The sequence below is a fragment of the Borostomias antarcticus genome (assembly GCF_949987555.1).
Source record: "Borostomias antarcticus genome assembly, chromosome: 3".
Lineage (NCBI taxonomy): Eukaryota > Metazoa > Chordata > Actinopteri > Stomiiformes > Stomiidae > Borostomias > Borostomias antarcticus.
The window spans coordinates 27,853,469-27,923,846 of NC_140236.1; the positions used below are offsets into that span (position 1 = coordinate 27,853,469).

General features: G+C 43.1%; 4 protein-coding genes across 4 annotated transcripts; 3 read left to right on the plus strand and 1 right to left on the minus strand.

The window, feature by feature from the left end:
- Positions 1-12,404: 12,404 nt before the first annotated feature.
- On the plus strand, positions 12,405-23,693 carry LOC311307306 (uncharacterized protein; the record flags this gene model as incomplete). Its single annotated transcript, XM_084436101.1, has 21 exons — positions 12,405-12,533; positions 12,685-12,745; positions 12,957-13,124; positions 13,633-13,743; positions 16,670-16,810; positions 17,828-17,953; positions 18,568-18,690; positions 18,838-18,964; positions 19,070-19,242; positions 19,806-19,928; positions 20,125-20,247; positions 20,544-20,669; positions 20,805-20,933; positions 21,068-21,160; positions 21,310-21,405; positions 21,805-21,900; positions 22,597-22,692; positions 22,789-22,890; positions 23,038-23,143; positions 23,352-23,468; positions 23,615-23,693. The coding sequence occupies 21 exons, from the start codon at positions 12,405-12,407 to the stop codon at positions 23,691-23,693; spliced, it is 2,445 nt and encodes an 814-aa protein (XP_084292227.1).
- A 1,332-nt stretch (positions 23,694-25,025) lies between these two features.
- On the plus strand, positions 25,026-26,934 carry uqcrh (ubiquinol-cytochrome c reductase hinge protein). Its single transcript, XM_084436449.1, has 4 exons — positions 25,026-25,154; positions 25,626-25,664; positions 25,749-25,910; positions 26,716-26,934. Exons 1-4 carry the CDS (start codon positions 25,110-25,112, stop codon positions 26,746-26,748), a joined length of 279 nt encoding a protein of 92 aa, XP_084292575.1. The 5' UTR covers positions 25,026-25,109; the 3' UTR covers positions 26,749-26,934.
- A 1,416-nt stretch (positions 26,935-28,350) lies between these two features.
- Positions 28,351-47,649, plus strand: faah (fatty acid amide hydrolase). The gene is made up of 15 exons (XM_084436203.1): positions 28,351-28,571; positions 28,655-28,765; positions 35,895-36,035; positions 36,148-36,281; positions 38,003-38,209; positions 38,363-38,403; positions 38,745-38,869; positions 38,972-39,097; positions 39,889-39,986; positions 40,826-40,925; positions 41,122-41,165; positions 41,287-41,326; positions 42,689-42,797; positions 43,337-43,482; positions 47,341-47,649. The coding sequence occupies exons 1-15, from the start codon at positions 28,365-28,367 to the stop codon at positions 47,461-47,463; spliced, it is 1,752 nt and encodes a 583-aa protein (XP_084292329.1). The 5' UTR covers positions 28,351-28,364; the 3' UTR covers positions 47,464-47,649.
- Positions 47,650-56,864: 9,215 nt separating this feature from the next.
- Positions 56,865-59,295, minus strand: LOC311329884 (diencephalon/mesencephalon homeobox protein 1-B-like; the record flags this gene model as incomplete). The annotated part of the gene is made up of 4 exons (XM_084461832.1): positions 56,865-57,298; positions 57,924-58,341; positions 58,713-58,891; positions 59,142-59,295. The coding sequence occupies 4 exons, from the start codon at positions 59,293-59,295 to the stop codon at positions 56,865-56,867; spliced, it is 1,185 nt and encodes a 394-aa protein (XP_084317958.1).
- Between the last annotated feature and the right edge of the window lie 11,083 nt (positions 59,296-70,378).

Sequence of the window (70,378 nt, forward strand, 5' to 3'; positions counted from 1 at the left end):
TTGACCACTCATAGCAGAATTAATGTCCATACTCCTGGCGTTCTAGAGCTATCTTTCTTCACTGTTTCTATTATATCATTTTTATTTCATTTTATTGTATTTTATCTTATTTTTATTTATTTTTCAAAACCCCATTCCCTGGCCTTCCCTTTGTGTCCCTCCCAGAGGTCTGGCTGGGGGTAAGGTGCCATTCTCCTTTCTCCATGCCCCGTGCGGCATCACATTCCATGTTCCACGCACCTGAACCATAGGCCTCCTTTCGGAACCCTATCGTCCAGCCGCCGGAACCCCACAGTCCAACCGCCGGGCTCACCCGTCAATCACCTCCCCCGTCTGGCGCCAGCCTCGTTGGGGTACACATTCTTTTGGGCGATGACCTCAGCATGTCTCATGGTCACACCTGGCCTTTGGGGTATGATGAGATTTCACAAACAATGAACAGTTGATAATCTCTGACGCTCTCTACTCTACCTGCTTCCTGTAGCTGTGGCCTGACATTCACTACTGCCTTGACCCCGCCCCCTCTCTGTAATGGAGAGAGAGACAACATTGGTCAACAATCACACTTGGCTTTCACACAGTGGTAATTGCAGGCTAGAAAGAGATCTAGTTTAGCTATCTTCCAGGACAATTTCCGCATGTGTGCTCAATACTTGTCTTGACATTGGTGTACTGCTCTGTTTTGGTTCTGCCATGTTGCTCTATCTTCCTTTGGATTGAATTAAAAACACACAAATTAACACCACAGTATAATACTTTGTTAGTACAGCTCTAAGACGAATGTAAAAATACAACAATCCCAATGGTAATGACAATAATGGCAATTGATTGCGCTGAAGTCTTAATTACCATACAGACGGTTCCTGTCGGTAGTCTGACCTCCATTGCTGCGCGACTGGTCTGGTTCCAATTTTATTTCTGCTGCACACAGAGACTTTAACAACAGATTAACAAATTCCTTATTTGATAGTACAATTGTATAACAACAGTGTAATATAACAATTTGTTCAATTTATCATATGGTCATTGATTTCCTCTCCACATTCCTTTCTCTCATTATTTCCTGGTGATAACAGTGAGTAAAAATCGACTGATTATGATTTGGACAGTTCAATTAAAATTTTCAAAAATATAAATTATTCTAGCAACAATTCAGCTTATAAAACTAACACTATTATTCTAAAAAACATTCTATACCTATTTCTAATATTTCACATCTATTTCCTAATAAAAACATAAATTATACTAAACAATGTCTTGCCCTGCTTCTTAACACTACACTGGCTAAGAGCAAACACTAATTGGGACAATGTTTTAATTAAAAGAATGATTTTATAATTCTCTTTGCTAAATGACTTTGCAGAAGATAAAATATTACTAACTTCTTCCCCTGCAGGGCACTAGATTTCCAATGAATCTTTCGCTTGGAATGGTTAGTCTAGAATATAATTTAGCAAATAGTATTTACTCTCTCTTCCTTGCCCTCATGTACACACTAATCTTTTCTTTGTCCCCCCTACACTACTGAGTTTAAACAGTTCACTTGATTACTGCTTCTTGCTTTCCCTATAACTCAAATAAGTCAACGCCTACTTTCCCATCAGGGATAGGTAATAGTTACTACAGTCGTCACTATAGTCACTACGCTTCCCCTATTACTTTTTTAACAGTAATTTCCAGTCAGGTTAAGCGTGTTACTTGGTTAATTGGCTACTCACTCACAGCTCACCTGATCCTCTCTTCAGTGTGGTCATGATGGTTAGTTTCCAGCTCTCGGACGTCAGGTCACGATGGACAATACAATCCCATCGTAGAACGGACCTTGGCTCCAGAGCACCTCACAAGTTAGTTCAGTCAGTTATTAGATTGTATGTCAATAGAAATATTTATCTCCAGTGGAGATAACATTTCTTGTGTAGTCATGTTGTATTCGCTTGACCCAATGGCTGGTTCACCACGGCCGCTCTGTCCATCCTGCAGGTAAAAATACACTTCACAGATGTTAAACAGCTACGTCGTATTATTAAAGTTTTGATCAGAAACCTTAATCACGTGCCTTCCTACGAGCCTGCAAGATGGAAGACGTGGAGCGGTGGCACCCAGGCGATTAACCAATTAATCACTGGGTCAGTTATTTGTCTTAAATCTGCGCGCCATTCACCACCGGTGACGGCGTTGGCCCAATCAAACCACGGTTGGTTGACGCACAGGAATCGATTCTCCTTCACGACTTCATCTCTCCTTACTCTGGAACAATACTCTTAGGAAGTCATATTATTGTTATGTTGTACACACATTACAGCAATATTTCCCTCAGTAGTCTATTGTTCTGTAGATTCTGATCGCTTGATATTGTTACGTTATTTCATACACGTTACAGTGCCAATTCTTAAAACAGTACTATATATACCTGTTGTGGCCACTGAGTGTCTTCCAGCTGTGCTGGGGGGGGGATACTTTTTCCTCTTGGTTCATGACGACCGAGTCATCTACACAATGTACTGCAGACCACCAGGTAAGCTGATGACCTTTCCTCCCCATTCTTTCTCAGGACAATAGGTGTCCCGAGCGTCTGGGGAGACAAGCACCATTATTGCAGACAGTACTCAGTCCTATTAGCAAGTTCCCTATTACTTTAAATAATATATATATATATATATTCAGGGTATTTCAAAATGCAGTTTCAATAGTTTAATATCATAATTTACTAACAACTAATCATAGTTTTGATTATTCAATATTATTATCCAGCCTTTGGGTTACAGTAATTTTGAAAGAGAGAGGGAGAGACAGAGGGAGACTGAGAGAGAGGGGTGGGGGCGAGAGCAGCAGAGGTGTCTATTAATAGATTCTTGGTGCCTTAAGAATTGTGTGTAACTGACGCACACACCGACCCGGCAGATTTCTGCTCCCCATCTCAAGCCGTCAGAGCGATTATTCTCAAGAGCGTTATAATAGCACTTCACTCAGATCAGCTGGCTTTTTTAGTGAGTAAGTTTCAGCACATTAGCATAGCTGTAGCGCTTAGCATTTTAAGCATCGTCACAGTTATTTTTATGACAGACATTATTGCATCATTCTTTAGTCGTCACTCGCTTTTTCTGTTTTTTCCTGACACATTTCAACTACAAACATTTTCTGGAATCTGGCGTAACCACAAATGTCACTTGTTCTCGAAATCCGTGTTCTGGTGTTTGTCTCCGTTAGTTTGTGGTTAAATTGTCAAATTAGGTACGGTAGCATACATTTACGACCGAATGACTTCTCGATTGTTTTACCATGAAATCAGGTCCTTACTTTTACACATTCCATTTGTTGTACCCTTGGAATCGTGTATTTTCCCCTTTAAGCTGCCAAGGTGATACGTCTAAATTCTGCAGTATTATTATCAACACATCCAATCGAGATAGTCACTATTTCACTGAAACCTTTTAGAATTTTAACTTTGGCGCAGGGAACGAAACCCGCCAGCATCGCCAACTCCTAGGTCATCAATTCATTCCCAAGTTTTTATCTGGCGCCTGTATCACATTTTCTCCTGAGGAACTAATCTAAATCACTCATTCCAAATTAATCAAATCTCTGGGAAATAGCACTGACTGGCGGTTGATGCTCAAACATACAACTTTTAAGCGTAATTTTCCTGTTAGTTAGTGACAAATTTTACACATTAAACTCATGCAAATTTTCACACAGCTTAAATCTGGCATTTTTCTCGTTCAACATTCATTGACCCTTCAATTAATCAGTTCCATATATCAGGTTCTTTTGACTGAATAAGCATTCTTATACTTTTTACTCTTGATTTAGCTCATTTAAAGCAGATCTCCTATACATTGTTATTTTGCGCGCTGTTTGCATAGGTAAAATACTTCTTCTGCGCCTCTATCAGAGTTTTCAGTTGTAATAATAGCTTATAATATTAACAATCCTTGCCTGTATTTTATCTTATTTTTATTTATTTTTCAAAACCCCATTCCCTGGCCTTCCCTTTGTGTCCCTCCCAGAGGTCTGGCTGGGGGTAAGGTGCCATTCTCCTTTCTCCATGCCCCGTGCGGATCACATTCCATGTTCCACGCACCTGAACCATAGGCCTCCTTTCCTTTTATAATATTAACATCAACGCCATTTTGATGTTGGATAACCTTGATTAACCTTACTGATCAATGAATGCTGAGAAGAGAATAATCTTTCTGTTGTTTATTCATCTTAATAAGCATGTATCAAAAACATACAGTATCAACCATGCTTTAGGCATTGGTTCAATTATAGATTTCAGACATAGCTTAGTTCAACATAGTTACGTAACAGGATTAGACAATGTAACATACCGTGAACAGATGAGCAGATGTTTGACAACAGGTGGAGCTAGCATGCTAACATGCTAGCTTGCTAAGCTAAGCTAAAGCCAGCGTAAGATAGTTTAAGCCTTCATGAGTTACGAGGTTAAGCGCACTGTTCCAGTCCAGTGGTTCTTACTTTTATACTGTTCAGTGTGGGCCTTAATATAGGCTGTCACCTGACCATTCTTTATTATGGTCAGGAGCAGTGATGGAACATTACCTAGGTCAAGATTAGATCTGACCTATATCCAATGTCTGGATTGAGCAATTTGCCCCCTGTGGACGGTTCTTCTGCTGACCAAGTGAATTGAGAAACCCCTCTGACCTTTCCTCAACTCCTATGACCGTTAGACTGACCTTTCATCCAACGGTATCACCGTTAGCCGTAGCTAAATATACACTGGTACAGAGTCACTAGCAGTCTAATATAGGTTTTATATGACAGCGAATGAGATCACTGAAATGTGGCATTCTGTGTCAGAAAACTACATCAGTAGCCTATTAATTCTAACATCAACGGGGTCCCGGCTAAAGTCTTTTAATACCATCCATCGTCATCCGCTTATCCGGGGTCGGGTCGCGGAGGCAGCAGTTCCAGCAGGGAGCCCCAGACATCCCTTTCCCTAGCAGCATCAACCAGCTCTGCCTGGGGAATCTTAAGCCGTTCATAGGCCAGTGCGGATGTTTAATCAAATGTGTTAATGAAAATGACCACAAAAAAGGAGAGTAGTCAAAGCACACCGCTCAAAAAGGGCTTAATACATACAACAAACTGATCAGGCTAATCATTTTTTTTTATGAAAATGACCACAAGACAACCTCCTGTGCATAGTTGAAATGGTAGTGGGATACGGTGATAAACTGGAGTGATCATTTGACAGCAAATTTTCCAGGAATGGACAGAAATGGGATATTTTTAGAATAACAGGAATTTATTCACATACAATGGAAAGGAGTTGATGTGTAGCATGAAGATGAAACGATACACTGAGTTTGGGTGTTTTCAGTCAACGTTGGCGTTGACCGCTTCTAGCTATCGAATGGCCGACTGGTGTAAGATGGATAGCCTAACGTTAGAGAGATAAATGTGGGCTATGGTTATGTTAATAAAGCTAACAATGATGTTGTAACATTCATGCAGCACTGCCGCTCATTATTACCATGGATCGGTATTGGGATTGATCAAGGGCGAATGTGAAATAGCAGCCACGAACTCAGCGGGTTATCCGAGATGCGGTAGCCGCGGCCAAAGCTCCTGCTGGCGGGGAGTGAAGCTCTTCAACTCGCCGGTCACTGGCTCCCTGGAGGAATTTAGCCTGGCTGCAATAACGTTATCGCGAACGGAATGAATACCATCTACTAGCAAACAAAACATGTTCAGTTATATTTAACCTGTTAAAACTAAGATGCCTGGATGAAAAAATAATTTCTCCAATGGATATATTTGACAAAAACAGGTTAATATGCAAGCCGGTTTTCATTGCTAAATCAAAGCGGGGAGAGCCGGGAACGTGCGTCTACATTTCACATAAAGGTGAACTTTTTCGTGGACGCGCGTCGGACAGAAATGCTCAACTGCGCAAGTACAAAAGTCACCGGAAATAGCCAAATGACTACAAATCTAGCCAAGATGGCGCGGTTCAATAGGCCTTCACTTTAGATTTCGAATCCTGGGGGCTTGGGGAGGAGAAGGAGATGCCATCTTGACATCTCCTCCTCCCCCCCTCTCTGGCCAGAGAGACGGAGAGAGAGAGGAGGAGATATCAATCTGACATCTCCTCCTCCTCTCTCTCTCTCTCTCTGGCCCACGAGAGAGAGCCAGGGAGAGAGAGGGAGAGGGAGATGCCCCCCCTCTCTCTCTCTCTGGCTGCTCCTCCTCTGTCGCTCTCTGGCTTTTATACACCTCCTGGCCCACGTCACAAGGGCGCTCTGTGACGTCACGGTTCGCAAGGCTCTTTTGACAAAACCACCAACTTTTGTGTGCTTTTGTGTCTAAAATCACTGTAAATCACTTGATTGGCACTTTCAGACAGGTGTGATGAAGGTGCTATTGCAAATTAAACCATGGTCGGAACAACAAGACTGAGCTGGGGAGCCCACCCACGCTATAGCGGCATATCTCAATAAAGCCTTTATTATAAAGGCTTTGTTGCCATAAATTAGCTGGCTTATTCTAGCAGCCGATTCTAGCAGCCTAGCAGCGTTCCGTTCATAACAACGCAGGCGCCTTCACGAGTATCCTGGATTTGGCGTTAATATTATAATAATATTCTCTCGTTCAAAATAAAGCAACTGCCAAAAGTTAAAAAGTCTTTATTGAGATGTGCTGCTAGGGCGTAGGTAGGCTCCCCATAGACCTGGTCCAGGGCGATATCCTACAGATAACGCCGTTACTCTCAATGCAATTTACCTATGAATGCGCTTACTCGGCCCGCTCGTCCGAGTCTACAAACAAAACCGTTTCGTTAATCACCAAAGTAAATACATCGTTGGAAAGATGAAAGCCTTTTCTCCGAGGTCGCTACAGTTTGTAGTCCCCCACCTTTCAAATAAAAGGCAAATTTGTACACTTAAATGGATAATATCCACAGCGCATCGACTGTCTTCTTCTACCGGCGATTCGGCGCTCTCTGCTTTGTTTATCTTACTCACTGCTGCCGCCTATGTTGGGGATGATGCATTACATTACATTATTTACATGTTTTATTTACATGTTTTAACATTTGCCATAGTTAATAATTCAGCGTAAATGTTCTCCCTCTAATCAGATACCTCAACGCGAGTCTCTCAATACCATTTAAGATGTAGCCTAATGCAAATGTAAATCTTTAGTGTTAATATTAACTGTAAATTAGAAATTACACACAAAACAGACATGCAGGATTGCTCCTCGTTATTACAATTCTGTAACTATGACTTTATTTTAAAATCTAAGTAATTTACAAATGTTCTGACCACTGTGACATATGTACATTTCCAATGAAGTCAGGGTGGGACTGTAATGTAACAGCATTTTCACGTTATTTAATTACATCCTAGTTACGGATTTCAGCAGCAGTGACGGCTACGTTGCCCTACAGTCTCCCTGAGTTCGGTTATTTTGGTTATTTTGCGACTGTATAGTCACGTGTCAGCTAGGTCCGCTGTTGGCATGGATGTATTAATAGAACTGGATACAGCCACTCCATTCACTGGCCGCTATCAACAATGAAGCCCTATTGAACCGCGCCATCTTGGCAAATTTGTAGTCATTTGACTACTTCCGGTGACTTTTGACTTGCGCAGTTGTGCTTTTCTGGCCTTCCGGTGACTTTTGACTTGCGCAGTTGAGCTTCTCTGGCCGACGCGCGTCCACGAAAAAGTTCACATTTATCTGAAATGTAGACGCACGTTCCCGGCTCTCTCGGCTCTCCCCGCTTTGATTTAGCAATGAAAACCGGCTTGCATATTAACCTGTTTTTGTCAAATATATCAATTGGAGAAATTATTTTTTGATCCTGGCATCTTAGTTTTAACAGGTTAAATATAATTGAACATGTTTTGTTTGCTAGTAGATGGTATTCATTCCGTTCGCGATAACGTTATTGCAGCCAGGCTAAATTCCTCCAGGGAGCCAGTGACAGGCGAGTTGAAGAGCTTCACTCCCCGCCAGCAGGAGCATTGGCCGCGGCTACCGCATCTCGGATAACCCGCTGAGTTCCTGGCTGCTATTTCACACTCGCCCTTGATCAATCCCAATACCGATCCATGGTAATAATGAATCAATCGTTCAGATCAGATCGGAAGTGCTGCATGCATGTTACAACATCATTGTTAGCTTTATTAACATAACCATAGCCTACATTTATCTCTCTAACGTTAGGCTATCCATCTTACACCAGTCGGCCATTCGATAGCTGGAAGCGGTCAACGCCAACGTTGACTGAAAACACCCAAACTCAGTGTATCGTTTCATCTTCATGCTACACATCAACTCCTTTACATTGTATGTGAATAAATTCCTGTTATTCTAAAAATATCCCATTTCTGTCCATTCCTGGAAAAGGCTAATAATTGCTGTCAAATGATCACTCCAGTTTATCAACGTATCCCACTACCATTTCAACTATGCACAGGAGATTGTCTTATATATATATGTGTGTGTATGGAGCAATTGTTTTTAATGTCCGACTTTTGTCTGTGCTGTTCAGTAAATGTGCATCTGTCCTAATTTATTGTAGCCTATCTACTACACAACCTAGTTCAAATTTATGAATCTTCCGCGGCGTGATCATTTCCAAACCAAATTGCGGGGGGGGGGGGGGGGGGCATTAAAAGCATTACAAATTAGACATTAAAAGCATTAAAACGAAATGTGAAACAGCATGACAACATACATATTCCTTGATTATTTGTATGCTGTGTTGTCCCGTCTGAGTTTGTCCTGTTCGTGATTGGTCTCGTGTTCCCACTCGATAGGCTTGCACCTTGACGTTGGTGAGTGGGCTTTAAACCAAGACGGGCTGTATGTGTATGTGTGTAGGTATGTGGTTTGTGTGTCATATTCTATTATTGAAATGTAATAACAGAAACAGTGTGCCTCCTCTTATCCTCACAGCTCAAGCCATTTTTAGGAGACCAGTTCACACCTCAACCAGACCTGCTGCTGTTTAGGACCTGCTTTAAGCCCTTTTTTGTGGTGTCCGTTTTCTGTGTTCTGTGTCAAGTAAGCCAACCCACCTTCAATGCAGTGTAGCCTCCACATTTGAATGGTTAAAGCAGTCTTGTCGTCTACAAGCAACAGTCTCTGGCTTTGCATGGCAATTTATGTAGTATCATCCGAGTTCTACAAATGCTGTACTTTTTTGTACTGTAAGTAACCCCTCAATTATTCAATTTTACTGGGGAGCAGTGACCATAGCCTACTTGCCAACCCTCCTGACTTCCGCGGGAGATTCATAAATTTGAACTAGGTTGTGTAGTAGATAGATAGGCTACAATAAATTAGGACAGATGCACATTTACTGAACAGCACAGACAAAAGTCGGACATTAAAAACAATTGCTCCATACACACATATATATATATATATATATAATGTTTCACATTTCGTTTTAATGCTTTTAATGTCTAATTTGTAATGCTTTTAATGCCCCCCCCCCCCCCCCCCGCAATTTGGTTTGAAAATGCTCCCTATTTCTGAGGTCCCAAGGTTGGTGAGTATGGCAAGCTATAAGCTATTAATACAAGCATACCGCTCAAAAAGGGCTTAATACATACAACAAACTGATCAGGCTAATCATTTTTTAATGAAAATGACCACAAGACAACCTCCTGTGCATAGTTGAAATGGTAGTGGGATACGGTGATAAACTGGAGTGATCATTTGACAGCAATTATTAGCCTTTTCCAGGAATGGACAGAAATGGGATATTTTTAGAATAACAGGAATTTATTCACATACAATGTAAAGGAGTTGATGTGTAGCATGAAGATGAAACGATACACTGAGTTTGGGTGTTTTCAGTCAACGTTGGCGTTCACCGCTTCCATTTATCGAATGGCCGACTGGTGTAAGATGGATAGCCTAACGTTAGAGAGATAAATGTAGGCTATGGTTATGTTAATAAAGCTAACAATGATGTTGTAACATGCATGCAGCACTTCCGATCTGATCTGAACGATTGATTCATTATTACCATGGATCGGTATTGGGATTGATCAAGGGCGAGTGTGAAATAGCAGCCAGGAACTCAGCGGGTTATCCGAGATGCGGTAGCCGCGGCCAAAGCTCCTGCTGGCGGGGAGTGAAGCTCTTCAACTCGCCTGTCACTGGCTCCCTGGAGGAATTTAGCCTGGCTGCAATAACGTTATCGCGAACGGAATGAATACCATCTACTAGCAAACAAAACATGTTCAATTATATTTAACCTGTTAAAACTAAGATGCCAGGATCAAAAAATAATTTCTCCAATTGATATATTTGACAAAAACAGGTTAATATGCAAGCCGGTTTTCAGTGCTAAATCAAAGCGGGGAGAGCCGAGAGAGCCGGGAACGCGCGTCTACATTTCAGATAAATGTGAACTTTTTCGTGGACGTGCGTCGGCCAGAGAAACTCAACTGCGCAAGTCAAAAGTCACCGGAAATAGCCAAGTGACTACAAATCTAGCCAAGATGGCGCGGTTCAATAGGCCTTCACTTTAGATTTCGAATCCTGGGGGCTTGGGCTGTTGGCTACCGTCGCAAATTTACCAAACTACGACCAATGTGTCCCGTCGGCTTTACGTAGGCTACTGTGCTAGTAGGGTTAGCACTTTCTTCACACACTAGGCTAACTGCTCTCGTTGTCATGGTTAATGTGAGACCGCGGGCAACTTACCGACCGTCTCACCTAGCAAAATAGCTACTCTCACCTTTCTTGTGGAAAAAATTGCTTATATGCTGGGCTCCCGCTCTGCTGCCTTTTCTCCTGGCCTCTCTCTCCACTCTTTTCTGGTGCCCGGATTTATGTATGGGCATGATGTTTATGATTTAACGTTAGGCTATTAGTTCTAGTATTTCACAGCCAGCTGTTTAGTGACGTTAATATCAAAAGAGGTGAGACTTGTGAACCATGGCATGGACTAAACCATGAAGGGGGATATTGCTCAGGAAATTAAACGTTTTTTCATCTGTATTGCATTATTTGTGGCTTCATTTGAATTCTGATGCAGCATTAGTGACTGATCTACATGCAGAATAATTTTGTCATAGAAAGAGGGACCTCTCTTTTTGTGGGCCCTGCTTGCTTGTGGGCCCTTATAATAATCATCACCTTTCACCGCTAAACAACGGCCCTGACGGTGACGGAAACTTTTGCATTAATTTAGCCTCATATAGTTTCCATATCAGTTTGTTGGAAGGCTACTACCGCTCCACAAGTCTACTTCCATGTTTGCTCGAGAAAAACTGCGAGGGTTTTCATACTCGTTCGTTTGACCGGTCACCTCCTGTCTCCACAAGTCTACGGTCTGCTGGCCCTGCGTCAAAGTTCAGACGTTCCTTGTCAAAGTTCAGACAAGGAACGTTTGGGAGAGAGATTTAGTGTAGACTATTGGTTTTCCCTTGTAGTGGCCGTCTGGGATTTGAGGAATGGGAAGTACAGAGCTCCTAAACAGGATGTGGAGTCATTGCTTTTGCAGCACAGCCCCTCAGATTGGGATTGGTTTGCGGGGAAAACTCATCGCAGTCCAGCATCTGGAGACCGTGGCGTGGCAGGAGCGCGTTACAACTCCGATAAGTGGCTAAAAGGCGCTTTTTTGATAATAGCCCAAGAGACAATCTCTTATACTCTAGGTAAGCAATTTACTTTTGATTGTATATCTACTTTTCTACATGGATTTCCCCAATGTTCGTGCTAAGAGCCTTCTCTATCAGTTACAAAGTAACGGTTTTCCCACACATCTGCTATAGGAATTAGTGCGAAACAGAGGAGAGGCGCGATGTAATTCTTAATCAGGTATTAGCCTAAATCGTGTCTTTTTGCGCACGTAAGAAAGCTCCGCAGCCATCTTCGCCCTACCTGTAATAAGTTTCTTTTGTTCTCCCGAAAGCCCAAGGCAGTGGAGAAGAATACAGGTTCGCCGCTCACTTCATTTCCCGGCTCTACGTGTCTGGACTTGTTGAACGGTGTGTGACTGTTTCAGTAGCAGTTTCAAAGCAGTCAGTTGTTTTCTCATTGTTGAAGTATTTCTTTTACGTCAATATTTCGCGTCCAAATCCAAAATAAAATAGTATTGTTAAAATGTTAATTATTGTCCTTATTGCGTTTACTATAAAACTACCATTGACAATCCATGGTGAGGTACTGCACAATGAAATAATACAAGCTGCATAAAAACACCAACAAACTCAGTAGAACTTGGGTTGTTTGTCAAAATATCCTGGGTTTTGACATCTAGTCAAGTTTTTTTTTATGTGTATTTTTATATACTTTTCACTATTACAAAAAAACAAAAAACTGTGTACCATGCTCTGCCTTCTGCACGTCTCTGTGATACCCTGAAACCGGTCCTCTGTCCTGAAAGAAAGCGTGAGGTGATGACACTCCCTCAGACCCACCTGGTGGCACTGCTGTTTGCCCTGTCAGTGGCAGAGCCCCTGACCACCCCCCAGGGCGGTGACAACGAGGTCCTGAAACACTCAGGGGCAGAAGTCTCAAACAGCCAGGTCAGTTACCAGGGGTCCATTGTGCTCTGAAGTGAGTGTTGTGATGCCTTGACAGTTTGTGAATTGACAGATTGTGGTTGATATTTTCTATTGTCATCGCTCAACTGAGTTGAGGCCATTTGCTCTGTGTTCTATTATCTTTTTAAAAAAGCATCTAGAGGTTGAGAATGCCATCGCCAGTGGAGTTGCACAGGGAGACGAGCCAACTGCAAGTGAGTTCATGGTCATCAAAAACAATAATTTATGGAAATGTCAATGTTTTAATGACCTCATTCCTCATTATGTTAATTCTTCTTCACTGTCCCTTTCTCCCCCTGTCCCTTCAAAGTGTTTTTGTGTGAGTCATGTGACTGGTACATCCTCATAGGTGTCTCTTCTCTCCTTTCTCTCCCTCCCTGTTATTCTGTCCATCCTGCCCCACAGCCCCCCTCACCACCAGGGCCTCCCCAGCGCCCACCTCTCGGTGCCCAGGGAACCAGGTGCTGATGAGGGGCGACGCAGGCTGTGGGTGCCCTGGTGACCTGGTGCAGGTTGGAGACAACTGTACGTGTTCTGTGGGATTCACTCAGCAGGGGGCAGCAGAGTGTCATGGTGAGTCTCTACAGTGAGAGAATTGTCAATAGTAGTTCCAGCTAACTATGTGTGTATATAATGTTGTTCTGTGTCAATTTGGACATGTTATGCTCTGGGCCAAGTATACTCTGTTTACCTTTCTGACAGATGTTGATGAGTGTAAAGGGGAGGAGCCAGGGCCATGTGGTCTCCATGCCAACTGCAACAACACACCTGGTTCTTACCTGTGCAGCTGTCTCCGTGGTTACCTGATGGGACCAGCAGGATGTCAGGGTGAGTTATAGTTACGTTTGAGTGAGTTTGTTAAGCACATGAGTGCTGACTGTGTACTGTGTGTGTGTGTGTTTTACTGTCCTTTGACTACTGCTGAAGAAGAAGGATGTGTTGTCTGCTGCTTAGCGCTGCTTCGTGCTCAGAAAAACACCTTTTATTGTGAACATTTTATTTGCAGTTTTCAGCGTTTTATTTGCTGAAGTGAGAGTTTTCTGCCCATATTTGACTAGGGCCTCACTGTCGTGGTGATTAGCCCTTGGGTTGGGCTGGGACAGAGGACGCGAGCTGGTGTTCAAACAACAGGCCTTCTTCTCTGTAGAAGCTATGTCTCCAAACCTGGTGAATTTGGTGAGCTGCACAGAATGTGAGCAACTGCGTGAGAGGATATGACAGCTTGAGAAGAAGATTGAAACGCTGCTCCAAATACATGAGGATGAGCAACTCATTGACAGAACTGTAGCTTCTATTGCAAAATATGCTGAGCTACCAAATGCAAACGGACAGACAGATTTTTATACACAGGATTACATCAAATGTAGAGCATCTCAACACGTATTTGGCTGCGATGCTCCCCTGGATGTGTGTGACCCTAGATGAAGGTCTGGTCTAGCTGTGGAGGCTCCCAAAACAGCTGTCCCTAATCATGCTTCTTACTGGCACATTATCGGCGCAAGACTGAAAGAAGCATCACCTCCAGCCAGGACTTGGTCTGACGTCGTCCTCTGTAGAGGCAAATCCAGCAAGAAACTAAATAAGAGAGCACAAACACCCGCTCTACTACCTCAGCTCTCATTGCAAAACAGGTACGATCAAAGACATATTACCGAACGGGCCTACCGGGCCCAGGCCCAGGGACCCAAGACCTCAGGGGCCCCATTGCATTTCTTGTTGCAGGGACACTGATAGAAATTTAGGGTAAGATTCCTTACACAAACATGAAAAAACATTAACATTTTGAACAGGTTATAGGGGCCCACATCTTTTAAAAAAAGAGAGAAGCTTGTGTGGGCTACATATTTTCTATAGCCTAATCGTTAATCTAATGGGTGGGGATGTAGGCTACCTTTCCATAGATAAATGAGTAGGCTATAAAACTAGTCTATAGAGGGCACTATTGAAGTTTGTGAACTCGAGACAGATCACACAGGTGCAGGTCACCTGTCAAGGTCAAGGCAGTCAGATTCTTTACAGCAGGTTCCTCACATTTCCTTTTTTATTTTTTAAAGAAAACAAACTGAGAACAACAGTGTTGCGGCAGAGGCTGTAGGGGGGTGGGGGGAGTTGGTAGGGAGGGGGAGGCTGTAGGGGGGTGGGGGGAGCTGGTAGGGAGGGGGAGGCTGTAGGGGGGTTGGGGGAGCTGGTAGGGAGGGGGAGGCTGCAGGGGGGTGGGGGGAGCTGGTAGGGAGGGGGAGGCTGTAGGGGGGTGGGGGGAGTTGGTAGGGAGGGGGAGGCTGTAGGGGGGTGGGGGGAGCTGGTAGGGAGGGGGAGGCTGTAGGGGTGTGGGGGGAGTTGGTAGGGAGGGGGAGGCTGTAGGGGGGTGGGGGGAGCTGGTAGGGAGGGGGAGGCTGTAGGGGGTGGGGGGAGTTGGTAGGGAGGGGGAGGCTGTAGGGGGGTGGGGGGAGTTGGTAGGGAGGGGGAGGCTGTAGGGGGGTGGGGGGATTTGGTAGGGAGGGGAGGCTGTAGGGGGGGTGGGGGGAGTTTGGTAGGGAGGGGGAGGCTGTAGGGGGGTGGGGGGAGTTGGTAGGGAGGGGGAGGCTGTAGGGGGGTGGGGGGAGTTGGTAGGGAGGGGGCCCCTCTACATGTCCAGGCCCAGGGGCCCATTTTTATATGATCTGTCTATGGCCGTAGAGGCAAATCCAGCAAGAAACAAAATAAGAGAGCACAAACACCCACTACACTATCTCAGCTCTCATTGCAAAACAGGTACGATCCTCTGAATAAGGAAATGTGTGACAGTACTAACTACACTGAACCCAGGGATGTTAATCACAGCACCACTAGTATTAAGGCTAACCAAAACCCAATACATAGCCCCGTCGAAACCACTGCTAGGCCGACGGCCAGAAGAAACATTGCTAACCCCACACCTATTAAGCCAATCACTATTCTGATTGGGGATTATATTACCAGGCATGTAAGGATGGCAGACACTGAAAACCTATTCATGACAGACACATCTGTCAGGGAGCTAACAGAGCTGCTACAGTACCAGTTATCCTCTCTACACGTCCAAGTGATGTGAGAATCATCCTCCACGCTGGGTCATACAACATTCTGCAAAGGAAAACTGGCTCTTAGATTCTGAAAGGAGACTCTCCCTGCTGAGTGACTGTAAATGGCACAATTCATCTCAGGCCCCATTCTAACTTTGGGGAAAGGAAGCAAGTCTTTGAGCAGACTCCTCGACCTGAATACATGGCTGACATCAGTGTCACTCACCCATGGGACAAAGTTTATTGACAATTTAGATGCCTTTTGGAGCTGCAGATGTTTCAGACCCGATGGGGTACATCCAAACATCAATGGAGCCAGAGTACTTGGTCCCAACCTACATCAGGGACTGTGGCTTACATCTCCGCACTGGCCTGTGAGCGGCTAAAGATCCCCCAGGTAGAGCTGGTTGATGCTGCTAGGGAAAGGGATGTCTGGGGCCCCCTGCTGGAACTGCTGCCTCCATGACCCAGCCCTGGATAAGCGGATGACGATGGATGGATGGAGATAAAATATCTGATTTGGGAAAAAAGTGCTATACGACCGATCATGGAAGTTGGCCTTCAGGAGGTTAAAACACTATTCGTGGAATAGAGATAAAATATCCTTTTTGGGAAATCGGGAAAAGCGCTAGGCTATAATACGACCGCTCATGGAAGTCGGCCTTCAGGAAGTTAAAACACTATTCATGGATTAAGGTAAACAACGCTATTTGGGGAAAACTATTCGGGGAATAAGACAAACTATTCGGGGAATAGAAACAACTATTAATTTTGGATTAGGTGTGGGTTGTAGTAGTTTTCTTATGCTTTGAGGCACTTCATTTAAAAATTCTTATCTTATTTGATTTCTTGTTATATTTTGATTATCTTGATTATCTTGTTATATCTATAAACTTATTTTATTGTGTTTTATCTTACTTTTTAAAACTTATTTTATTGTGTTTTATCTCCCATCTTATTTTCCATGTTTTTATGTGAAGCACTCTGTGCATGCACTTTGCACTGCATTATGGAAGGTGCTATACAAATAGTGTATTATTACCATAATTATTATTATTGTTGTTATTATTATTACAGATGTGGACGAGTGTGCCCTGGCTGAAATAACAGGGCTACAGGCCTGCAGTACTGGGGCCGAGTGCAGGAACACCCCTGGATCCTTCTCCTGCTTCTGTCCAGTTGGATATGTTATGGCTGTGGATGGACGCAGTTGTGTAGGTGAGGCCTACATTAGTGAGAGCAGAACATTGCTCATCTGTAGCTTGAGTGTGGTGAAGAGGAGTAAGTAAGTAAGTAAGTAAGTAAGTAAGTAAAACTTTATTTATATAGCGCTCTTCTCAGCACGAGTGCAGAGAGTGCTTTACAGTGGAGAATTAAAATAAACATACAGTTCAAATAGGCATAAAATCATGACAACATGGGGGGGGGGTCAATAGTTGGGCTACAGATTGCCAAAAGTCTGTCTGAACAGGTGGGTCTTCAAGTGTTTTTTTTCAGGAGACAGGGTCAACTTTAGTAGAAAAAAATAACTCCTGCACGTCTTCTTCACTTGCAGTTAAATAAGTTTATTGATAACATTTCAGTCATCTGACCCTCATCAGGTTGTCTTATTATGGTCTACATTAGTGCCTTGGTGTGTGTGTGTGTGTGGGTGTGCGCGCGCGTGTGTGTGTATGTGTTTACAGTATGTACAGTCAGTGTGCGAGCTATGGGGGGGCTAGGGGGGGCTCAGCCCCCCCTAACAACACATGAGCCCCCCTGAAAAAACGATTTGAGAAATTTTGGGGGGGTCTCTAAATTCATTTTTACAATATGCAATTTTTGCCAATGCAATGCATTTCTATTTTTCAGTATCTTCATCATCATGCATAAAATTAGCTAGCCTATGATTGATTCCGGCACAAGCTGATTCACACACATGGAAGCGGTGTGCGCAATGTCATAAGCTTCACTCTAGAAAAACGTGATGAGATGAGATACATTTCCGCAAATGAAGGGAAATGCAGGCTATGCGTTTATCGACAAAATAAAGGGTGTGTTTTGCATGTGCACGTACACGATTTTTCGTGCACGTGCTTCACTTAAAAGTGAGCCCCCCCGAAAGCCATGGTATAGTTCGCACACTGTGTACAGTACAGTAGATGAAGGCAATGTGTGATACGGTGTGTATACAGGAGCATGACATCACCATCCTCTTTACAATGCTCTCTATAAAGTTGCCTCTTTTCCCCTCAGATGTGGATGAGTGTAGTTTTGAGGAGCAGTGTCGTCGGGAGCTGGGGAACGTTTGTGTGAACACCCCTGGTAGCTTTGTGTGCCAGTGTCAGCCTGGCTTCAGAGCAGAGGCCCCAGCCTGCATGGGTGAGTCAAGTTCAGTGTCTGAAGGTCTAACTTCTAGACTGACAGTGTCTGTTGTGTGTGGTACTGAGGCGCCATGTCAGTTTCCAACATTGGTTTGGATGCCTGACTGGCTGACTGTGCTTTAACCCACTGCTTTACTGCATCAATTTCCCTTTATCTCTCCTCTCCTCTCCTCTCCTCTCCTCTCCTCTCCTCTCCTCTCCTCTCCTCTCCTCTCCTCTCCTCTCCTCTCCTCTCCTCTCCTCTCCTCTCCTCTCTCTTTTTATTAATCTAATTGCTCCTCCCTTTCCTGCTTTCTTGGCCATTCTCTCTCTCAGGTCCTGTATGTCCAGACTACACAGTGTGCCAAGGTACGATCCACCATGCTAAAAGCTTGCTTTGTTTGTGAACTAAGAACTTGAGCTAAGAACATGAACATTTGCTTTGAGCTAGGAACGTGAACCTTTTTCATTTCATGGCTTTTGGATTTCTCTCCTACCTATCCACAAGACATCTGAGTCAGGGGTGCAGAAAACTTGTTCATAGCTTTTGATTATGTAAAAGTGTTTTAAGGGCAGCTATAAACTGATTTTAAAATGTTCTCTCTCTCTGTCTCTCTCTCTCTCCCTTCATAGATGTGGATGAATGTAAGGAGAGTCCAGAAGTGTGTGTTGGTCAGGGCGTGTGTCAGAACACACTGGGGAGTTATAAATGTGTCTGTCAGCAAGGTTACCGGGGTAACGGTACCCACTGTGAAGGTAAGAAACTGAGGCACTGTAACTGTGTCGTTCCCACTGTCGTCCAATTAGCTTGAGTTGAAAATGTGTGGTTTTCTCTCCTCACTGGTATTCTGCCACCTCTCTCTCTCTCTCTCTCTCTCTCTCTCTCTCACTGCCTCTCGTCAGATGAAAATGAGTGTGCATCTGGCCATCATGGTTGTGACACTAAAGCTCGCTGTGGGAACATCATTGGCTCCTACTTTTGCCAGTGTTACCAAGGCTTCAATGGGGATGGCCACTCCTGTTTTGGTGGGTGAGCAGATGGCGTTTGTGTGTGTGTGCGTGTGTGTGTGTGTGCGTGCGTGCATGCATGTGTGTTTGAAGTGATCCCTTGTGGATTGTCTAATTGGCTCTTTAGTACCAGTATATCCATGCGGATGACCTTGGAATTGGTTGTCATGGTTGCAGACGTTGACGAGTGTGCAGTGAGCAATGGGCACTGTGAGCACAACTGCACTAACGAGGCTGGAGGCTACAGCTGCCAGTGTGGCACGGGCTACCAGCTAGCCCAGGATGGACACAATTGCACAGGTAAAAAAAACAGTGTACTGACCATTCCCCTTGCCCTCTTCACAGATTCAAAAAAGATATAAAAAGAGACATTATAACCGGGAATTTTGGACATAATAACAATAAGTCTGAAAGATTACATTACATTAGTCATTTAGCAGACGCTTTTATCCAAAGCGACTAACAATAATTGCATTTAACGTAGGAAAAGCCAATGTACTACTACTTGCCATAACTGTTTGAGGACTGCGGATGGGAACTAGCTCCTAGCTAAATCCGGCATGCTTACACAGTCATGTATTTGTATGTGTTCATCAATATGCACTGTCCTTAATAAAATAAAATAAAATAATGAATAAAAAAAAAATCACAAGTGAATCTTCTTTCTAAAACAAGTGACTAAGAGCATAATCTAGTGCTGAAGGAAAAGTGCAAGAGTAGCAATCTAAAATACAATAGGTGCTTAAGATAAAAAGTCAAAATAGTTTATGGACATTATAAACTCACGAGTGTCAGTAAATAACATCATGTAGCTACCTGTTTACATAACAAACCTCTTGGAACCTCCTTCCTGCTCTGCCCAGACATGGATGAATGCCTGGCGCTGAACAGGACATGTGAGCAGGTGTGCACCAACACACAGGGCTCCTTCCTCTGCTCCTGCCGACCAGGCTACCAGCTGCACATCGATGGCCACAGCTGTGTGGGTCAGTACCTAGTGGCCTGGCTAGACCTAGCACACCTGTCCCAGTTCTGACAGAGTAGACACAAGAACGTTGTAGTTTTAAGGTCAAAATTAAAGCAAAATGTGGTGTGTTTTTTCAGTTTGTATGTGTATTCTGAATTGTGTGTGTGCATGTGTGCGTATGTGTGTGTGTGCGTATGTGTGTGTGTGTCTGATAGATATTGATGAGTGTAAACTCCAGAATGGGGGGTGTTCCCATGACTGCATGAACACACCAGGGGGACACGTCTGTCACTGTCCCTCCCCTCTGCTCCTGCACCTGGACAACCTCTCCTGTGTCAGTACGTCCCCTGCCTACACCTCTGTGTTGATAACATTTCAGTCATCTGACCCTCATCAGGTTGTCTTATTATGGTCTACATTAGTGCCTTTGTGTGTGTGTGTGTGTGCGCGCGTGTGTGTGTGTGTGTATGTAATTGCTTGTTTTATGATTATGATCTATGAATTTTACCCGTGTTTTGATATTATATTGATATCTAACCGCTTCTAAAGCATTCTGTCTGATTCAAGTTGACCAGAGCATGTGTTTTTCTAGTGTAATCACAACATCAGTGTTTGCGTTTTCTGTTGTTAATAGATGTGACGTCATGTGACCTGAGGAACGGTGGCTGTGACCATGTGTGTACCGTGCAGGCCGAGGGTCACCTCTACTGCGCCTGCAAGGCAGGCTGGGAGCTGGCGAAGGACCTGCAGACTTGTCTGGGTGACCGAACGTCTTCCTCTCTTCTAAACCGCCTTGCTACAGTATGCATTTCTCTCAGTCCATCTCTCTCTTTCCCCATCATGGTCTCTCACTCTCTCTCTCTCTCTCTCTCTTCTATGTCTCTCTCTCTCTCAGACGTGGATGAGTGTGGGGACTTCACCAGAGGTGGCTGTGAGCAGCTGTGTGTGAACCACCCAGGAGGGTTCAACTGTTCCTGTAAGCAGGGTTATGAGTCTCGCACTGATGATGTCACCAAGTGCCGGCGTGAGTCTTACCTCCCCCTGACCTAACTCTCCACTTTCAGATGGTCGCACGCACACACACACACACACACACACACACACAGATAGACACATCCTCTTGATGTCTCCCTCCCTTCCTCCTCTCTACTTTTCCAGCGGTGTGTGACCCTCCCTGCCATAATTATGGAGTGTGTGTGGGCCCCAACACCTGTGACTGTCCAGCAGGTTACCCTGGGAATGGCTGCTCAGGTATATATATTTACCTGTGTGTGTGTGTGTGTGTGTGTGTGTGTGTGTGTGTGTGTGTGTGTGTGTGTGTGTGCGTGCGTCTGCGTGAGTGCGTGTACGTGTGTATGTGTGTCGGTGTGTAAATAACATATGCATGTTGTGTGTTTCAGCGATGTGCTCTCCGCCCTGTGCTCATGGGGGCTCATGTATGCGTTGGAACATGTGTCTGTGTGCCCGAGGCTGGGGTGGGACAGGCTGTCACACAGGTATACTGGCACACTGTCAAATATGACGCCTGTTAACATACGTTCATCTGACTTTATTTGACTTGAAGGTGCACTGTCGACATCACCCATTTTGACTGTTAGTTCTACTTTGCTGTAAAAAAAAATCCTTTACTTAACTTTCCTAAGGCAACAGGTTTCCAAACTTAAAAAAAATAAAAAGTAAAGTCATGCAACACATCTTACAGTGCACCTGTCACACACTGCTAGCATCCTAGCTGCACATCTAACCTTCCCCTTGTACTGTAGGGATCAGGAACTGTATCCTATTCTGTTATTTACATTTCAATGCTCTATTTTTTGCCTCTGCCCCCCCCCCCTTTCTCATTCCCTTTCACTACCTCTCTCTCTCTCTCTCTCTCTCTCTCTCCTCTGTGTTAGCGGTATGCGAGCTGCCTTGTGCTAACGGTGGTCGCTGTGTGGGTCCAGACATCTGCCAGTGTCCTTCAGACTACAGCGGCCCTCAGTGTCTCACACGTGAGTACCGGACCACCTCACCTTGAGAGCATACCACACAGAGGCGTCATGCCTATAGAACATTTTACAATGCAGAGCTATGATTATTTTCTCTACTGAGCTGAATGTATTATTTTAATTATGTCATAGACCACCTCGAAAAGCCACCCTAACCTCTTTCAAAAAGCCAAACACCCTCTTTCCCGGTGGATTTGGTTTCTTCCAAATTAACATTGGACCTGGAAGCCCTCCCCTCGCCGCGTCTCAGATAAACAAGTTTTCATGGTCTGCTTGCATACATTTAGATTAAGGTTGTCCTTAACTGATGAACAGGTCCTCCAAATTTTAGGCTATTCAGTATATCAGATTCAATATACTTCATACATCAGTATACAGTATATCATTCGGACCAATGCCAAGTGAGTAAAAAAAAGATTTGTTTTCCCTTACTTTTATTTTGAAATTCCTTGAAAGAACGTTACCGGTAAGTTTAATTTCACACCGCTTGAGTGGCAACTGGTAATGTGCAAAAATGCACAAAAAACACAAATTTCACTAAAAACACTAATAACGCCTCGCTATCTGCCCCCTGCCCTGTGCCCCCTCAGTTTTTTGGGTTGCATGACGCCCCTGATACCACACATGATCACTGGCACATGATGAAAGATCTAAATGTGTCTGTATGTGTGTGCGTGTGTGTGTGCGCGTGTGTTCCAGCCCTCTGCACACCATCCTGTCAGAACGGAGGGAGATGTGTAGACGTCAACAAATGCATATGTGTTGGAGGGTGGCAAGGAGCGCGTTGCCAGATAGGTGAGAGACTGCCCTCTAGTGGTAATCACAGATATTACTTGTTCTATTAGCCTATTATACTAGAATGTGTGTGTGTGTGTTCTCTCCAACTTTCAGAGCCTGTGCAGTGTCAAAAAGCCTGTAAGAATGACGGTGTGTGTGTAGGCCTCAACAGATGTCGCTGTGCCAGTGGATTTACTGGGAGTCTCTGTGAGACAGGTGAGTGTGTAAGATGGGTCTGTTGTTTGTATACGAGATATATGAGATAGCTTAATCAGTATGTATGTGTACAGTATGTGAGACAGAGAGATATTAGAATGAGAAAAGTGCTTTTGAAAGGTTAACGTGTGTGCTTGTTGTCTATAGCGGTAACCATTCCCTGTGTGCCCCCTTGCCAACATGGGGCCACCTGTAGTCCTCACAACACATGCACCTGCCCCGAGGGCACCGCTGGACTACGTTGTGAGAGGCTGTGAGTGCTGATCCCACACCAGCTAACAACACATCACACGTCAATAGGGCCCGTAGCTTCCCTTCTCTAGAGCCTACAACTCATTTATCTACTCGAAGAACAATGATTTCAACTAGTTTTGAAGGCATGTCAAGTCTGTTTGTGTGTGTGTGTGTGTGTGTGTGTGTGTGTGTGTGTGTGTGTGTGTGTGTGTGTGTGTGTGTGTCAGAACATGTCCTGTGGTCACCATGATGGTCAGCATGGCCCGGGCGGTGAGGAAAGGAGTGAGGGAGAGTTTCGTAGACCGATGTGGGCCTCTCGGAGTTCAGCTCTGCACCAAGTACAGGTAGAAAACATGCGAACGTGAGCGCACACTCACACACATGCCTATACACACAACACTCACTGTTATGAAGACTGATTAACACGCAGACATACTCTCACTTACTAAAACACACACTTTCTGTCCCTGAATGTCGTGTGTGGCTACAGGATCAATCAAGCGCGTGTGTATCTGCAAGCCTACCGAGTGGGTTACAAGATCCAGTGTCCAGAGAAGAAGGGCAGATGAACAGATCTCATCACCTTCATCAAAGCCAGTCCATCCTCTCCATACACACTCTCTAGATACACTGGAACTCCAATGTCAGGGCTAGATGAAGCCCAGCTTGACCGGTGATACAGTATGGTCGCTCATCATGAAACCACATCGAGAGCCTCATGGCTGCAGTGAATGGCTAAAGATACTGTACTACTCTCCTAGGAGTCTGCATCGTTGAGTGTCTTAACCAACCAATGCAAAAATAGCCAAAAGAGCCAACCTTTGACTTGAGTCTTCATTATCTGTGCTACACATGCTACGTTTACTGTGCATTGAGCGGTTTTGAGTTGAGTTATTTTGTGATGTGCATATGGCAGCTGAAATTTAATAAATTTAAAAAAAAAAAAAAACATTTTGTGGGGGTGGTTTTGTACTGTATGTATGTACACTAGTTTGTCATTCAATAGATGATCAGGTGTGTAGCAGGCTCCAAACAAACGCTCTGTGGAAAGTGAAAACATGATGGAAGGCTTAAAACTATCTCAAATTAATATCCATGAAAACTGCTATGATGGCACCTGGAATTTTGTTCCCTCACTGAAGCCCTCTCGCTAATTTGTGCAATTACATTACATAATCACATTCACTGCAGTGCCACAGAAAGATGTCCAGTGTGATTGGTAATTAAATTGTGTGTAGGCTAACTCCAGCTACTGTAGCCATTAGTGACATACCTGTCTGAGAAGGTTAGGCCCAGCTAGTCTCTCCTCTCATTGGTAATCTATCTTTCCTTTGAAGAGCACCTGATTTTTATTACGAACATTCCCTGTCACAATTTCCCTGGACCCACTGCAGCACTCACCCTCCCTTTCTTCCTGTCTGAGAAGGCTCAGGTGTCTGGGTCACACAGGACTGTGTGGAAGCTGTGTCAGGAGGGTACTGTAACTTCAGCACACATGTCAATGCAGATAACAGTATATCTCACCCACAGGATTATGTATAGCCATAGCATGTACAGTAGGCCTACATAATACACCCATGCCGGTATATTATCTTTATATCGTATGTTTATATCTTACAGTATGTACATGTGATATTTTAATTGTTTATTTTTTAATACATTTGCAACATTTTATAAAAAACGTTTTCACTTCGTCATTATGGAGTATTGTGTGTAGGAAAAAAATAATTTAAGGTCCCATAGCGGATTTCCCCTCATGCTTCCGCTTAGGCACTCTGTTGCGTCCTAACAATGGAGTGTCCCCTCTTGGCATTCCATACTCTTTGGTAGTATATCGTGATTCAGGCATGCGCCGTCCCGTCTAGGAAGTTTTACGCAGAGGAAGTAGGCTCACCGTGTATCACATTCCACCTGGGTGTCCTCTAACTGCGAGTACTCCAGAGTTGAAACCGGGGCACTTAGGACACGACCATCAAAACAAAAGCATGGTTTTCGAGGAGAAAATGATCTTAAACGGGGAACCTGATGAGGTACGAGTGACAATATGACAAGATAACACTTTATTGTAAATGCATCGATTGTTTACGGACCAATGTTGAGAAGCCAACTCTGTCTGGAACGTTATATTTGCTAGCCAGCGTAACATTAGCTAGTTTTAGCTGTTTACAAGCACGTTTAGCTAGCCAATCTAGCTGGCTAACGGCTGATCCAGTAGCAAAGCTAACAGGCTATTGGTTTCGATGGTTTAGACATTTAGCTGGATGGACTCTAGAGAACATTTTGGAACCATCTGTGTTTAAAAACGAGCTAGCTAGCGAATTGCCTGGATGAATAATGGTGGTCAGAGATTAGCTACATCTACAATCAGAAAAACGTGGCTACATGCCATGTCTCCGTTTCATGGAACTGTTAATTTCCAGCAAATAGACTAAGCCCCTTCAACCAGTCTGACACTGGCGTTAGCCCGCTACTTTTGCACTTAAAGCTCTCTTGTTTTGCAGGAGGAGGAAGAAGAGGAGGAGGAAGAGGAGGACATGGTGGTAAGCTTAACACCACACATCTGATCGTGTTTCGAGATGGCTAGCTAGCCAAGCTACTCAGTTGCTCTGACCTTTTTATTTTAGGACCCCCTTGAATCAGTGCGGGAGAAGTGCGAACAGTCGGAACACTGTGCCCACACCCGGGGCAGACTGGAGGCGTGCGAGGACAGGGTTGGCTCAAGGTCTGAGAGTGAGGAGGACTGCACTGAGGAACTCTTTGACTTTCTTCATGCCCGGGACCACTGTGTGCGTATTTCCTTTTGCAGCTGACATTGACCAAGGCATTGCAAGGGTACACAAGATGGCAGGGACAGACAGACTCCTGATGAGGACAGATAACTGTCATTGACAAGGTCTCCTATGCGGGGCTGTCAAACTGTCAAGACACTGGATGAGTATTCCAAAGATGTACACTCTCCCCACATTAGCCCATTGATGCCAGTGTTCAGCTGAACATGTTAGGTTCAATGACTAGAATGACACTAGAACATTTTCACCAATATCTGATATCTATATTGTATCCATCTGCAGTGCTCTGGGTAGAGTTTAAGAGAGTTGTTAAGAATCACAGTTGAGGAGTGGGCTGTGATAGTGGAGTATTATGCTCATGGATTGAAAAGAAGAAATGATTGGACCTCTGGCAATACCTTAGGTGAATGACCACATACTCTACAATGTTCTTTTTTTTTTCACTCTTGGGAATGAGACATGCATGGATTTACACAGCAGATAGTGTGGGACAAATTAAAGCCATGTCCAAAATTAACCCCATGTCCTGGGCCCTTTGCTGAAAGGTGCATGTGATTTTAGTGTATTGGACAGGTAAACCATTATAGTGACAAACCCAACCAGTTGAAGCCATATTGTGGACAAAGCAACCAACACGTTTCAAATTTGAATAGGAGTTGATTTGGGATGGGAAATAGGATTCTGTTATGCATTTTCCCCTAAAGGCAGCTTGGCTATTCTTGGGGTAAAATACATCACTCAGTGAATGTACCTCTATACCAGTCTGATTTGCATTTCACTCTACCTTTTTTTTCCCCTCTAGGTGTCACACAGAGTCTTCAACTCTATCAAGTGACTTTGCTACAGGGCCCAGTAGCACCACTGTGAGATGCCCTGCTTCAGATTTAGAATTAAATTATATAGCTTCTGTGACAAGAACATGGTTTTAAAAAGATCTCTGTATGGATCTACACTGTTATTTTGAGTATGCTGTATCTGTTCATGTGAATAAATTTAAGTGTTTAAACAATGAATAAAACTGTTGAAACAATGTTCATGTGATTGGAGTATCACCTCTTTATGTGATTGGAGTATTACCTGTTCATGTGATTGGAGTATCACCTGTCTATGTGAATCACCTGTCTATGTGATTGGAGTATTACCCATCTTAACCCTATGACCCAAGCAGTTTCTGCTCATTTTTGCTCCTGTCACATTTTTACTCACTGGGCTCATTTTTCACTGCATCTGCAAATCCTGCACCTCCAAACAGCAGAATCATGGCTTAAAGTAGGGAGAACTCTGCAATGCATTTTGTGCAGTAGACTATAACAGTTATGTCATAAATCATAAAATAAGTTCAAAAGTTGGAATTTCTTTGATAATCTTTTAACCATAATGAAGAGTTGCTATACTGTATAAGCTATACTGAATACAACATTGTTCCAAGTGCCCTCAAGTTACCAATATTGGAAAAAAGGGAGGTTCCACATGCTATATTGCACTGTTTTGAATTGAATTGATTTGTATGGATTTGTAGAGGGAGAGGTCCTGAACACTTGTCCACAGGCCTTCCTCATGAGCTATGCATAATAGCGATTTTATGGATTGTCAAAGATGACATTTCTGATCCGCGTACAGTAAGACTAATGGAATTTCTCCAAAACTACTGTAGAAATCAAATAATTGTGCATGTATTTGTAGAGGGAGAGGTCCTGAACACATCCATAGGCCTTCCTCATGAGCTATGCATAATTCAGATTTTATGGACTGTCAAAGATGAGAAAGAGACATTTCTGATCTGTGTACAGTAAGAATTTGTAATGGAATTTATCCAAGGTTACACTGTAGAAATCAAATAATTTTGCATGGATTTGTAGAGAGAGAGGTCCTGAACACATATCCATAGGTCTTCATGAGCTATGCATAATTCAGATTGTATGGCTTGTTAAAGATGAGAAATAAATTTCTGATCCGCGTACTGTAAGACTTTGCAATGGAATTTCTTTAAAACGACACTGTAGACGCCAACTATTATTGCATGGGTTTGTAGGGGTAGAGGTCCTGAATACTGTAAAAGTCAGATATATACTGTATCTGCATATTGGGGATAAGTCCTAAATTCATATACAAGTGCCATTCGGATGAGTTATCAAGAATTCAGATTTTATTGTCTACCAAATATGATGTGGGAACCGGTGAAAGGCAAGCTCTGGACATGTACTCTGATAGTTCTGACAATTTATTGCAGAACTGTTTTCGTTTTACCAGACGTTTTTTCAGCAGCTGATTTGTAGTTTTCATGTACTGTAGTCCATGATGACGAAAACGCTACATCAGCACCCCCTTCAGGCAGGTGCCATAAATTCACCTAACCGTCCCTTCTTTGCTTACCATTCTCTTTGGCGAGGGAAGTTAGCTAACTAGCTAACCAGCTAAGTTGTGCTAATATTGTGAACGTCTGCACACAGCATGGAGAGAGCGAGATATGAGCGATTTGGAGCCGAGTTGAACTGGGCAGCGATTCTGACAGCTATAGCATGTGGAACGAGCGCGTTGGTAATTCTCCTGAAATGTTATTGGCATCAGCAAATGAACAAGAAAATCCAGAAAGCAAGAATCAGAAGGGACGCAACGCTGCAGCGGGCAGAGCTTGCAGTTCGCCAGTACAAAGAGTCGGTAAGGGGGGTGACGTTAATTAATTGAGAAGTTTGCCAACTTATTGATCTTCTGGTTAGCCTGATCTATGTTTCCTCCTGTAGCACCCCGGTGAAGATACTCAAATCCTCTCCCTGTCGATGGCTGAGTTGACCAAGCGCCTGAAAGACGGCTCACTTACCCCCGAGACTGTGTTCCACTCCAGCATGGAAAAGGTAGGCTAGTCTACTACTCAACACACTTATTATGTTAATCTCTCCAACATATCTATCTTCCTTTATTCTTCTGCCGCAAACACTGGTCGCTGTCGCCTTTGCCATGTTTTGTGCATAAACTTAATTTACATTCAAACTATACAATAGACAACAATGGACTCTGCACTAACCTACACTTGAACCACCACCTGACAACACTCGGAACATTTGTAGGCTACTATGATCAGATTAGATAAGCAGATCGAGGATCATAGACGGATTATGAGATAATGGGCTCCAGGGGACTGACACGTAAAATAAAATAATATATATAGCCTAGGCTATTTATTTTCTTTTTTTTGCGTGGCGGGGAAGCTTTTATGTGTCCGTCCGTGTATTAACATTTATTTATCCAGGGGAACCTAGAACAAGGTCTCATTTTGATTATGGTGCCCTGGTTACAAAATGTTCAGAGAATATTTGAAAATCATAGAACAATACAAAAACACATTTGAATTGATAAACATGCACAAACTACGACTTCAGTTTAATTTATCACATTTTTTAATTTGCCCAATGAGACCAATGAGACGGCACAGCTGACCCAGTCTGGAGGTTTCGTCCTGATGTCGGTGACTAAATAGTCATACTTTGTCATCAAACTAGGCACGTTTTATGCTCATTTCTGGTCGGGATTTGGGGAGCGTGATAGGGGTGGCTTTTAATTAACATCCAGTTTCTTTGGCTGTAGTGCAGCAGATAATAGGCTCTATGCACCAGCTCCACTACTTCCTGAAAGTCACTTGGCACCTTTATTTCCTGTCCTATATGATTGGATTAAGTGATTAATCAGGTGTGCGGCAGACCCAGCGCACACCTGATTAATCACTTAATCCAATCATATTGGACAGGAAATAAAGAAGCCAAGTGGCTTTCAGGAAGTAGTGAAGCTGGTGCACAGAGCCTATTGCATATTTCAATAGAATCGTTCAAATGATGATGCAAGCTTGAACTTTGGCACAGATGCTCTCTAAGGGCCACTCTTTTGGAAAAGGGCGTTATAGCCACTCAACCAGGCCAGGTCCAGCCTGGCTTATGTGCCTTGGCTGGCTTGTTTCTGTGTGGGACTGGTAGGACGGTAATGTCTGATAAATAAAGATGGGTCTTGTCACCTGACACATAAGTTCCAATGCTAATCCAGCACAATGAGAGCCAGATAGCCAGTTAGCTCATGGGCTCACAACAACTAGCAGCAGCTTCCATAACATTGATGGTAGCGGTCAGTGGCTAAAGCAGTTACACTGATGATTCCTGTAATGTTAGCTATTTTGCTGCAATGGGTTCGACTTTTGTTTCTGGATAAAAGTCATGACTTGCTGTTTTGCACTTCCCTTTAGGTCAGGGTTTCCGTTAGCCGGTAATTACGATATATTAAAATCTCTCCGGTCATAATGTCTGGACAAAATAATTCCCCCTAATTGTATTAGGCCTACAATAGGCTAAAATTAAGTTTCCATATATTATGATTTTTTTTTTTTAATGAATTTTGAATATAAAAAAACAAATAGGCTTATTCATTTTGTTCTGTTAATGTGTAGGCTGCTGCCTATGCGATGAAAAAACAGCCGTAAGATAAACCTGCCTATAGGCTAGCGGGCCACCATAGCAAGCGAGAGGGAGCCCGATCGAGGTACGGAGCTTGAGGCGAAAATGCATAGGCCTATTAATATCGAATGGAAATTAGCCTATGCACGTTGTAAGTTCTTACACTTTATTTAAGTAGGCTATATTTATTTTCAAAGAGTTTTGTTCTATTTTAGCCTTTCTGATAAAAGGCCGAAATTAGGCTATAGGCCTAGCCTATGAATTCCAAACAGCGCAGTTGTAGGCCTTAAATGAAAATGTTACGAGAAGCCTACATTTGCCTAACCTATTGCACTTTTACATAAAAATGTTATATATCTAGACATGCATTGTGGCATTTCTTTATTTAGCCCAGCCCGCCTATCAGTTGTTTCTCAACAGTTATGTCCTCCTCATCCTCATAGCCTACTGCGATGTCCGTGGTTATAATGACGCTGTTTTATTGATAAAAAAGGGTAGGCTAAAACTGGAAAGAGAAATTAGTAAACACATATTACTGTCGCGAATCCCAAACCAATTAGCCTACATCCTCATCCGATTCATGCAATTGAAATAAACATTTATGTTCTAGCCTACAGTCGCAATTCAAAGGTGACTATTTTTGTTGCTGTGCAATTACATATAAGCCTACTCATGGAATCATGACAGCCTATCACACATTTAATCATACGGATGCAAAATAAGACAATAAATGGCATATAAGCTACACAACAGCCAATCACCGCGACAAACACCTATAATAGACCTAATATTATATTATAATATAATGACCGGAATTTCTCCAGTTTGTCCGGAAAAGTAGAATCTTCCCGGATACATTTTCTCTAACGGAAACCCTGCTTTAGGTGGTGAATAAGTAGATCCAAGACACAGTGGGTTATTTAGACATCTACTAGGATCTTGATATTATATGGAAATTAAAATATGAAAATAAAGTATTTGCCCTTAGATGTAAATTGTAATTAAAATGGTTCTTAGCTAAGTAACCTAAGTGTAGGCAGACTTGAAAGGTCAATTGTAATAATATCATGAATGAACATTGTAAACATAGTACTCAACAGAATGGGTACTCAACAGAATAGGTAATACTCAAGTCTTGATTGAAACTTTTCCTAAATGCTTTATTAAACATACAGACATGCACATTAAAAGTAGCCATACATTGTTATTTTGCATGTGCTCATCACTTGCTCCAGCACGCATGCGCACGGCGCGCAGACTGGCTATTCTCTGTTACGTCTGTAGGCTACACTTGCGGCTCACATTCTCTACTCTACGATCGGCTTGTTGGTGCCTGGAATATTGTGTGCAATATGCCTGAATATTTATCAGATTTTGAGGATATAGAAGATGACTTAGAATATGATGGACGGCGATCGTAGCGTAGAGAATGTGAGTCGCAAGTGTAGCCTACAGACGGAGAATAGCCAGTTTGCGCACTCTGCGCATGCGTGCTGGAGCAAGTGGGGAAGCTATTGTTTCTAAAGACGTTTCTAAAGACGTTTCTAAAGATCATATTACAGAGGCATGTGAAAAACCACAACAAGCCCTCGCTCTATGTAAGCACAACTAGCGATTCATAAAGACAGATTGATGAAAACAACCGTTTCGCGGCAGAAAATTGATTTTTTAGAAGCTGCATTCTCAGTGCCCCGTCCGCCGCCATTACATGGATATACTTGGCTCGCACTGGATTTTAAATTTCTTCTACAGGCCTCCGAATTACACCAAAGTTATCTCGGTGAGTCAAACGTCTTATAATATGCCGTAAATAAGGTCCAGGTTGTCAAAAACGAGCATTCTCCTTTAATACCTACTGGAGAAAAACATCCTCTCTTAATCCCTTCACTTTAAACTTAAGACATAATTACATACATGCAGGGGTCAAAATTAACTTTTTAGCTCACCAGCCAAATGTCTGGTAGATGAAAAATTTTACCCGCCAAACCTTTTTTCCCCAGCCAAAAATAACATTTATATAAAGCCTTTTTTGTGTAGCGTAGACATACAGTACATTTAATCTGCATAATAACATGATGGTGGTGAATAAAAACAGTGGTCAGAGCAGATTCCTGGTACCACAGCAATCCTTTCCTTGAACTCAGTCCCCAACAGAATACACCATTAAAGTAACATTCCTAATATATTCTTTGACCACAAAAATCTGGATTCTGACAAACATTGACTTATTTGAAATTTACACAGACAAAATGAACATTCGACAAAAATGACGGCCATCTTGGAAAGGGTACCCCTCTTGAATTTTTACTGGCCATCCACTGTTTCCAAAAGAGTGGCCCTTAGAGAGTATTTGTGGCACATTTTATGCTTGCATCGCCATTTGAACACAGTGACAAGAACATACGACAGGAATGGCAGCCATCTTATTTCGTAATTTTCGTATCGTATTTTTGCCAAAATGTATGCTTGCATCACCATTTCAACGATTGACATAAGCAACACTCGAACGTAATGGCAGCCATCTTGAAAAATGGTCGCCATCTTGAATTTGAGTGGCTAATGCCTTTTTCCAGAAGAGTGACCCTTAAAGAGTATTTGTGCCAAATTTCATGGTTGCATCACCATGTGAACGATTTTTTCAGTTATCCGCTGAACTACTAATCTTCTCTAGTTTCGGTAAAGCCACTGCCCATGAATAGGCCTACACCAGCGTGGCTTCTTTGTTTACTAGTGGAAGTGGCTATGTTACCGCCCACTCTGTAACTGTAGCCTATAAAACCAGACAACGTTTGGTGATAACAATTTAGCTTACTTTGTAGCTCAAAGTGTCCTCTAAACAATTCCGGTTTTCCGGCATTGTGTCGGTTTTAAACTGGGTTGCTAATTTTGAAGATACCGCTGCCATTTGGAATCCTGGAGGGGGGCTGTGTTAAAATCCGTGTACTTTTGTGCCAATCGATTTTTCTTTTGAAAACCCAACACCGGAAAAGCGCTAATTCGTTTTTTTTCATTGTTTCATCGTTTTCGAAAATAAAGAAAACGGAACAAAGGAGCCATATATCGTCTTTTGTTCTCATGATCCAAGAAGAAAAACAGATACCCAAATTATTCAGATTGTTTATTTGCTCATTCCGTTTTTCATCTTTCCATTTTATATTCAAGCAATAAACCACGAGATGCCGTGTGTTATAGTGATTTTATAACAGCTAGGGGGCGTTGTTAGCCACGACGCGAAGCGGATAACTGCTTTACAGTCTTGGGAAAACATGTTTTAAACTGACAAACATCATATGTGTAGGTCATGGCACAATTCAAAAGGGATAAAGAAATTATTTGTTTATCGCCATTGACTACCGTACATATTTTTTCTGTGTTAAGGTCCCATGGGACAGCTCTTCCTCTTCCTTAGGCACTCTATTCATCCACCTAGCATATAAATGGCAATATCTTGTGACTAACCATAGTATTGGCATATAAACTACGGCTGTCAAATAAATATTTGAGCTTCGACTAGTCATCGACATGTAGCCTGGTACGTCCATCCCGTTCTTGCGAGCTCACATTCTGTTTCACTAACGCAGAACGGTCTGGCCTTCGCCTCCTCCAGAGCGATTATGCCAAAATCCAGACCATACCGGGCCAATTAGGGACTGTGTTTTAACTGCTGTTCCACCCCACAGTGGAAAGCATCCCCTGATTTGTTCGTGTCCCTGCCGCTCACTAAACAAACATGGCGGCTCCCGAAGCAACGAGTGGTAACGTTAACGTTAGAAGAATAAACGCAGCTATAAGTGCAGTTATTGCAGAAATAGACTTAATCACAACACTTAAACAAGAACAAGAGTATGCACTAGCAGAGTTTCTCGGTGGAAAAGACGTTTTTGCTGTTCTTCCGACTGGATTTGGCAAAAGTTTGCTGAACGCTCATTGGCTGAAGGTGTTTGTCTGTCAAGGCAAGTACCCCCTCCCACATAATCGCTCTCTATGGGGCGAAGGCCAGACCGATATTGCGGAGCGAAGCAGTGAGCTCGCTAGATCGGGATGGTCATACCAGGCTAAAAACCATGTGCAATCGATCTTGAAAATGTATTCGATTAGTAGGCTACCGCAAAGCAGCGCGCGTCACACAGCCTCCCGAGTCCCGCCCATCTACTAATCACGCCAAAACACATTACGTTAGTATTTATTCTTTTCAACATGGACAAAAAACAGCCAACAGTACAGTGCATTTTCTGCCGTAGCTTGGATGCTAGATTATCCACATGAGACTTGTAAGAGAGTTTATCGTCCAGCCATAAACCAAGGTATTTATATTTAGTGACTCTCTCCATTCTTGACCCGTCTGCCGCAGTTAAGTGGAGTTTATCATAGTCAATAGCCCTGGCTCTAGAGAACAGCATAAACTTAGTTTTGCTAGAATTAAGAACTAGTTTGAGATTGGTGAGGGCTGTTTGTAGCACATTGAAGGAAAGCTGCAGATTCTTAATGGCATCATGAATAGTATCCGTAATACAATACACAGTTGTATCATCCGCATATAAATGTGTGTGACAGCCAGACAGTGACGTAACAATGTCATTAATATAAATGGTGAACAGGACAGGACCCAATACCGAACCTTGGGGCACACCCTTAGCTAGAGGGAGGAAGACTGATTGAATGTTATCCGATTTCACACATTGACGTCTCTCCAACAGGTAATCTCGAAACCATTCACACGCACCGGCATCCATGCCAATACCAGCTAATCTCTTCAAAAGTAGATGGTGATCAACCGTATCAAATGCTTTAGAAAGATCTACGAAGAGCGCAGCACTTTTCCTATTGTCTAATGCTGTCATCACATCATTCAAGACCAGAGTAGTGGCTGTGATGCTTAGCTCTAAATCCAGATTGATGAATACTTAGCACTGAGTAACTTGAGAGGAATTGTTTTAATTAGTTATTTACCAAGGTCTCTAGGACTTTGGCCAGGCATGGTAACTTGGAGATGGGGCGATAGTTGTCCAAGCTGTCCCTATCACCTCCTTTGTGCAATGAAGTCACCCTTGCTGATTTCCATACTAAAGGGAATTTGTTAGACATGATAGAGAGATTAAAAATATTTGTTAGTGACATGCTAATTAAAGGGGCCGCCAGTTTTATAAAAAATGAGTCTAACTTGTCCTCACTATAATCGCCGGTCCTCCTTTTCTCTCTTGATTTGGACATATGGATCATAAGTCAACCTGCCAGCTCTGCTCAAGAGATTATTCATAGCATGTTACCAGCCTGAAAAACAAGTAATGCCCTAGTTTACTTTGCATCAATCTGTTTCAGGCATTATTTTGCTAATGAACGCAAAATAGTTTAGAAGCAATTTTGCACTGCTTCTAAAACTACCAGAAAGCATTAACAGTTTACAAAAGGCAACCTGTCTGATGAAAGATTTTGTGTGTGTGCAGCAGTACTGTAAGAGACAAATAGCCTACTAGAATAGGGTTCACCATGGCCTCTGGTAGAGAGTGACTCCATGCTGATTGACTCCATGCTGTTTTCTCAATAGACCTTGGAGGTAAACAGGAGACTGAACTGCTGCACTGAGATTCTACTGGAGAGTTTTGACCAGCTGAAAAATCTTGGCTCCCAAAAGGAAGGTCTCCTTTACGGAATCCCCATCAGCATCAAAGACAATCTGGGATACAAGGTACCAAAGTGTAGAGGCATGTGAAAAGGATCTGCCTCATATGTACACTGTTGTGATCTCATGATTATACAGTAGCCCACTTTCTTTCTGCCTTGGCTGCTTGTGTGTCCAGGGTCATGACTCCACGTGTGGCGTGCTGTGTAAGCTGAACCAGCCTGCTCCGGAGGACAGTGTTGTGGTTAAGGTGCTGAAGAGACAAGGAGCCATTCCCTATGTGAAGACCAACGTTCCCCAAGGCCTTCTTAAGTAAATCATTGCTTACTTGTCAGCACAGAATCTCAGTTCCAACTCGATTTCAAAGACAAGAAGCTCACCGAGGGGGTAAATGGTGTCCGTTGGTGTTCTGACATCAAATTCGCCGCAAAGTATGAATCCTGTAGGGTTTTATTGATCATTTTATGAAATCCATTGACTTGTATTGACGTGACCGTTGTAGATGTGTAGATCAATCTGCAGAGGGGATTCAGGAAGTGGAACTACTTACCGTAGCTATTGTTATTGTTTATGTTGCTAGGCTACCTAGTTTGCGGAAGTTTACACACGTATGTGCTGCGACTAAATAGTTCTATGCTAAATATTTTAAAAAGCCTTTCCAGATGATCTAGAATCTTAGTTTATGGTGAATTATATGTCAGAACGCCAACTAACACCTCGGTGAGTTTCTTGTCTTTGAAATCGAGAGTTTAACATGTTTTTGAAGGATTTTTCAAGGTGCCCACCCACATCCATTGTATGACCAAAACGGTGGTAGAGCAATTATCAGACTTTCTCAAAAGTGCTAGTTTTGTCAACGTTTTGATCTGAACCATTGTATATGATCGTAAGTAACCTTAAAACAGTGCTAAACATGCATTTCCCCATTACTACTCCTTTAAAAAGCAGCTCCTTTAAAAAGTTATTGAAATTCTGCTCATTGATTCAGAGAGCATAGTATTAAGTAGAATGTCAAAGGTACTGTATGATGCGTTAAGCAGTTAGACCTCACTTCCTGTTTATGTGGTGTTGTGTTGTCCTTGAGTGGCGGCCAAGTTAAATTGTGCTTACTGACCCATAGGTAGGATGCATATTAAGTAGAATGTCAAAGGGATGATGCATTGAGCAATTAGACCTCACTTCCTGTTTTCCTGGAGTGTTACATTGTGCTTACTGTCCCTTAGGAAGCATGCATATTAAAGTTCAGGTAGTTTTGGAGATAGAGCCTCATTTAATACTTACCCATAATTGATTGATGCAGAACATCTTCAGCTGATTCAATGCTGTCTCTCATTCTGGCGTTAGCGGCATGCTAATGCTAGCGCAATGCAGTAGAAACAGCTAGTATTCAAAGAAAACGCAGTGCACCCAAATCAAATATGAGGCGGTCTGTCGGGGGCTCTTAAGTTTTTATACCATCATTTTTGAAGTCCAACTATCATATATAGCTAAACTGAATAGAGTTTAAACTGTTTCTAGCTTAAACAATGGGAAAGTAGATACGTAGGTGCCACAAAAAGTGACAGGAATAATATGTATGCAGAAGAACTATAGTGTGACCAAGTAGGGAGAGGAGTCGCTGGAGCACTCGGCTATTAGTGCCTTTTATTAAGGTGCAGTATAAACGTGACGTTTCGATGTCAGTACATCTTCATCAGGTCATGTGAGTCAAGTTGACCTGATGAAGATGTACTGACATCGAAACGTTGTTACGTTTATACTGCACCTTAATAAAAGGCTCTAATAGCCGAGTGCTCCAGCGACTCCTCTCCCTACTTGGTACCACTGATGTCCCACTCCTGAGAAGCACCGGCCAGCCTGCTACAGCTGAAGCGCGGCGAGACCCCTGTTTCATGAACTATAGTGTGATTTGTATTCTGCAATCAATCACACTAATACATCTGAGAGTGTTTACAGAAAGCTGCATCACATACTTGACATGGCTTAGATTGACCATGTGACCGTAGCCAATTTATCTTTCTCTCTGAATCTAGCTATGACTGCAGCAACCCTATATATGGGCAGACTCTCAACCCCCAAAATCTTGAGAAGACATCAGGCGGTTCCTCCGGTGGGGAGGGGGCTCTTATCGGAGGAGGGGGCTCTCTGCTGGGTATTGGCACCGACATTGGGGGCAGCATCCGTATCCCATCATCCTTCTGTGGGATCTGTGGTTTAAAGCCCACATCCAATAGGCTGAGGTGAGTGTGGCTGTTAATGGAATCTAGGTCTCGTGGGTAAATTACTACCACAGTAATAACAGAGTTGTTTTGTGCATGTCATTGACCTCGGGTAAATTATTTACTCTGTCAGTATTTTGGGTTACATATTGACTCTTGTCTTTGTTTTATTAGTTTACGAGGTGCTAGCTCCTGCAGCAAGGGACAAAAGTCAGGTACGGTGAAATTTAGATGAGATGATACTGGTATTTTCACATTTGCCTTGACAATTTGAGTAAAGTCAGAGCGAATCGGGAGAATGTTAGTGAATGCTTCCAACCTACAAATCACAGCTAAAGTGGACCAGGCAGAGATCTGAGTCCTCACTCGAAAATAGGGTCAGTGAAAGTACAAAGAGAATAAAGTTATTAAAGTCCACTTTTAATTCACTTTAAAAGGTACTGAGTTTGGTTCTTTGAAAGATGATAATATTTGAATGCACAATTGTCTAGCTACAGGTGTATATGCCCCAGTGTCAGTGAGACTAACAGTACTGTTTGTGTTGCTCCTTGTGTAGTATTGTCAAGCCTTGGGCCCATGGCGAGGGATGTGGACAGCCTGGCCTTGTGTATGCAGGCGCTGCTGTGTGACCACATGTTTTCTCTGGACCCCACTGTGCCGCCCATCCCATTCAACCAGCAGGTGTGCTCATTGAAATACCAACAAAATGTGTGCATGTTCCAACCACTAGCCCCTAACCACCCCTCAGGAATTAAGCTGTTTTCGTTTATGTATATCTTCCAGGTGTACATGAGTTCCAAGCCCCTGAGGATTGGTTACTATGAGAATGATGGCTACCAGCTGCCGTCTCCTAGCATGGGCCGAGGACTGGGGGAGACCAAGGCCCTGCTGGAGAAAGCAGGCCACACAGTACGTCTACAACACACCACTGTCCTGCCACCCCAGCATTCGGTCTCCAGGCAAAATGCTGGATTGGGCACCTTTATTTACCAAATGTATAATTACCTTTATTCATCAAATTTATTATGATCTGTATTTATCAAATGTATTATTACATGTATTTATCAAATTTTTTATTACCTTTATTTATCAAATGTATTATTACCTGTATTTATCACATTTATTATTACATTTATTTATCAAATGTATTACCTTTATTTATCAAATGTATTATTGCCTGTATTTATCACATTTCTTATTACCTTTATTTATCAAATGTATTATTACCTGTATTTATCAGATTTATTATTACCTTTATTTATCAAATGTATTATTACCTTTATGTATCAAATGTATTATTACCTTTATTTAGCAAATTGATTTACCTTTATTTAGCAATGTATTATTACCTTTATTTAGCAAATGTATTATTACCTTTAGCAAATGTATTATTACCTTTAGCAAATTTATTATTACCTTTATCAAATTTATTATTACCTTTATCAAATGTATTATTGCCTTTATCAAATGTATTATTATCTTTATTTATCAAATGTATTATTACCTTTATCTATTATTACATTTATCAAATGTATTATCTTTATCAAATTTATTATTACCTTTATTTATCAAATTTAGTTTTTACTGTGATGTTTATTTTGGCAGCGGTGGCAGCTCCCTTTGAGTGAGCAAACCTTTATAGAGTATGTTTGTCTCCCTCTCTCTCTCTCTCTTTCTCTCTCTCTCTCCTCCACATGCAGTTGGTTCCCTTTAATATCCCCAGGTTAACCTACGCCATGCATCACCTCATTCTCAGAGGCCTCCTTGGAGACGGAGCCACCACCCTGCTAAGCAACCTGTGAGTGCACGGACAAACAAGCATGAGTCACCTCCTTATGAACAGGATGGAATGAACTAGGATAAAGAAGCAATAACTCATGAGAGGGTGTGGCATATGGCCAATATACCACAGGTTGTGCTGCAGTCATAGATACAACATTCATATAACGATTACATTATCGGGAAACATTTATGGGATGAATACCGACTATTTCAGTGTCTTAATATCGATTTTACTGAACTCCGCCGAGAAAGGTAGCTCCTTAAACTATCACGTTGCTATGGACTTTCAAAGCGACGAACAATGAGCCCTAGCAACCAAACTAATGCTCCTGACCAACCTAGCTAGCCATGAACGAAGTGTAGCCTACCTTTGACCAGCCTAGCTAGCCATGAACGAAGTGTAGCCTACCTTTGCTGTGCAACTGTGTGTTGCAAAAGTGGTGACGATAAACCAGAGTGGTAGGCTGCAGGGCAGATAGAACAACTCAAAATTGACATTCAATGTTTCCATTTTTCTTGAGGAGAAACTGTAATGTAACCAGCAGACCATTACGCAATGGAACTAACGTTTTTACAGGCAGTAATAAGTAATATTTCACATAGAACGACAAAGAGGCTTTGCCGGTGGTATATGGCTCTTAACGGAACTACCCATTGTATAAAATAGCATTATTTCAACATCAGTATCCTCACTAACCACAGGGTTGCCAACTTTGCACAACTAGCCAGTGAGAGATTTTGTCTTCACATGTATTCACACACATGAACACAAGACTATAAACTGACAGCTGATGTTTCAGTGTGAGACCGAGGCAATAACTCCTCAACTAGGCAGTGAATTGTTTGTCGTTTAAGGGAGGGAGGGCCAGTAGATCCGAGTCTGAGGCCTCAGATTCTCCCATACTCTCTACCTCGCTTTGTGAAGAAGACCCTCTCTGTTCTGCTCAAACCACTGGTGAGTGTTCCATCCTTCCCCCGGATCCACAAATCAATATCCAAGCATCCATGAGTTCCAGTGTCATTTGGTTTATTATTATCACAGATATTTATTTTGTGCTGTATAATTTCCTGGAGTTTATGCAAACTCTACCCCTGCTGATTTTGTTTGGATCAGGTAGCTAAACCACCGTGTCTTTGTTTTTCTCTCCTAGTTTCCTCGCATAGCTGCCTCTTTGGAGGGCCTCTGTGGGGTCAGGTGAGAAGGGTCTAGAAACTTCCGTGTCCTCAGATTAGCTCTACCGATGGAGTTCCATTGTTTCCATCTGTTGCCATGGTATGGAATGTAATCATGTATCTGTTATTGCACATTTCACCAGCTCTGTAACAGCCCTCTGGAAACAGCACGCTGCTGTGGAGGTACTGTAATTGAAGATTTCTAATGATCTATGAAGTGTTATGAACCTCAATAGTATACTGTAGGAATTTCTGTCAGCATATGACCACATACTTGTTCTGTGCTTGCCAAATTTTAAAATCTTAGATCTTTAGATTTGGAAATATGAGATTAATTATCTTGTTTTAAAAGTTATTTACTAGTTTCTTTCTTATTTCTAGACTCAAACCAGGTTATTTTAAGATTTCTTATCAAGTAAAATTATCTTGCAGCATGGACAGATAATTCCGCTAGTATTAAAGAAGTAGTAAAGGGAAAATCATGTTTAGCACTGTTTTAAGGTTACTTATGATCATATACAATGGTTCAGATCAAAAAGTTGACAAAACTAGCACTTTTGAGAAAGTCTGATAATTGCTCTAGCACCGTTTAGGTCATACAATGGATGCGGATGGGCCCCGTGAAAAATCATTCAAAAACATGTTAAACTCTCGATTTCAAAGACAAGAAGCTCACCGAGGTGGTAATTGGTGTCCGTTGGTGTTCTGACATCAAATTTGCCGCAAAGTATGAATCCTGTAGGGTTTTATTGATCATTTTATGAAATCCATTGACACGACCATTGTAGATGTGTAGATCAATCCGCAGAGGGGATTCAGGAAGCGAAACTACTTACGGTAGCTATTGTTTATGTTAGCTAGGCTAGCTAGTTTGCTCACTACTCACGCTACTCTTTCGCTCACAGACAAGGAAGCCCTAGGCTACAGTTCAGAAAATACTTATCAAAATGGCTGATCTTGAAGAGTATGAATTTGATCGCGAGGAATTAGACTTTGATGGCAGCGCTTATCGTTTCGAGCCTGAATATAATGAGGAGGAACTAGAGCAAAGTTCAAGCATTCAAGTTTACACACGTATGTGCTGCGACCATATAGTTCTATGCTAAATATTTAAAAAAGCCTTTCCAGATTAACTAGAATCTTACTTTATTGTGAATTATATGTCAGAACGCCAACTAACACCTTGGTAAGTTTCTTGTCTTTGAAATTGACAGTTTAACATGTTTTTTGAAGGATTTTTTCACGGTGCCCACCCACATCCATTGTATGACCAAAACAGTGGTAGAGCAATTATCAGACTTTCTCAAAACTCTCAAAACAACTTTTTGATCTGAACCATTGTATATGATCATAAGTAACCTTAAAACAGGGCTAAACATGATTTTCCCTTTACTACTCCTTTAAGTGAATTCTCCTCAAATTCAGTATTTATTTTGTGTATTTTAACTAATGTTTTTACAGTGTAATAGCTCTGTGCTCGGCTTCTAACATTTGAATATGCATATGTATATCAAGTAATTTGTGGTCAATTTTCTGTGTCCAAAGGACTACACCCATGAGTTTATAGCCGAGTGGAAGAAGTGTGAGATGGATGTGCTGCTCTGCCCCATGCTGGGACCAGCCTACAACTTCCTCTACTGTGGAAAGATCACCTGTATGGTTCCTCATCTCTCCGCTGTCTGCAAACTGTACAGTATTGATTGGAGTGGACATTTCTCACAACATTGTCTTACTGCCCAGAATATCTGTCCTAAGGGAGATTGTCATCACTTTTGGTTTTGTAGTTGTGCTTCAGATGTCTTGTCCCAGAGCCATGACGTATACCTCCACTTGATGTTATGACTTTTTGTAGTCAAACCCATGGTTTCAAAGTATAATAAACAGGTAGTGTTGTAATAGTTGCACGTTAAAGTCGAAGTCAGTTTTGTCACAACTAGGACTGGAATGAGGAGCTGATTAGCACCGATAAGATACTGTAAGGACATTGATTACAAGATTTCCAATGTACCTGTACTTGTTACAGATGGACAATAAACGTTCTATTCCATTCATACAAGTATGATGTGCAGTGAGATGTTACTCTGTCCTAAGTTATGCAAGTTAAATGAAATGTTACTAAGTAAAATAAAATACTTTTCCTCTCTTTCTTAAAAATAAAATACTTTTTCTCTCTTTCTCACTCTCTCAATCCAGGTGCACTATCCTACACCATTCTATACAATCTCCTCAACTTCCCTGCTGGGGTGGTGACTGTGTCCACGGTAACCGCAGAGGATGAGGAGGAACTCCGGCACTACAAGGGGAACTTCGGTGATCCTTGGGACAAGCTCTTCAAAAGGGTATGGGTAGACACTCAAATATGTCCTTTGATCCAGGGCCTTATTGCATAGACGTTAAATGACATGTTCAAATGTGACCTCCATGTACTGTATACTGACCTAGGCGCGGATTCCCAAAACACTTGGCCTTCCTCTTAAGATTAAGACTCCCCTGTTATTTACTGCCTTTCCAACCAGAAAAACATTGTGGTCTCAGGACACTATGCTTATTGTATGAGTGGGGAACAAAGGCTTTTATGTTTTCTGCACCAACTGCATGGTATAGCCTGCTAAATTAACTTAAACTCCAGAATCTAGTCAATGTGTCTGGAGGAGGCCTGTGTCTGTACTCGAATGACAGATGGTGCCTCCCTGGACACATCACGGTGAAACGGACTGTCTCAGACCCAGATATTGAGCTCTTGGCGGTGAGTTGCCGGCCATACTACTTGCCTCGTGAGATTTCCCACGTTATTGTCTTGTTGGTTTATATACCCCCGACTGCTAACGCAAAATCGGCAAAAAACACTATATATAGCATTACTCATGAACTGCAGAGCGGCTCGCCTGACGCACTGGTGATTGTAAACGGTGACTTCAATCACTGTTCGCTCTCCTCCGCTCTGGCATCGCTCAAACAACTTGTCACCTGCCCCACCAGGAATGACCGAACAATTGATTTGTTTTATTGTAATATGAATTATATTATATTAATATTAAGGACAGTTACCTATCGCACCCACTACCTCCCTTGGGACAATCTGACCACAATCTAGTGTCTCTGAGCTCTAAATACACCCCGATGCAGGCAGCCTGCTACTACTGGAACTGTGCGGGAATGGTCAGACGAGGCTAGCGACAAACTACAAGGGGAGCTTGATTGTACTGACTGGTCTATTTTCTTTGGGGACAGTGATGCGTTCTGTAGAATGACCGACTATATTAACTTTTGTTATGAGAAAGATATTCCCTGTAAAACTGTCAAATGTTTTTCAAACAACAAACCTTGGGTGACTAGGGAGGTGAAGGTTTTTATTAACAGGAAAAAGGCTGCTTTTGCCAGTGGAGAAAGGGAAAGCATTAAAGCTGCCCAGAAAGACCTGAAATGTGCTACCAGGCAGGCAAAAAGGGTGTATAAACAGTAAGGCTGTGTGGGTAGTCTGAAGCTTATAACTGGCTGTGGTGTCACCAGAGAGGGCCTACAGGAGGAGGGGGTCACTCCTAATGTGGTCAACTCTTTCTTTGCCAGATTTGACAAGCATGACTTCTCTAGGGAACAGGCTCAGGTCACCTTATCCCTACAGCAGAGAGACAGTGATAGCTCACTCTCTCCGATCACCATCACAGTTGACCAAGTTCTCCATCAGTTGGAAGAGAATTAAAACCAGCAAGGGAGCAGGTCCTGATGGTGTTCACCCCTGTGTTCTAAGAACTTGTGCGGATCAGCTGTGTGTTGTGTTTCATTATATTTTCTGTCTTTTACTTTCTGTGCCAAGATCACTTGTAACATCCAGACTACCTATTGTATGGAAAACCTCCTGTATTATACCTGTCCCTAAGAAGACAAAGGGGCGTGTCCAAGAGCTAAATGACCTGAGACCGATAGCGTTGACTTCTCAAGTCATGAAATGTTTTGAGAGGACTATACTAGAGCCTCTCTCTTTGCAGGTCCACCCCTATCAGGACTCCCTCCAGTTCACATATAGGAAAGCACTAGGGGTTTATGATGCACTACTGAACATGCTTCACCATATAATAACGGTTTATTACCATTCATGCCAATAAAGCTTATTTGATTTGATTTGATATATAGTCATCTTGAGAAGGCATCTAGCTATATTCATATTACATTCTTTGACTTCTCAAGTGCATTTAATACAATTCAGCCCCATCTGCTGGCCTCCAAATTGATTAACTGTAACCTCCATAGTGCAACCATAGAGTTGCTGATGGACTATTTAATTGACAGGCCTCAGTATGTCAGACATACCAGCAGGACCTCTGACATCCTGTTCACTAAAACTGGGGCCCAAAAGGGAACTGTCTTAGGGCCCTTCTTGTTCTCTCTATATACAGCCGACTAGGCTGTATGAATAGGTGTAACGACGATGGCTGCTTTCTTCAAAAATATGCTGATGACTCTGCTCTGGTTGGCCTCATAATAAATTGTGATGAGATCAGCTAAAGAGAGGAGATTGACAAATTTGTCAAATGGTGTGACGAGAACCACCTAATCCTGAATGTCGGTAAAACTAAGGAGTTAATTATTGACTTCAGGAATAAGAAAACGAAAACCAAGCCTGCCCCACTAATCATCAATGGTAACCTGATTGAGAACGTATCATCATATAAATATCTTGGTGTACACATGAGGGCCTGAACTGGAAAAAGAACAGCAATGCTGTGGTTAAAAAGGCCCAATCCAGGCTGTTTTTTCTCAGAAACCAGATATTTTGATGTGGGCAGGAGTCTCCTGAATATGTTCTACCAAAGAATCATGGCCAGTGTTTTGTTCTATGCCATTGTATGCTGGGGCAACAGCATCACGGCCGATGATAAGAACAGAGTAAACAAGCTAATCAAAAAGGACGGATCTATTATTGGTTGCCCACTAGATCTTCCTGAGAATATCATGGAAGTCAGAACCAGGAGAAGGCTGAAGGCCATACTTGACCATGAGGACCATCCTCTGCACGGTGTGTTAAGTGGTCTGAGGTGCTCATTTAGTGGCCGGCTGCTATTGCCGAAGTGCTCTACTGAGCGCTTTAGGAAATCCTTTGTGCCTATGGCCATTAGGCTACTTAACAGTATACATGGGCGGTATGTATAGGCCACTTGAGAGAGTGTTTTTTATTTTATTTTACATATTGCAGATTGTTATTTTAGCGACTGTACATTTGTGTTCTTTGTGATTGTGTTTTACCATTTCCTTGATGCCCCAGAGGAATGCGACTTGGGAATGTGGATGTTTGTGGTGTGTGTGTTTGTGTGTGTGTGTGTGTGTGTGTGTTGCACTTCGTAGTGTTTTTGTATTTTATGTGATGCTGACTATTTTAATTTCCTCGGAGGAGGATCAATAAAGTAATCAACAACATCTAGTCACTCTAAATGAACGTAAAGGCATCATGAAATCTATAGAAATGGACTCTATTGATAATTGTAATTGTTTTAATTGAAATAGGATTATACTGTAGCTCCCCTGCCCTTTTACTGTATGGTACTTTTGACCTGATCTATTGTTTTTAATGTGACAGTACTGTATGGAACTTGTACTGCTGCTATTCTTGGCCAGGCTGCTCTTGAAAAGAGATTTTAAATGGGTCTAAACCTGGTTAAATAAAGTTTAATGAAATGTTCACCCATAGAACTACCTAAACTAGTCAGTACCATTCCTCAAGTCGCCCAATTTCTCTTCATATGATTTGGGGACAGGCTATCATGTTATCTCTGGCTGTTTTTAAATAGCATTTAAATTTAAAATAGCCTTTATTAATTAGCACTTACAGCAACACAGTCTATAGACTGCATTGTTTGAATATCTAGGGCCTAGATGGAAGTATAACCTTGTTGTTAATAAGACTGCCAGGTAGCTTTTAGCACCATGGGAAGGACAGCTCCCATAAGACTGTATTTAGGATCCACTTTCTGGACGCTGTATGAGCTGGTTTGGGAAAAAGCCATTACTCTAATGTTCATAAAGAGCGATGCATCATTAGACCCTTAGGTGCAATGTCACCTGGAAAGTTGGTTCAGTTCATCATTGAATCTTGCATTACTGTGTAATTCCACTGTAGACCATTAGATGGCGGCAGTAGCCTGCCCAAGGTGCTTGGATATCCTTGGTGCTGGTTTAGGGCTGAGCTCTGTGTGTGTCTGCAGGCGGTGAGCGGTGCTGAGGGGCTGCCGGTGGCCGTGCAGTGCGTGGCTCTGCCCTGGCAGGACGAACTCTGCCTGCGCCTCATGAGGGAAGTAGAGCAGCTGACCAGGGATAACAGGAAGTGAAGAAGAAGAATGAGAGTATGTTGTGTTTTACTCCCGGAGACAACCCTGTGTTATGTTTTACTCCCATGTATGCTGTGCCTTGATGATTTGGTGATTAATGTGAGGCAACTTGAAGTAAAGAAGTAAGGGAAAAAAAAAAAACTGAAGATGATAGAAAAGAAAAAGGCCTGCACATCCACGATGCCAGGGGTTCCCAACCTTTCTTCCCCAGAGCCCCCCACTTACACCTGATGTAATTTCCCCCCCCCCCAAATCACTGTGAACGTCCAGTCTGTGTATGTGTGTATGTGCGCAAATTACATCAGGTGTAGTTAGTAGTAGTTAGTGTACAATGAAGCGCTTCGCCAATGTAGCAGTAATATTAATGTTGACACGATTCATAGTCTCTGATTAATGTGTTGAATTTATATGGTATTGTAGTGCCGTAAATACAAGGCTTTTTGGCCTTTCATCAGATATAGTCATGTATTTTGTTAAAATTGCTGTGTGACATGTCAATAACATGATTCTTTGACAAATATTTGTCTAGCTAATATTAAGGCCTCAAATTGTTGGCGCCCCCCTAAGGGGGGCCTGGACCCCAGGTTGGGAAACCCTGCACTATGCAGACCAGGCGCAGGACAGACCGCAGTGCGAATGAGAAAAAGAGTAGAGTCCGCACACTGGAGCATATAGAAAAATTGAATGATCCCAATAGTTTATTGAATTGACGTTTCGATCTTGTTCCTTATTTGGAACAACAATCAAAAGCAGTTCAATGTGTCTTATTAAGAAGGCAATACATTGAAAGACTTAAAGGAAAGCAAATTCATATTGCATGAATATTCTTTTTAATGATATAGGTACATTTACACTTTTTGACCGGTGCTTTTAATACTTGTATAGCAATATTTTTAACCAAAATGGACATGTGATGCACAAGGACTGTTGAAGGAATCAGAAATTATGTAAAATTAAGTAAATGGGTGTGCATTTTCTGTTTTTTTTTGTCTAAAGGTGATACATACTGATTATTCAGATATACTCACAGTGGCTGTAATTTACATCAACATTTCATTTCATATGAACTCTTATTTAAACTCTAGTTAATTAATGTATTAGTGAATTTAAGTTTAATATCTAGTAAGAGTTATTTCAATGTAGTTTTCGTGTCATTTTACCTTGGTTTCTTGTAAAACCTATAAATCAGGACATATGATAAAGCAATACATTAAGGAAATTTACTCTGTTTTTCATTTAAATAAAATACCTGTTATATAGTAGCATGTCATGTATCACTGATGCCAATGGAGGTCCCAAGTGTCACACTAATATCATTTCAATTTTATGTCTGCATATGAATGTGTAAGGGATATGTACATGAATTGAATGCACACTATCAATGTGTGATTTGTCTGCCATCCCCTTAGTAGTTCACTGTCATATTCATTAGTGGGGAGAGAATTAAGCCAACCCAGGACAGTGGAAACAGCCTCTCCATCTCCTCTGTACATCACTGACACTCCTTTAATATCTCAGCCAATGTAGCATGAACAGGTGGAGCAACATTATGTAGAGAAATTGTATTCCCTCTGCCATTAGGCTAAGGGGTACCCAGCACCTCTCGACAGACACACGGCAGGAAATGAAGATGCAGTCTGGCTCCGTTACTCAAACAGCTTCATATAAGTACTAGGATGTGTCAGATGCGAGAATATCTTATTGTCCCTTTCTCCCCTCTCCATCTCTTCTCTTCTTCCATCTCTTCTCTTCTCTCTATCTCTTCTCTCTCACCCCCATGTTTTCTCCCCCCCTTCTCTGGAAAAGGATGTTTCAGGAGGACCGACTCCATGTCTTCATCTGCTGGCGTCAGGTTTTTTTCCCCGTCCTCTCCATGTGCACTTCCTCCACACTTCTTCCTGCTTTACTTCCTGTTTCTCCTTTTGCGTCTTTTGGCTCCTTTCTTCCTCCTTTCCACTTTGTCCCATATCATATCCATAGATATTTTTTTGTGTGTGTGTGTTTATCAAGCTCTACTCTAGGTTTATTGTATTTACTGTAAGACATGTAGACCTGTTGAATGTGTTTACAGTAAATGACATTGAATTGGTTGATCTCTTGAAAAAGATTTTTAATGACCTGTATAGATTAACATGCTCTTCCCACTCCATCTTACTGCTCCTTCCCTTGCCCTCCCCATCACTGTGCCACAGATGAGTGCAGATCATTTTCCGTGTTCTCATAAGTGATTCCTGTACTGCCTCCAAACAGGAAATAGGGTGGGAAGTGATAGAGAGACCTAATGACACATGGCGCCTCCATCGACAAGGCCAGCGCTCCATGGCCGCATCTTGTGATTACCCTCAAGTATTGTAAATATGTGTTTCTGTTGGTTTTACATAAATTTACATTTTTTTTAAAACTCCTGGGATGGGAGGCCATCAGGGATAGTGTTTTTTTTCCCCATTACGATATGCCATGCTCTCTTCTCTGTGCCCTTATTGAATGGAGATGGGACTGTGTGTGCTAGAGTGAGGAGGGCACATTAGGTGAGGAGGAGAGTTGAATTGAGAGGTTGTTATTAGCATTATCTGGGGCAGATGGAGCGAGGTCCTCTGGCTCTGGCTGTGCCACTCAGTCAGGGAGAATTTAGCATTAAGAGGCAGTGAAGAGACTCGGGACTTCAGAGGAACTTGACATCGTTCACAAAACCCTGTGGGTTTCAATAGGGGCAGTGAATCACACGCATGCATCCATTTTCACAATTAATTCTGTAATCAGAGCTGTTCCTGTTGGTTACCGTTACATAATGAGATGTACTGTGAAGAACATGAGTTACCATGGCTTTTTTTCCCCAACCAGCCCCTAGCTACAGTATGTAGACCTATTTGATAGGTCATTGTGTCATTCTGCATCCACAAATTTACCGAACTGAAAGTGAACTTTGACTTTATGATTTGATGTAGAGTTTCTGTGTGAGGAAAAAGTAGGAGACATAGTTGAGAGAGGGGTTGAGAGAGAGAGAGTCGGGGAGCTTGAAGTGAAATGCCCTGTTGATGTACCTGGCTCCAGGTCAACAAATCATCTACTAGATATCTACAGCACCATGAAACATCTAACAATGCTAGCAGGGTCTCCATATCATGTAACGTCTCATTGATAAGAGCAGCAAACACCTAATTTACAGGAACCTCAGGCTATACGATCAGGTACTTCAAAAGCCATCCCGACATATTCACACCCTGCTTGTGAGCAAACAAATAAAAGTCGATATCGCTCCAACTTAACTAGGATGATTCGGTCTTAATGTGCCATTTCAGGGCCCAAGGAGCCCCACAGCATTTGTAGTGCCGTCGGATTGCAGGTAGTAATGTCTGCCACAGCAGGACCCCTGCCTGCCAGATGATAAAAGTGATGAGTTCTGCCTCCGCGCCCAAAAAGCCACTTCCAGGAGACATGAAAGGGAGGGAGATTGGCAGCTTTTAGGGACTTTAGTCCATTTCACCAGCCATTACTCCCCGATGAGGAGAGCCACCGTGCTGTGTAGTAGGAGGAGGGGAATGAGAGATTAGCAGACAGCTGATACAGATGTACAGGCGGTATCAAACAGGAGGCCTGTCAATGCAGCAGGCACCGAGCTTCCTTCATAGTGCCGGGGTATCTTATGTATGCCCACCGATCTCTCTATGACAGGATTAGCCATAAGCTCCCAATGATTTCCTCAGATTCTGTGACTCAACAATTCGGTGATCCAGGTTCTAACGGCTTTAAGGGCCCCTATCCCAAGTTTGAAAAGCTTACCCTCTGGACAAGGGACACTCGCTTTTCCAGGCGGTTCCACTTCCCTTTTCTGTTGCTTGCAGGCGCTCACCCCCCCCAGACCTACGCGTCTGCTAGGTTTGAGTTTTCCCGTTCCTCCCTCTGGCGGCTTGCTTGGCCCACGGCCCTTATAGCCAAATTGGTTTACATTGGAGAGATAAATGCACTGCAAATGCGCTTAAACACGTACAGTCAAAAATGCAGACAGTGCGTGTCAGGATTATCACCGAAGTCAGGGGGAGAAAGGAGAGCGTCTCAGGAGCACAAAGCCGGGTAGCCGGAGAGAAGCCTGCAGATACAGTCCGTCTCATCCACTTCTTCAGAGAAAGAGGAGGATTTAGCATTTGCATGCTAGTCTGTAATTCCTGGAATTATATAACTTGTCGCCAACAATCAAAACTCCTGCGGTATTGTGAAAGTATTGTTTCACACGGGTGAGCAGAATGTGGAGTTATGCTCTGTTCGAGGGAGGAGCAGTGGTGGTAGCCGGCACCATCCCAGCTAGCAGGGAATGTTCCCACAACATTGGGGAACATTCCCAACAGGTTCTGCTAATGTTTTCACATTTTTAGAACAAATGATTGCTAGCTGGGATATTGGTTGTAGCAGATTCGGGATATACCTCATAGTTAATCGACTATCGATTAATTGCTGATAAGAATTTATTCAACTAAGATTTGGTTACTCGATTAATTGCATGGAATTGAACTTTTTTTTGAATGAACGTTATGAGTGAAATGTAATCATGATTCAGGGTCTGACTGCACATGAGGACGCCCCGCCATGTAGTGAAGGCTAATTGGGATGCTGGGAAATTTCAACGACAGAAGAAGAAGACACAAAAATGAAGAAAGCAAAGCGCAGTCCAGCGCTGGACATTCTTATCAATTAATCGACTATTGTTTGTTAAAGGTACCCAACGAAACGTAAATCAAAACAATCCGTTCTTTGTTTATTTTCGAAATTCCTCGATTATATGGTTCCTTGTAATCTAATAAACGTGTTCTTCCCTACCTTGTAATTTCTAAGCAAAATGATATTTAGCTAATGTTTTGAAAACAACAAAGATGTGTGAAACGTCACTATTATGTGCTCCGCGTATTGACGCAATGACGTAGTAGGCAATTTTCAGGGGGCCACCTTCCCAAATTTGCTCTAGAGCGCATACTAGTGGTCAAAAACTACATTGGGTACCTTTAAGGTTAACAGTTATCGATTAATGAAATACCTTGAAATTTACAACCCTACTCGCTATCGATGCTGCTACATGAGATCACCCTATAGGACCTGGGAGAAACGACCTCTATCAGATCAAGAATTCACTGGTGGCCCAATGACGATGTGCAGTTAATCTGCAGGCAGAATGATCATTGACAATCAGAAACGCAGACAATTTCTCCACCGCTTGCCAAAGAGTGGCAAATGTCAGAATTAGTATTATGTTTAAACATTAGTCTTCAAAACATTAAATTAATTCATAATCATATACAGCACTCGCTTCGCTTTAATAGTGGGCCAACCCTGTCTCCCCTCTACAAAGACCCATGCCACCTTTATAAGGAGGGTGAACAGGTTAGCTGCACAGTACTCACAAAGTGAAAGAGGCCTCTCTTGACACTGGCGACAAGCAGAGCTTAACCCCATTATGGTTGGATACAGGGAAATTACGTTCCACTTTACAGACAGAGCATTCACAGCACACTGTTCTCTTCCTCCTCTTCCTCCTCCTCCTCCAGCTGCTGCTCTGGCCGCTGTCGTCGTCCCTCAGGGGAAACCGTGCTTCCCTCCCTGTTCAGAAGCGGCAGTGTTAAAAGCCTCCCCATGCACAGCCAATGGGATTTGGGTTTAAACTTCCCAGAAAGACCACAGTCACTCACCCCCACACACACACACTCCCCTTCTCCTCTCACAAACCGCCCTTCCCTCCAAACCGACGCCCCCCAGACCTCCCAACACAAAGGCCTCAGAGCGAGCCCAGCACAGAAATCATAGCGCACTATTCAATCATTGTTTTCTCCCTCTTTCACCCCCTGTATGGTCCTACTGAAGGTTTTAGGCTGGGCAGAGAGGGAGGGCTGTCACTGAGGAAACCTTAGCCCATTGATGAAGTGACAGGCGCTGCCAGAATATGATCCTAATCCTGTTTCCAGCATTCTTTTAGCTCGCTGGCATTGCAATTCCTCCACACATTCTCCAACCTGTCAACTAGGAAAATCCCTCTAATAACGCATTGCCCAGATACACATCAAAGAGCTCCTGGAAACCTTCAGCGGCTTAGTGCCATAGACACACACACGCACACACTACACATACACACAGAAAGTCACGCACACCACACATACACACACAAACGAACACACGCATGCACACACACACATTACCAGACTCGTATACCTGTACACAAACATACACAGAATACTATGACCGCATAAGCTTAAGATAGAGCAGGCTTGAGCATTAATTTGACATGATCATCAACATGATTTTTCTATGAATGACTTTCTCAATCAGCATTGTTGTTTTCCTTCTGGTTATTATTTATGTGTGTAGTTTATTATTTCAAATCTTCCAGTTTGAGCAGAATAAGGTGGTTCCTGCTCTTCTGGGTTGTTGAGAGAGAGAGAGAGATGAGGAAAAAACAGGTGTCTGAACTTTGCTGACTCTAGGAACCTTTTGAGTTCTATTTCATCTTATTCTATTCTTACTTAATCCATCGATATCCCAACTAAAGGTAATCTTCTTATGGCAGAGCGTTCTGTTTCGGTGCAGCCAAACCCAGGCTGACAGGGGGGAGAGGGGGAATGGAGGGGGGAGAGGGGGAGTGGAGGGGGATCGGGGGACTTTTCAGAGCCTGACACCGTGCCTCAGTCATTTCATTTAGGATTAGTTACTCTGCATTGGTGAACAAGTGGCAGGGCTGTGTGTTAGGCAGGGCTGTGCATTAGCTCTGTGCATAATGTGGGTCAGCTCAACTGATACATGGATGCATTCTTATGTGCACAATGATTGTGAGTTGTATTTCTTGTGTGAGCTGACCTTGCTGTTCTGTATTTTGAACACTCACAACACAATTGCTAGTGAGTGATATAAAGTTTACAGCAACCCTCTCTTTCCTGTAGAGGTCCAGTGCTGCTACTGCCCATGTCTCCCTCTCTCCTCTCCCTCTCTCCTCCCTAGCGTCTCTCCCTCTCTCCTCCCTAGCGTCTCTCCCTCTCTCCTCCCTAGTGTCTCTCCCTCTCTACTCCCTAGTGTCTCTCCCTCTCTCCTCCCTAGCGTCTCTCCCTCTCTCCTCCCTAGCGTCTCTCCCTCTCTCCTCCCTAGCGTCTCTCCCTCTCCCCTCCCTAGCGTCTCTCTCTCTCCTATGTTCCTATGATATAGCCAATACAGTAAAACATTTTCCAGGAACTTGCTCGATTGGTGAAAGAGGTCAGGGAAAAATGTTTCTCCTACATTGGCTGAAATGGGTGAACTGTTTTTTTTTTTTTCTTCCCTCTGGAAAATTAGGACTAGGATCAGTACATGTATATTGCAATATTGTATATTGTGCAATAGTATAAGACACCTCGTGTTGCCTTTGTGTATGAAATGTGCTATATAATTAAAGATTGATTTGAATTACATTTCCATTCAATCACATGCCCACTGTTGCCTCCCAAAGAGGCTGTGTGTGTGCGTGTGTGTGTGCGTGTGTGTGTGTGTGCGCACGCGCGCATGTGTGTGTGTGTTAACGCCAAAATGAATAAATTTCCCTTCGGGGACAATGTTCCTATCTATCTATCTATTTATCCTTCTATCTATCTATCTATCTATCTTGTACAGTATGAGTGTGCATGTGACTGTGTGTGTGACTGTGTGTGCATGTGACTGTGTGTGTGTGTGTATGTGACTGTGTGTGTGTGTGTGTACGTGACTGTGTGTGTGACTGTATATGTGACTGTGTGTGTGTGTGTATGTGACTGTGTATATGTGCCTGTGTGTGTGTGTGTGTGTGTGTATGTGACTGTGTGTATGTGTCTGTGTGTATGTGACTGTGTGTGTGTATGTGACTGTGTGTGTGTATGTGACTGTGTGTGTGTGTGTGTATGTGACTGTGTGTGTATGTGTGTGTGTGACTGTGTGTGTGTGTGTGTGTGTGTGTGTGTGTGTGTGTGTGTGTGTGTGTGTGTGTGTGTGTGTGTGTGTTAGCTGCAGTCTGGAGGCCCTGCTGTGGCTGTGATTCCCCCAGCAGGGTGTTGGTTGGAGGGGAGCCCCCCCTGCGGTGTGATCTGCCCTGTCTCACTGGCTGAACTGCTTGTCTGAAGCATCACACTGACCTGGTCTGGCTCACATTCAGCAAACCCTCGACCTCTGAGATCTTCTGACTTGGCTGGATATCCAAATCAAACGACACATGATTATACAGTACTTTTTGAAAAGCAGTCAAATTTGAGTTTTATTTTATTTTACAGTAGCTATATTACATATCATAAGCCTGGGATCTATTCAAGTTTAGCATAAGCTATTGAAATAATCCTCATAAAACATCCATTCTTTATATGTGTGGTTTATTACCTTGCATTTAACAGATAAATTACTCACATTTAAGTAAACAATTGAGAAATACATGTCTGGAATCTACAATGATAGAATACATATAGCATCGGCCTGAAGCCATTTTTGTTTCTGCTGTAACAAACTCTTATGTCACTGTCTTGGCTAGACAAGGGCAGTGTTGATGTTAAATACAGACAGAGTCTGCTACCAAGCAAATATAACACACATTGACCAGGTTCCTTTTCAAAGTGTTTTTGTTGGCCCCTCAGGGTTCCATAGAATATTCTTTAATTATTTTATTCCAAAAGGGATTGGTGCATTTGACTCTAAGTCCTTATCCATAAAGCCACAATTTAACAATCTGAAAATAGGTTGAGCGTTTCCTTCTAAATCCTTGGACATGGACAAACCAGGCATATGGGAACAAACATAGAGAGATATTTACAACGCTGAACGCATTCTCGCAGGGGGGACATTTAGCTTGGAACAGCAAGCAATGAAGCACCATTTGCCAGCTCTAGTGCTCTGTGGGTCAAGGGTTCAAATGCTCCAATCAGTCCAGTTACAAATGATTTGATTTGAGTTTGGATGCAGTCTTCCTTCGCTTGTCCAGTTTTGCTTGATGTTCGTATGTTTGTTCAGCTGTAATCCTTGTTTTAGGATGCATGCAAAGCTCACCGTTTCTAGCGCTAGTAGCTAGGACAGTTGGGTTTGGCTTTGAGTTGAGAACATCATGGTCAGCATATGGAGTGATGTCTCTGTGGTTTATAATATCTCTGTGTTCACCTGTCAAATAGTGGTGAATAATGTATTTTCAGTGGGTGAAGACAGGAACATCTAACCCAAGAGGAATCAAGTACTGTAAGTCCTGTTTAGAGTATGCTGATGTCTAGCCAAGGTCAGCACACCCAACTTGATAGCTTATGTCATAATGATGCTTTCCAGTTAGTCCGATATGGTCTTCTTGTCTGTCCATTGAGTTCCAGTGTTGACGGCGATGTCCCTGTGGTGATGAGGTCAGCAGTGGTGCAGGGGTCACCCCTAGTCTGGTTACGATGGCTGTCCAGGGGTCAGTTGGGTAGCGTGTCCAGGCCCAGGGAGGCTGCGTGCTGCTTGGCCCGGAGGCGCAGGTTCTCAATGCTGGTGGTCTTGCTGTTGAGGCTGCCGGACAGGCCGCTGGACAGGCCGCCGGGGGCCTGGAGCAGGGGGCTGTTCCACACCTGCTGGGCCTGGGACAGGGACTGGTAGTAGGACTGGCAGGGCAGGGAGCCCAGGGGGGGCGGCATGTTCACGTTCATGCCCAGGTAGGGCAGCGGGGGTGTGGGGGAGCCCATGTCGAAGGAGGGGTAGTGGACCATGTTGTTAGTGGCGACCATGTGCTGACGGAACTGCTCCTGGAGGCGGAAGAGGCTGAGAGGGGAGGAGGCGTAGGCGTTGTTCGGGGTCAGGCCGCTGCTGCCCGCACCACTGGAGGAGGGGAGGGGGGGGGAGCCCAGGGGAGAGTCTGACACAGAGAAACGGTTTTAAATTCAAAAAGAAAAATCTATTCATCTATTCATCTATATCACCTTTTATGATAGTTTACAATAGGGATGCACCGATATGAACATTTTGGCCGATACCGATAACAGATATTGGCCGCTTTTCCCGATAAAGAACCTTCTTAAGGAACCCTTCTTAAGCAACCCTTTGTATGGGAGTTAAGAAGTACTTTGGAGTTAAGTGCTTCTTAACTCGTTCGGGAAACCCGGCCACTAACATTGCTATCATAACCGATAACCGATATTTACATTTGCTGATATGTTCTGTATAAAAACAAGTTTCTATGATAATCAAATGTTATGCATACTGAAAAACACATGGAAACATTTGGAAAAGCCGATAAATCAGATTTACCACATTGTTTCCTCTCAAAAACAACACACACAACAGCAGCTAGACAGAAATAATTATTGGCTGTTCACATCTGCCCTGTTTGCACATCGGACCGATACCGATGTATTAAAAAATGACTAACATTGGCCGATACCGATATGATTGCCGATATATCGTGCATCCCTAGTTTACAATCATTTACAATAGTAAATACTTATAGTGAAGCGAGGTAGTGAGATGGATGGAGTTCTCACCTGGCGTGGGACTGAGACGTTTACACGATGGGGAGCCGCTCCCCGGCTGTAGCCTGGTCTCACCGTGCGTCTCCTCCCTCAGCTCCACCCTCATCTCCTCCCTCAGCTCCTCCTCCCGGTCACCGGCATCCTCCGCGGCCGACTCGCTGTCCGAGGGCTCTGGGGAGGTGACGTTGACCTCTACGCTCATTTCTCCGGGCTGAGGCTGCGTAGCCAGCCTCTCGGTCTCCGAGAGAGAGGAGGAGGAGGGGGGAGAGGGCGTGTGGGCCTCTGAGGCCGCCGTGGTTGCGGCGGGGGGCTCCGCCTTGCCCTCCTCCTGGGAGCCATCGGCCGTGGCCTCCTTCTGCTTCTGGAGCTGCTCCTTCTGCAGGCTACGCTGCTTCTTGCGGAACTTTGCCCGTCGGTTCTTGAACCAGACCTGGTGAACGGGTTATAATTGTTATGATTAAAATGTTCGTTTATCGTTTAATTCATGGTCCATTTATTGGCAGTATGTTCTAATCAAGGCTTCCAAAAATATTGATAACTATATACAAAGATCTTGTGTCATGCAATATGAATTCACAGCAATATCCAGGGGTGTAGTGGTGAGTAAAGAAGTGTGTATACTGTAGCAGAAATGTTAGTTTTTACATTCGGTGTTTAAAATGTGGGTATACTCCGGATAGCCTACCTCTGTATACTCTCCACTACACCACTGGCAATATCTGTCCAATTTCACTTGCATAAAATATTCTCTCAGTAGCTCATTGTAAAGTATAGCTACGCTAGACGGAGGGGAGGCCTCACCTGCACGCGGGCCTCAGGCAGGTTGGTGCACATTGCCAGACGCTCGCGCATCACCACGTCGGGGTAGTGGGTCTTCTGGAACGTCTTCTCCAGGGCCTCCAGCTGCTGAGCTGTGAATGCCGTGCGACTGCGTCGCTGCTTTCGGTGCTGGGATCCATACCGGGCTTCAAGGATAATGTCTTGAAATGTGCAGCCGTTGAGAAACAAGAAAGATGGCTGATTTAATTAAAGGGATTGAGGGATAGGTCAGAGAGGCTGTTAGTATATCAATGTGGAAGTGATTCGTTGCAAGACACATTGCGATTTCTGTTTCCTACAAAGAGGTGTAAGAAAAGACAGACCGCTCATCATGATTGGTGAAAGTGCGCGTTATAGAAACAAGCTAGTTCAAACGTAAAGCCTTCACACAAATGAGTAACCAGTTCTTACCAGCAAGTCTCTCAGCGAGCGTGAGCGCGTGCACAGACGGCCTGTAGTCGGGCGCGTGCTGGGCCTGCTGCGCCGCCTGTTGGTGAAGGTTGTACATGGCGCTCAGCGAATTCATCGCGTGGAGAGAGTACCCGTTCACTCCATAGTGCTGCATGACTGACGTTCCCTACAAAAACATAAAGGGCAAAGTTATTTATTATAATTTTGAAATAAAATTATTTTGATGATACATTAGGCCCACTATGCTACGGGCCAACTCATTGTGTTAAAAACAATTAAGTCATATGTAAATTCATAACCTAAATGAGCTAGGCCTACTGTAGGCCTACTGTAGGCTGTAGGTTGCGGATGGATGCACAGGTGAATAGCCTAGCCTTCTTCTATAAAGTTAATTATATCTCTTTAGTACATCTGTATCGATGTGACTACCCTATGTCTGGAACCCCATCAACCTTTTCCCACGGAGAGGCTGCTATTTCACCACCACGTCCCTTGGGATGCGCCGCCCTCAACCCGCAGGCGGGCGGCCCTTGTGAAATAATTAGCTGCTCATGTGTTATCTCTCGACATTAACGGTGATATTGAGATGCATAGCATACGACACGTCGCACACGAGCGTTCAAAACCACCGATATTGGGTGACACACACACTTTGAGTTCAAAATGCCATAAAAATAACCAGGGCCGAATTTAACGAGGCCTATAGGCTATAATTATTTTTCTTAATTAATTGAAAAACATGCCATTGAGGAAAAAATATTTTTATTTTTTATTTTTTTTAATTAACAATCGACTTAATCCTAGTGTATAAATTAAACGTGCTGAACATGAAATTGTGATTATTAAACGAACTAAAATAAATCGGGTTTTCCTCCCTCAGATTTTGGCCTATATTGTTTTATTCAATTCAGTGTTCGATGCCAAGTAGCCTATTTTGTCTTTTGAGAATTATATAGTTCGAATAACATTTTAAGTATATTCTCCCAAAGGCCCTGTGGAGACCTACGCTAATGGGATACGTCCCGAGTTTCACGGTATCTGAGTGGTGTATGATATTGTATTATAGGCTACTAAATACCCTTGAGAATTCAAAAGCCTTAAGGGTGACAGCGTGAAATTTGTCTTCAACAATTCATCAAAATATAGTAGACTAGCCTACATAAATACCCAGTCAAAGACCACATTCATAGGTTATTGCAACATCTTGCGAATGGAATAGGCTACTGATAATCAAAAAAGATTGGCCAATAATAATACTAGCCTATTACTATTAATCATTAGGCTAATTAAAATTCGTTGTAATAAAGTTGTTTTATTCTATTATAATAATATGTTTGAGTATAATTTTAGCAGCCTATAGCCTATAGGCTACATCTTTGCTTCCTAAACATTTTTTTAATGACAATTTCCTTTTTGATCATGGAACATGTAAAGTAAAGTAAAGCCTAAATCATCTTTCTCAAGTACTCTAAATATTGTCATGGGATTCTCGTATAAAGCATGCATTTATCTCACTAGTCCACCAAGAAGAATGGAGAGGTCTATCTTTTATCACACCTCATTTATATGAGTTGGTTTCCTACTGTATCAACCTATACAGAAGGTGCAACATATATATTTACTCTGTTCCCTGAGTAGTTGAGTGGGAGCCGTTCCTCTCAATCTGTGGCGGGTCCCAGTTCAATGGCCTCAGGCCAGCAGTGGCTGAGATGTATGATAAGTCTTGTGTGAAATATTCATGGGGTTCCCCAGTTGGGTCCCTGTCTAATGTAGGTGCAAATAGGTTTCAACAGCAAGCCTATTAATTTATCATGAGTTCTCCTGACACGTGCAGGTGTGTGACTGTGTGTGTGCGCGCGTAGCCTATAAGTGTGGCTTTGGCTATGACCCTAATAATAGCTCTTTTGAATATGGCAGGGCATCACACTCAACTGAGCGAATTGTTATTGCTTTCAATTGTTTAAGACTCATCTCAAATTGTAGTCAACATCAGCCCCCGGATTCTGATTTAAAACTCACTATGCTACAGAAAATGATGTGGATTAGTGTGTAGACAGTAGCGATCAGACAAAATATTGTCAAAGGTTGGCCCGCTCCTAATATGCTAAAAACAAAGTGCAGCAGACGGGGCAATTTCTGTTACAGAACGAGAAGATTCCATTAATTTAAATGTAAGCTATTGATTCTATAGGCTACGTTATGATACACTTCAAGATATGTAGAATAATTTTGGGAACCCTCTGTAAAAATAAAATCCAAGTATAATCCTTTTCAGGTCAAACAGAACTATTTGGGGTTCCAAACGGCACCATTTAGGCTACAGTATATTCTATAAGGAACCAAAGCTTTATTTAGAACTACAAAGTTCTAATTGGAACCTTTTTCAGAGGGTTCCCTTTAGGTTCAAAAGCAATAGCCTAATTAGATACATAACTGAAATGTCTGTTTCATCTCTTAATTTTTTACTTCACTGATAGCCTAAATCAATTAAAAAGCAAACATGCCTCATATCTTGAATTTAGCCTATAGGCCTAACTCTGCATGCCATCCGCGAAAAGTTCTTACCTCTACGCCGCTTTTCAATGGTTTGAAGTGTTATAGCCCGCGGGCTATGGGTCCACTTCTAATCGTTAGTTTTCAGAGTTGTTTTATGTCTTCATGTCTACATTCCGTATCAAGCGTGGTCCAAACTCTTTAAAATTCTCCCTTTACGACGAATAGGCTGTAGTCCGTTTCCTATCGTCTCTCTCTCTCTCTCTCGCTCGTGGTACTCGTGAGTGTGGGAGAATTCACAGAGCTGCCATCTATCGAGCTCGCGCTGGAGGAAAGGCTTTAAAGAGCGCGTGGTGAGGTCATGCAGCAGGGTTTCAAGTGGTCCTCTCCTGTGCCAATCAAACGGGTTTCTACCGCAGCCTTTCCTGCCACTGATTTTGATGATCGGAGTCTACCTTACATTGTTGTGCCATTAATGTTATAATGAACCGTTGTATTCAATTTATCAGATGTATGTTAATCAAGCATCATAGCCTAGATCCTATTTCTGCGGAGCATATTTTTGTATTTCTATGAAGCTGTTGATGATGAACATAATTTTTGTTAGTAGGCTATTGTGATTATTATTGGTATTATTAATAGTATTGTTATTATTTATTATTACTGTTATTACGGTTATTATTATTAGGCTATTATTATTATTATTATTACTATTAGGCCTACTATTATTATTCTGTAAAAGTAGTAGGCTTTAGTAGTAGCCTAGTAGTCGTAGTAGCCTAGTAAAAACTATAGTGTGGCTAATATTAGAGTATAGCCAATAACAGCAATTATTTTTGCTCAGGGTTAGCCTGTTTCACAAATATTGTACAGTTCAATTTGAATTATTTATTGCAAGTGTTGTGTTGGCAGTCAGTCAGTCTATAGGCAGGTTTGATAATGTCAATGTGCATTTCTGTGTGCATTTATTTCCAAATTGAACATGCATAAACACACATCAGCATCAAATCGTTAGTTGTGCCCCTATAACTTTTACTATGGCAAATGGTCAGTCAGACAATAATTGCCACAATAAAGGTTTGATTGCAGTGACTTTGAGGTTTGAGATGGGTAGAATCAGGCCTACCCAAGCGTTAATTTTATTTGCTTTTCGACTTTGTCAAACTATTTCCCGGGGATTCTGTGGTGGAGCGATGGCTAATAGATGCAGGGTATGCCTTTGGTAACTCTCCCGGCCCCAAAGGATTTAGGTTAGGATTGGGGAGACAAGACGCCATTTCAGCCTCCAAAAAAACTGTCTTAAAATGACTGCTGGTAAGAGGATTAAAACAATAATGCCCCTCTCTCTTCTTCAAGGTTTTTAGATAGAAAAGATTTCTTCTCCCGGAGAAAAACCGTTTAGGCTGGAATTAAGGGCAGCAAAAAGTCGCCTTTTAATGTAAAGCTTGCATATTTTGTTGAATTTCTCCGCGAGAGAGGGGGGCGGGCAAGATGAAATCCTAAACTCAATTTGATCTTTGGCCATTTTCATCTGCAGAAGTTTAGACTTCAGACAAAACACCGTGTGAAAAGTGCTTGCACTCTCACACGACTGAAACGCCGCAATTGGAGGTGACTGAAAATATAGCCTACTGTCATCAAATAGGCCTAAATTAAATGCAATTCGAATGCCTGATTTTAGCCGAGGAAAACGCAGTGTAAACCATTGTATTTTCAGGGAAAGTCAAATTCTAATATTGACTGATTAAATGAATTAATATAGACCTAGACGTAAGTCAATCGAAAGAAGCCTAACCTCTGCAAATTGCATTGGCGCCGGCAAGAGGACGTTACACTACTTCATGTGTTGATGAATGAAGATCGTTTGTCTTTGGTTAGGGGTTGTAGGTAAGTAACATTTGGAGTTAGGTTGTCTACGGCAGAGGACAGTGAATTAATCAGCAACAAGTGCTTCGGTTTGCTTTTGGCAAAATTAGGCTACCTCAAAATTTCCTGTATAGCCAACTTGATTGAGAAAACTAAGATAAATAATAATAAATAGCCTACCTAGCCATACTGAAATTATAAATATATAACAGTAGCCTATCAGTCCTAATACCAATATTCTATGGCCTGGGAAGTTTTTATTCTCTTAACTGACCCTATATTTCTGTCTTTTGTCTCCACAATACGGACTATCACTTGAGTATTTGGGTCTGGAAGAAAAATCGGATTAACTTGTGAACCGATGGAAATAAGAACTTAAACGGGAGGTAAATCTAGCTAGTGTCTCTTTGTGGGAACCGTCCCTAAAGCAATTAAAGCGAGAAGGAATTCCTCTCGGCTGCTCTTCTTGAAATCAGCTTTCTACAAATCCTAATGCGGGCGAATGTCCAGCGCCTCTGATGGTTTAAAGCAAGTGTCAAGAAGGACTGCTATTAGAGCGATAGCCACCGACTCTCTCTTTCTCCCGCTATTCTCTGTCTGTCTGTCTGTCTGTCTGTCTGTCTGTCTGTCTGTCTGTCTGTCTGTCTGTCTGTCTGTCTGTCTGTCTGTCTCTCTCTCTCTCACACACACACACACACACACACACACACACACACACACACACACACACACACACACACACACACACACACACACAGACACACACTAGAAGGAGCGATAGCCACCGACTCTCTCTTTCTCTCTCTCTCTCTCTCTCTCTCTCTCTCTCTCCCTGTCTCTCCACCCTCTCCCCATGTCCGTCTCTCGCTCATGTGTTTCCCATCAGCATAGTAACACCCACTCTAACTTGCCAAAGCCTTATTTTTCGGATTCATGTCAGATTTCTACGGATTTGGCTCGCGCCCTCATTGTTTTCCAGACCCCACTTCTGCTGCATTCATTAAAGCTCTGTCGTCTTTGAGGTCATCTCCGAGAAATTACGTAGGCCTGTCTGTTTCATTCAGATATAAAACTTTATCCACTCGCATAACCTACTCCATTATCCGTCTATATCCATGAATAACAAACTCGAAAGCGAAATAACCACATTCTGTTAAACAATCATGTTTCGCGAAATTTCGTGAAAGTAATAAGTTTAGACTCCTGGGGACTTGTGTGAGTAGCAATTGCCAGGAGCAACATTTCCGACATATTTACAGAACTTTGCCTGTAATTATCCGATTGAAGGGAAAAATCCCTCTTACAAACTTCTATATTAGGGATAAACACACAACAGCAGCTAGACAGAAATAATTATCCTCTGTTCACATCAGCCCTGTTTTGCACATCTGACCGATAAGATAGGCTATATATATATAAAAAAAAAGACTATAGGCCTATACCGATATGATTGTCAATATATCGTGCATCCCTACTCTATATTTACTTATATTCACACACGCGCACACACACACACACACACACACACACACACACACACACACACACACACACACACACACACACACACACACACAATAGTTGCTTGTTTGAAATTGATTCAGAAATGTGATCACACAGAAAAAAAGTGCATTGAATTGAAAAGACAGAGAAGCTAACAATACGAAACTAAATGGTTCAATTTGGCAGGTGAGGATATTTAAAGATATTAGGTGAGGATATTAAAAGTTATTAATGCACAGTCATTGATTTTTAACTAGAATGTTAATAACATAGCCATATCTGTCGTCATGTTGTTTGACTTTAACTAGCCCAATGAACTCTGTAGAAACAATAGTATTCTGTGTATACAGATCCAAAGCAGGTCCTCTGAACGGTTTAGCTGGCAAACTTGACATATCGAAGTTGGCAGGTTTATTTCCTCCCTTACTATGCGCTCCAGTCTTTGGTTGTGGCCCTCAGGCTGTGGCCTAGCACAAGGGCTGCTATTGTAGAGGCCTAATCCAGGGCCTACACAGCTTTAGCAACATGGTGGGATAAAAGCCCATCAAACCAGTACTTTATGGGGGCAAATCTTCCCTAATCCCTCGCTTTATCTAAACAAAAGGAGAAAAACAAGAGGAGAGAAAGAAATGGTGCAGACACAGGGCAAGACCCGAGCTAAGATGCAAACAAGTAGTTTCACTGGAGAAGCTAACCATTTCTGACAGGCTTTCACCTCAGCAGGGACAAGAAAAATGGACACCAGGATTCTAAAAGGACCACAAAGGTTTGTTCAACCTTTAAGCTCCACAATCCTATTAAAGATGGTTTTAAATGATGCACTCTGCCTAGAAAATAGCCTACACTGTTAATTGTTCATTATCAGCATAAACTTGTGAGTGCCAATTTGGTTTTGCTGTTGAGATATTAACACAAAAATAGATCTACAGTTTTTGTGATATACTGTAATGCTGCCAATGGCTGTATTCTCTCTCCCTCTCTCCCTCTCTCTCTCTCTCTCTCTCTCTCTCTCTCACACACACGCGCACGCACACCCACCCACGCACACACACACACACACACACACACACACACACACACACACACACACACACACACACACACACACACACAGAGCACAATCCATAAAGCTATTACTCTCAGTCAAAGCCTTGTTAGCAGCCTAGAATCCAATTAATACTAAATGGGACCTTACCTCGGCCATGGAGAGGGTCCAAGAAATGTTCCTCACACGTCCTGTAAACACAAACACAAACACGCTGAGCAGAGACTGAGATCACGTCATCTGTAACACCATTGTTTTAACAGACCCCTTTGTAAACCAGAGGTCCTCCTCTCTCACATGCTCTGTGTGTGTCGGGGACAAATCCCCTGACCCCATTTCATGTCGGCTGCCAATTCCAATTTCTGTCTCTGCTCTGCAGCAACTTGCTATGAGTCCCAAGGGTGGCCGCTGCAAATGACTGTGAGTTAGAGCCTCCATTTTCCCCGACACGGCCCAAATGCTCCACAGGAGAACCATTTGGACCCTGGTCATCTGGAAGGAGGAGATTGAGAATAGAGGGATTGAGAACAAGCCAGCCCTGTCTGGCCCCCCGAGTCTGTGCTGCTGGAGGCCAGGGGGATCCTGCTGACCCCCCTCTTCCAGTCACAGAGGACAGGTGAGGAGAAGAGGGCAGCTGGGTGAAATGAGAAGAACTGGATGGAACATCAGGCAAACAAAACCAATCCTCAGAAACAAACAGTAGAACAAAATCAACACAATATCAACCTTAAGAGACAGAATCAGTGAAAGAGATACAACTCTCTCAACTGCATACATAAGGGCTTAAGAGACAGAATCAATGAAAGAGATACAACTCTCTCAACTGGGGCTGTATTCCCCAGACTGCCCTCTGCTGGCCGTGGCAGGGCCTCTGGTGAGGGGTAATTAGAGGATCATGGTCTGGGGAAGCTCGTCAGGGACCAGGTGATTAGTGATTCATTACAGGGGCTTAGACCTAGAGGGGGGGTTAGGGGCGGGGGGATTCAGGGGAGTAGGGAGGAGAGACCGGCACAGTCTGACAAATTGCCAATTGATTTATCTGAAGGTACCTCAACAATCATTAAAAAAAACAATGGGCAAACAGTACATCCAAATCTCTCTTGCAAAACTTGTTTATATGATTGATATTAAAGGTTGTTGTCTAGTTAATTAATCTACCACCGGGGGCGGGGAGGTTTAGTTTGTTTAGTTTATTTAGTCCTTTTCAGGAAATTCATATTTACAGTCAGTGCAGGTGAGAGAGAGAGAGAGGTGTGTGGGGGGCACAGGGACTATGGGACTAAAATATATAAGTACCTCAGGGACCCGCAATCACCACAGAGAGAGAAGGGGAGAGGAAAGGGGGAGGAGTCAGATAGTGGAGAGAATCATGAGCTCACATGAACATGTTATGACTTATATAACCCCATAACATTCTATTCATAAGATGGGTGATGTGTGTGTACTGTTTGCTCAGATCCTGTCCACCAGACAGTATTGTGATTCTGGGAAAGCATACTTCCTGCATACTCTGTGAAGACAACCTGCAGCTCACATTAATCCTCTGTGGTGCATATCAGCGCCAAAGAGCAGAGCACACTTACATGGGAAAGTTGATTCTCTCTGGCAGTTTTATCAGATTTGGGAGCGCTTAGAGGCAGCTCTAAGTCATCTCTCAATTAAGGAATGGGCTCAGCTGAGGGAGACTCTACCGGTGAGATAACTCTCCCTCCCCGTCTCCCTCCCACCCGCCAACATCTGCCTTTTGTTGTTAAATCTGATCAGCAATACTTTAGAACAGCAGCGGGTCATCTTGCTTCAGACATTTAGTGAATTGGGGCTCATCTGTTGAGCTTAAGTCACTAGACTAGTTGCTGTCTTCTCAATGTTCCTGCGGAGTGCTTTACTAATTTTCTCCTCGGGATAACGGCGGCTAAACGGTAGCTTCATTCCTGACACCAGTGTAAGCTCTTCTCTTGGGGAATAGAACAGATTATCTGCAGTATACCTAAGAACTCACTTCTACTGAGCACGGGGGAAGTTCAAATACTCTACTGTGTGTACGTTATGCATTTTCAACACAAATACACACAGACGCACACACACACTAATACCTGTTCGAGGATGGTTAAACTTCCCATTATCTCCTCACTCATCACCTTGCGTCTTGGCTTTCAGCAGTCAGGTCTGAGATAATAGTATGATCCTTCCATTGACCTGGGCATCACCTGCAGGGCAGAGCACTTGGGGAGCTGTTTACTCAACCTCTGTTACCCCATAAGCTTCGCTGTATGGTGTATTATAGAACGAGCATAAGGGATTGTTTTATTGTTGTTGCCTAATCTGGGCTTTTTGCCTTGTTCTATAAAAAGCCCCTTTAAAAAGGCTTTAGCCTTGTGGCAGAGCAGTCTCATCCAGTATTAACCCACTGACTGACCACTGCCTAGGAACCTCACTGTAACACACAACACGCCGGAGAGGGTCTGAGTGACCGGCTCAGAGGGAAGCACATGTCTTATCCATTAAAAACCTCTCATCATATATGGATGACGAAACGGTAACATGGCTCCTGGAGGTGTGCCCGGATATATAGCCCGGGTAACCCCTCACCCAGGCTCGGGGTGGTAAAAGGATAGCCCTTCGGCCCCGAGCCTGGGGGGGAGAGGACGACAACACCTAACCCGCACGACGAAGAAGAAGATCATAGCGTTTGTTTATTTGGATCCCCATTCACGTCCTGGGGTCTACAGAAGACCACTCAAGATCATAAGAGATCTTAAGACTTACTACTGTATACAACATCACATGAACATAGAAGGGAGGAAACGGCTGGATTCCAAAGCACTGCAGTCCTAATCTCCTTGAGTGACTGTACAGGAGTGTCTTCAGCCTTTGACCAGAGAGTCTGTTCCATCCCAGGATGTTGATGAAAAGACACTGTGGGCGTCCTGTCCTTTAAACTGGAAACAATGGTGCAATGCAGTGGGTGTGGTATTCTAGTGGGATACCTGCGGATAAGCTGCTCCCAGCCATTTGGCTCTAATTACTGTGCTCTCAAGGCCTCTGTAGAGCTGACAAGCCAGTGTGGAAATAGTGCTTAAGAAATTACTGTATGAGAAGGCCTGGGGGCAGCGGGCTCTCCATCGGGAGTCGTTGGCTGGGCAGTTAACCTGGATACCTGCTCGCATGGATCACGTAAAACAGGGACATGAGTAACCTAGAAAAAGGACATTCAGTGGAATGTTTATATAAAAGGTTGATTACAAGAAGTAGTTCAAGTGTATGTGTGGTTATCGTAGCAGGAGGCAGGGAATACATGTAGGAGTGTACGGTGAATTACTGTATGTAGTAGCCCATTCTAGGATGTAATATCTGATGGCAGATACAGTACAGTAGGATCATTAGGTATCATGCCAGCATGCTAATATTGTTTGACATGCCTGTCCCTCATCTCTCTCTCTCTCTCTCTCTCTCTCTCTCTCTCTCTCTCTCTCTCTCTCTGTCTCTCACACACACACACACACACACACTTGAGACTGAAAAGGACTCTTGCTGGGCCCAACCGGCCGTGTAAAGAGGGGCCTGTCAGGCGGTGGCTGGGGACCCTGGGAGGGAGTGCTGCTGTCCTCTTGTTAGATTAACCCTCCAGCACACACACACACACATGCACACGCACGCAAACACACTCGCACACACACGCACATACACACACACTCGCACACACACACACACCCAGCACGAACGAACGCACACACGCACATACACACACACGCACCCACGCACACACACACACGCACGCACACACACGCACACACACACACACACACACACACACACACACACACACACACACACACACACACACACACACACACTCATGCACACACACACACCAGCAACAGGGGGGCTAAGCCCTGCTGATGGATATCTGTGTTTACTTATCTGTCCTTTAATGATCAATTAGCAGCCCGCGGGGTTGAGACGTGCTGGAGGATCTGGACGAGAACAGCATTCAGAACAGCAGGAAACTGGAACATTCATGTTGTGCAAAGAGGAAATCTCTACAGGAATCTCTGTGGTTTTGCTTAGCTTTATAAATTCATCATTTCATATGCAGTCTAGATTGTATATTTTGTGTACTTGTCATACACTGATTGTGTGAATTAAAAAAGAAAGACAGAAAAGAAGCAAGTTCCATATCGTTTCGACCATTGAAAACACACCGTACATTTACACTAAAAAGGGAGCACTGTAGGGGGATGTATTGGACGGCTGAGGGGGCTTCCTGGACCCCTGGACAAGAGCCGCTGGGCGTGGATCAGAACGCTTTTGAATATGAATAAAGAGGCAA

What these genes read in the sequence shown, in the direction of transcription:
- uqcrh (XM_084436449.1), top strand. Translation starts at nt 25,110, where the DNA reads ATGGTTTTCGAGGAGAAAATGATCTTAAACGGGGAACCTGATGAG. An exon ending in TAAACGGGGAACCTGATGAG is followed by an intron (nt 25,155 to 25,625) that starts GTACGAGTGACA and finishes CTTGTTTTGCAG; the next exon opens with GAGGAGGAAGAAGAGGAGGA. An exon ending in AGGAAGAGGAGGACATGGTG is followed by an intron (nt 25,665 to 25,748) that starts GTAAGCTTAACA and finishes TTTTTATTTTAG; the next exon opens with GACCCCCTTGAATCAGTGCG.
- faah (XM_084436203.1), top strand. Translation starts at nt 28,365, where the DNA reads ATGGAGAGAGCGAGATATGAGCGATTTGGAGCCGAGTTGAACTGGGCA. An exon ending in CCATCCCATTCAACCAGCAG is followed by an intron (nt 38,870 to 38,971) that starts GTGTGCTCATTG and finishes TATATCTTCCAG; the next exon opens with GTGTACATGAGTTCCAAGCC. An exon ending in CTACTGTGGAAAGATCACCT is followed by an intron (nt 42,798 to 43,336) that starts GTATGGTTCCTC and finishes CTCTCAATCCAG; the next exon opens with GTGCACTATCCTACACCATT.